The 72,089-nt window shown below is 39.4% G+C and overlaps 1 protein-coding gene across 1 annotated transcript; it reads right to left on the bottom strand.

Moving 5' to 3' along the window:
• Positions 1–22,511: 22,511 nt before the first annotated feature.
• CA8 (carbonic anhydrase 8) lies at positions 22,512–61,647 on the bottom strand (the record flags this gene model as incomplete). The annotated part of the gene is made up of 8 exons (XM_079533030.1): positions 22,512–22,646; positions 27,664–27,776; positions 30,661–30,709; positions 32,057–32,119; positions 34,866–34,961; positions 57,189–57,313; positions 61,146–61,337; positions 61,569–61,647. 8 exons carry the CDS (start codon positions 61,645–61,647, stop codon positions 22,512–22,514), a joined length of 852 nt encoding a protein of 283 aa, XP_079389156.1.
• Positions 61,648–72,089: the final 10,442 nt, after the last annotated feature.

The following is a 72,089-nucleotide window of genomic DNA, read 5'->3' as shown; positions in this document are numbered from 1 at the left end:
CAGCTCTGCCTCAGGAAGTAGATGTCCATCACAGCTTAAATGCCATCTGGAATCCTTTGGTGCAAAAGAGACTATGCCATGATCTTGTCCTATTCTCTCCTTTTGGCTGCTCAGGAAATGGAGAGAAACTTCCAGCCTGGCCACCAGCATACCACATGTTCAATGAGAAAATGAAGCAAGTGCTGGGGAGAGCAGTGATGAGTAGAGGCAGTGTAGGTGGGATAAAGTTAGTCCAAGGAGTATGCCAAAAATTGAAGGTATCTGGGTTCTTCCTGCTCAGAAATGCGTGAGAAATCAGCATTGTTCATAAATAAATAAATGTCTGTAAAAGCAAACTAATGAAGGCATAATAGATATCTTTCTACAGAAAAAGATTATCAAAGTAAATAACAGGTTGCCCTTACCTAACTGGATAATTAGTTAGAGGAGGTGTGTATTCAGGATCACAAAGTCTCAGATGTTTATGCACAGTAACGTAACCACACATTATCACTCCCTTCATTTATAACTGCCAAATACTTTCTCAAAGAGCACTCCTCCTTTTTTATCTCTCCTTGAGAAATAAAAATAAATACTTAAAAAACAAAAGTAGAAAGCGGGTTGCTTTGTTGTTAGGTACCAGCATGGAACAGTTCTGGTGAAACATCTTTAGACATGGGCAGCTTGATTTATTTCTAATAGATGATAGGTATGACTACAAAAGTTGTATTTCTTGTGTACCTTTGAGAGGAAGGAGATTCATTTGGCATTATCTGCAGTCAGACTTTGAATGCTTCTATTACCAAAATAAAAATCCTAAGCTGTAGAATTGCCTCTCCTGAGAAAATTGATTGTGCTCATGAAAGGAACATATACGAAGGTAAAAGAAGAATGTCTATTAAACATCCTGAACCTGCAAGTGCATACACATTTACAAATTCACCTGCATTCAGTGAGTAATCTTTCCAGCTGTTTGTTCATAAATGTAAGCGTCTTTTTCCTGCTTTGAACAGAAGAGGGAGATACATTTCCTCTCATTACCTACAACTAATGCAAGAAATCACCACAGAGTCTGACCTTCGAAGGTTTGTCATCAGTAACTAAAGTTTTATATTTGATGCGATTTTTCACAGTTTGATGATTCACATTTTAATCACTGAACAAAAAGGGAGAAGGAAGAGCAAAGGGTTGCATCTTACGCTGCCCCAGAGTGCCACAGCATATTCTTGTGACCACAAGATCAGGCACACAGTTGGCTTTCCTCTCAAGGCAACTCATCTGCCCCCAAATAATTTCAGGATTTCTGTGAATTAAGAAGCAGTGCTGCAGAGCACAAACTCCATAGTTTAGCATTCATGTATATGACAACAGAACTGATGCAGCTCTAATTTGAAAAGAAGCAACAAGCAACCTATCAGTTGTACCTCTACTTAAAAACAGAAAAACATCCTCATTGCTCTGTACATAGGCCACAAAGACAGAATTTGACACTTGGTTAAGGACAGTAGAAGAATGTTTCTGCACCTGATAAATACAAGACCCTGAAAGGGTTTTCCTTCTCTGCATTTATCAAGTGAAAACTGTGTGAAATGAGCTTTGGAGCGCCTGCAAGCCTTTTAGTGATTAAAAGCACAGTCAATTGCAATGCAACACTAAGCACAATTATGGTAATCAACTCTAAAATGCAACTGAATCCTTAATATTAGAGTCAATTTTGTTCATGAGAAACTGGATTTAGGTACTGTTACTTGATTAATTAACCAAGAGCTGTGAGGAAGCAAGGAAAGTCTGAACACAAGACAGGGCTCAAATCCTAGGAAACTGTAAATACTATCACATCAAGTAGAACATGTAGAGCAGTTGTGCTCTGCAACCACCCACTACTAAATGCATTCAAAAAGAAACCTCAGCAGCAGGGGAAGGCATCCAGGAGCAGCAAGAGGAGCTTGTATCTTGGAACAAGGAAAAGAAATGCCATACAGGTGTCCAGAGGCCTTGGAGAAGGAGGCAGAGCTCAAATACAGGGAGTACAGGACACTGCAAATGATCCATTACTTTCACACTGTACCACAGCAAAGGCTCTGAAAGCTTGTTGGTTTTTTTCTCCACATGATTCTTGGCACTTGGGAAGGGCAGCAGATCATTGTGCCCTGAGGAAATGCTGGGAGAAAGGGCATCCACATTCACATCACTACCACAGCCAGACTTACACTGTCTGTGCTGTAAGCTGCTGCTGCTGGTGCAGATGAGCAACTCGCTTCACTGGAATCTGTGCCAACTCAGGTGTTGCAGTTTTATTTGATTTCCAGCGTTTATATGTGAATTTTATTTTAGAAGATGCAATCTGAAAATGGCTCAATCTAGTGTTTCCTTTCCATTTTTAATAGAAACCATACTCAGTTTTCATATATATGATTTTTCTTGCAGAGTATCTCTTCTCCCTCCTTGAACAAGGGGCATAGTTCAGAAAAAAACAGATGCCAGATTATGATACAAAGTGAGACATCCACAGACACTGCGTTTCCTTTGTCCGCTGGGAACCAAACCTGCCTCAAGCTCTATAGCATGCAGACATCTAGTGGCTGGATGATATAGTGCAATTAAACATCTTTACGGGACACCTGTAAAAATTCTGTCCAGTCACATCATCATCGGAATGCCAGACAGCACAGATTCTGTTGCAAACAGATTCTTTGGCTCTGCAAGTCCATTTGCCATTCGGAATGGCCCTAGTATGGACGTTTTAGGATGCTCTGGCCTCATGTTTTCTAGGATATTGTTTTGAATTGTGTGGAGCTTGGGTGGACAAAATGTACAATGCCAAGAAATCAGGAAGGTTCAAAACGCTGCGGCACATCTGCTAAATGGCAGCCTGTAATTTCACACTGAGACTCGTGCACTTGATAATCATTACTGGCTTTGCTGCCAAGAGCACACAGCTCTCAGGGTTTTTTGTGTTTGTTTTTGATTTGCCTCTTGAGTAAACATCTCCTTATCTCTGTGAATTACTGCATGTTTCTAAGCTATGAATAAATCTTTCCGCTACCTTTCGTTTGCATTTTTTCTTTTTGCTCAGCCACACATAAGATTATACAAGTAAAGAGATCAAACATTTTTCTAATTGTGACTCAAGATAATGAAATTTCACTTCCAGCTGACCTATAGAGCAGAAATCTGGTATCTTCACAACATGAGGTTAAATATATATTTTCCAGAATTACTTTATACCTGCTATTTACAGTTCTGCTGACACAGTGTATCATATGCAGTTATGTGTTTCTCTGCCTTATCAGAGCTTTCATCTGTTTCATGCTCACCACTGTCAGATGTTTACATGAGAGGCACTTCAGAAAACACTGTTTATAGTGTATGTTTATATTAAAGCCTAAGGGATGCAAGAAGTTTATGTCTATGTAAGATCAAGATGTTTTTCATCTCCATCTCAGACATAACCATCATCTTAAACAATGCTTATATTCTTGAATCGCCAGCTTTCACGAGTGCTCTACTTTTCAAAATAGTGGAGTCTGTGTTTATTTCTTTATTGTTTTCCTGGGGGAACAAAAAGTAAATCACAGGGAATGTGGTGAAGAGGTGACATGTGGGATAAGGGTTGCTCTGTGCCACCATTTTCCTGGTGCTGGTAGGAGAGGGACATGAGAACAGCAGACTCTGGGAACAATGCATGCTGCATGTGACTTGTAATCACTGATTTGACAGTTGGTTGACACCTAAAATGAGCCACTTTCACCCCAAATGGGCAAGTTCCACCTGGAATGAGCCAGATTCAATGAGTTTTAGTGGAGATTGGAATAGAGAAGGAATATTTCCAACCACAACTCTGCTAGATAAAAGTACATTAAAGGAAATTTCTTCATGCTGTCTTTGCTCTCTGCTACCTTTATGCTTTATCTTTGTTTTTCATGGCTTAAGTAACTCATTGTATACTTTATAGGGCAAATTCTTTCAATGTTTACCTAATATTTCCTTTCCTCAGATCCCATCTCTTGTTGTTTGCCTGATACCTGGGGAGGTGCAGGGTCTCTTTGAATCAAAATGAGGTCAGGCACTGGATAAGACAAGCAGAAATGAAAAGCTGAGACTGCCTCTGTACACAGCATGATAAGAGCACCAGCAAGAAGGATTTGAAGATACTGGATGGGAGAGCCACAGAAATGACCCAGCACTGAAAAACAAACCTTGCAGTTGAAGTCATTACTTCATCAGGAGAAGGCTGAAGAGGTAACCTGACCAGTGAGTCAATGATGGGTAGATAACTTTGCAGATGAAGTCATACCAAGTTCTCATGGACAAGGACCACATGTATTACAGGGCCTTATGAACAGTCTCTCTCTCTCTCTCTAAAGTAGCTGACTGCTCTACTTCTTATGCCTGGCATTGTATGGGTAACAGCTCTGTGATCAGAGGAATGTCCCTCAGGTGGGTGATACAGGATAGAAGGCATTTGAAAAATGAGTGAAAAAGTCATTAATACACCTGAAGCATTCAAACAAAGAGAGTAAGCCCCAGGAAAAGATTAATGATTATGTCTTCTTGAACATCACCCAGTGTGAAGGTCCTGTGACTAAATAAAAAATAATGGGGATAAGAGAAGTAAGCAGCACTTGGACATCAGGAAAAGGGGAAAATATCCACTCATACAAACACCAACTGAATATGTACAGTGGTGGTGAACTGATGTTAGGCACATAGTCTTCAAAGTGGTACTTCTTAGCTTTAATTAGAAACTCTTAACATTCATTTTAGAACAGTTTTTCTATGTCTAGTATTCTGAAGATATGAATAAACACAGAGATGTGTGCTAACATACATAGCTACACAGATAGTTATGGTTTCAAAAATAAATGTGCACCTGAACACTTCCAACACATTCTACAAGGCCCAATCTCAAGGAGATGTGGTGAATGGTTCTCCAGCTGCCTGGCATTTCAGCAGGCAGCGCTGCTGTATGAAGGATGAACAAATCACAGAGACCTGATCTGATTAGGCAGGAGCCCATGGCCACCCCCCACAGTTCAAAGTGCTCTGAACACATGTGAAGAGCTTTAGATCTCCAAGTGTTCCTTCAGAGCTTCAGAAAGCTACAGAGGAATCCAAAGAGCCTATAAATTGCAGTGCGAAGGTCAACCACAGGGAACGTACCATCCCACCTCACCTGTCTTCTCCCAAAACCTGTGTTTCTTATTCTCTGTATTATCCTAACATTTACCTGAAGGCTGCAAAGCCAGCTTTTGCCTATGAGGCACTTAGCTTCTTCTAAGTATGATATCATAACTTTCTGGATCAAGTGTGTAACTCCTACCTGTGAATTTCTTCTAGCCTCCACGCCTCCTGGAAACCTCTAATTCACATATCTAATAAGTCTTTAAAATTATACGGTGCACCACTGACACTAATAATTACCTTTAAAAACACTTCCAGTGCGGATAGCAAGCTAATTAGGACAATTTTAGTGGCTGTAGACTTGAAAAGGACGTTATTAATTGAGGGCCTTACATTACTCTTAGAACACCTTTATCAATTTTTATGATTTCTTAAAAATGTTAATACAAGGCAGGCATATGGAACTCTAATTGAAGAGTAACAGAGTCTTGCCACACTTCATAAAGCCTCTCATGGGTGCAGTGTAACCAAAGAATACACAGAGAGCCCTTTCTGCAAATTCCTCCCTGTGGATTCCTACTGAAACCAGAAAGACTAATTTAATTTTTCCCAACACACCACAAATGTGGGTTGACCGCTCTGTAATTAGGAGTGCCTTTTGCGAATGAATTTGTTATAATTAGATCTGGTTCTAAAGCCAAAATACAGTTGTAAGTATTTTTACCTGCATTTTTTTTTCATTTCTTTTTAAGCCAAGCCTTCAAAAAAAAAAAAAAAAAAAAAAATTCACAAATGTTGAGACAAGTTTACAAGCCTCAGTTCCTCAGTAGTAGGATTTATATGACTCAAGTTTCAAAGTCCACAGCAATGCAGGAAAGAACAGCAAACACAGGAAGGGAGCACAGGAAAAGGAAGTAATGGACTTCAGATTTTCAGCGGAGACATTACATCATTTGTTTTGCAATGTATCTGTATTTCACAGCCAGAATAATATCAGCCAGCTCCAAGATAAGGAACATATTTATTCAGAGAATAAACTATTTCAGATTTCATCATTACGTCAATATTTGCCATATTAACATTACAGTTCCTTTCAGTTAATACCCAATAGTTAATAACACATCACGTGCAAAGGGAAAAGATCTTCTGAATGAGTTAAGTACACGTGCCAAGAACCACCAGGTTCATAGTCTGGTCAACTCCAGTTTCGGAGGGCTTTCCTTACTTGGTGCAAGGAGATAGGAAGATGCCCTCAACTGGCAGGTATTTTTCCTTTTTTATTTTCTTTTTAGAGATTTCAGAGCTGAACCTGACAACTACAGATTACCACACAATATCTGCAGACAACCTGGCCAAGCCTTTGCAGACTGGATACTACGTATAGCAATCTTTATGCAGAGACTCCACCCTGCCCTATGGCAAAGTATGGAGGATACCAGGCTCTGGAGTTGGGTTATTGTTGCAATTGCCTGAGGAGTTGTAGAATCATTGAATATTCCCAATTGAAAGGGACACATAAGGACCACTGAGTCCCTGCAGATGGAAGAGGGGCAGCATCCACTGAGGCTGTTACTTTGATGTAAATGTTGGGCTGTTGCAGATAGGAAAATTCTTATACATAACTCTAAGAAATATGAGTTTTCATAGGCTCAAGGAGCAATCTATTAACGACAACTCCACTAATCCTCATAAACAGATGACTTCATGATGGACTTACATGCTCTTATTGCAACACCAAGGTCAGCTGCGTGTCTCTCCACACATTCCTGCAGTACACACAGTTACGACCACATGAACCGGTGAGCAGCATCCACTCCCTCTCACCATGCTCATACGCAGTGTGTGGGTTTCTCCTATTGTTTCTCCTGTCCCTAATACACACATATATGACTCTGAGAATTTGCTACTCATTATTCAGCAGCAGCCCCCCAGAGATGGAGTAAGCATGCCTTGTGACACTACATTTACCACTGCATGGTGATGACTTTGTGATTGATGATTCACCCATCTGCTCCCAGGGAGTAACCTCTGCATTGTGAACCTCTGTTTGCATCTCCATTGTGCCCTGCCTGAAGCTTGCCATCTGTGTCTCTGCATTCTTGCACTCACACAGGTCTCACCATAAACGTGCTAGCAAAATGGACCACACTGAAAGCCATGGAGACCAAAGCTATTCACACCATGTGACATTGTTTTTCAGTGCTATGTGTTTAGAAGGAACTGTAAGCTAAGAGCTTGTCTTGCAGGCTTGGTCTACTTCTCTCTCTTTTGCTCTGTCAGAGCTGTGTCATGTGTGGCCCAGAATGGCAGTTCCCATGCTGTGTAGCAGCTCAGGACCTGCAGAGAAGGGCCTCAGACCACCATCCTCAGCCATGTGCAGAAACAAATGGAACTGCCATAATTCACAGGAGAACAAAGGCTGATAATTTTCTGCCTGAAATGATAATTTCTTTGTAAAATTCCATGACTCTGTCTGCTGTTATATCAATTAATTTTCCTTATTCCAAAGTTGTTTTTTATTCAAATAAGGTTCCTAATAATGCAAATGTCATTCAGCTTTATTCTGGTAGGCCATGTTAAGTGCTTGTCAGAGAAGTGTTCATTTCTGCCCAAAAAAGAATTCTGAATTTGTATAACACTTTGTGAACAACCAATGGTTTTATTAGCTTTACAGAACACACCTCCCCCCTACACAAAAAATGGTTACTGACAGCAAAAGAGATGCTACAAAATAAAATTAAATGTAACATTCACAACAATGAGTATTTCTCTACATATTAACATTTATACCAAGCTTAAAATTAGTATTATTTGGATCACAGACCACTATTGAATGCTACTGCAAAAAAGGAAATTACATAAGCAATGATTATTACCATTTAAAAATAGCTAACAGTGTAAATTGGAAGATTTAATGCTTTCTTCTTTTAATGTACAGCCCCATTTCCAGAATTTCAGTGAACTGTGTGGACAGAACAACTGTCACAGCTGTCTATCAGAGTTGAATTAGATGAAGACAAACAATACAGGCTTTGTGGTTCAACTGAAGCAGCAGCCTCAAAAGTTTCCATTTCTCATCCAAGGGCACTGTGGGAGCATTGTCTTCTCCCTCTCTGAAAAGAGAATGGAACAATTATGTTACTGAAATTCCTCCACAGTGGGTCTGAAAGAATGTTTAGGTCCAGCCAAGGAGACAGGAGAAACTAAAAGTAGTGGTTCCATGGACAGCAGGTGGGGGCAGTTTCCGGGTATATACCTCATGGACATAATGGTCCTGATTCTTCTCCTGTAGGGTAAAGCCAGCACTGGAAGATTTAATAGCAACGGAGGAAATGGCAATATAAAATGCCAAGTGCAGGAGTAAACTTGAAACAAAGCTTTATTGGCTTTCTGAATCTATCAGGTAATTGATTTTAACGTGGAGAGCATAGTTTTAAATAGAAAGTAAAATATACTATTACACAGAAGGTTTTTTTTCACCATTTACCATCCTAGGGGCCCTACCAAGAAAAGTGCTGAGTACACAGCCCTCATGGGTGTCAGATGGGCTCAGATTGAAAGCAATGGTCCATTTTGTTCCTCCTAATAGCAGTAATATTCATATTCATCAGCAGTAGAGATAAATTAATATTTGGCTTCATGCAAACACAAACTTATGCGCTACAGCACAACCTTAAGAAATCAGCTGCTGGGTTGCCTCACTTCAGAAGTGGTAGGTATGAGAATGACAAATCATTTCATCCTGTTGTACTAGCAATCTCATCTTTCCTGAAGTTATTTTAGCACTCAGAATGTATACGCAAGGAATCCAGAAGTGCTTGGGTGCAATAGATTACCTGGAGCTACAACAACTACTTGCAGGAATAGTCAGCGCATTTCTAGAGAGTTTCTACTCTTTTCCTTCACGACAACAGGAGTGTAAAGGCTGTCAGTCACCTACAACAATGTCAAGGAGTAGGTGTCTGCATGCAGGACAAACTGTGCAATGATTTCTGTATTCTCTCTATATAGACAACACGCCCCCCCAAAGCCATGAGATTTGGCAGCAGGATCATTTGATGATCAACATGAAGGATTTTTAGCCACTTCTAGTGGCTACATTCTAAGGGAAACTGTAGGTCCTTCACAGAGCAGCTGATTTTAGCCATAGTTACACTTTATGCAATAGCACAGAGGATTGTCAGTTCTGCCTGGGCTTAGCACAAAGGTGCAACATTAAAAATAAATAAATAAAATAAAATAAAATAAAATAAATAAAATAAATAAAATAAAATAAAAAAGCAAGCACATAATGACAGCAAGTTACTCTCAGACTCTGACATGTTTTTCAGTGAGCTACCGATAAGATGGTGCAGGGACCAACCCCTGCCTGAAAAGGAAGGTTTCTCTTGTAGACAAAAGATACTTGATCAGATGAACAATCTGAGTAAGCTCAGAAGCTCAAAGAGCTCAGAAGAAACCAAAACTCTGCATTCTTAAGGTTCTACATAGGCAAACTAATGCTTTGACAAAGTGACACTTTCTTAATCTCCATTAGTGCTAAACTAATTAACAAAGCAGTTTTATACACTGCAGTAAGTAGTATCTCCTTTCTTGGAGAATCCCTAGTGTGATATAAGGGTGATTGAGTATCTAATTACTCCATAATTGAATGCACACTTTGTACATTTTTCACTAGTTTAAGCTTAATGCTTTTTAATGCAAAAATCAAAGTCAGTGAAATTAAGTTGAACTGCAATTTCGGCAGCTATTGTATTACTGGATTACTTTTGGAAAGGAGCCTAATTACAAGCCAATCTGAAGATTTCAGTTGTGTTTGTTACAAAAATACCTAATGTATAATCTAACAAAAGACAAATTATATATACTGGTGGTGGTGTTATTCATGTTTACCCTTCATTCACATTTAAGACTAATTTTTCTACCATGCTAAATTAATAGCACTGTTCCACGATACATATAATCAAGCAACACACTATTATCTACTATGCAGACATCAAGGTACCTGCTTCTCTTACTCTTTTGAAGTGTTTATAGAAAGGTGTGAGGGTTGCTCTGAAAGTAACGCCTCCTATTTTAAGATGTTAGCCCACAACATCAGGGGTAGTGCTGGTGTTATGATGGTAGAGGTTTAATCTCCCTGCCAATATTCCATTACATTTTATTACTCTGTGTCAGACAGTAGAAGAGCAGTCTGACAAAATGGCGTCTGATATGGAAGAGTTTAGGAAGCAGAGAAAAGTCACTGAAATCCTCCATGTAGAGAGAAAAATGGTTACCCATTGACATTCATCAGCAGACATTCGCTGAACATTTATGGAGACCAAACAGCAGATGTGAGCACAGTGATGTGGTGGGTGGTGCATTTCAGCAGTGACAGCAGCAACGAGTAAGACAAGCCACATTCCAGATGGCCATACGCAGCTGTCCCACTACAAATGAAGAGTGTCTCAATCAACTCATCCACATAAATCAGCAGATTATGACCAGGGAACTGTACACATTCAAATATCGGCTTCACTGCATTAGAAACAGGACAGCAATGTTGCTAAGTTTGTGCCAGGTGCATCCCATGAATGCACCATCCAGGAATAGAAAGAACATTGTTTGCAATTTCATCAGGACCTAGTGAATACAAGCTTGAAGGTGACAGTTTCCAGGATGGCATCATTACTGTTGACGCAGGGTGGTGTTACCACTCCAAGCCAGAGTCAAAACAGCAGTCCATGGAGTGGCAGTGTGTGAATTCCTCACAGAAGAAAAAATTCAAGACACAACCCTAATCAGGTAAAGCGATGTGCACTATCTTTTGGAATAGGAAAGGGGTGATGCTTCTGGATTTCCTGAAACCCGGACAAACCATCAACTCTGACCACTACAACATGATGATAACTGAGCTGAAGGCTCAAACTTCCAGAGCTGGGCCAGAGAAGAAGGCAACTTTTCTCTTGCAACATGATAATGCCAACCCCCACACCAGTCTGAAGACTGTGGAACACATCATCAACTCTGCCTTAAGTGTCCTACTCCGTGCACTGATAGTCCTGTTTGGCACCTTCTGACTTTCATCTGTTCAGGCCAGTGAAAGATGCACTGCATGGGCAATATTTTCCCAGCAATTATGTCATCATAGCAGCTGTTAAACACTGTGTCACCTCCGCTTATTGAGATTTTTACAAGAGCAACACAAAGGCTCTCGTTCATCATTGGTGAAAATGCACAGATAATGACGGTGACTATGCTGAAAAATAGTTTTTATAACTAGCAATGTGCTCTATTAAATAGTGTTACTGTGCTTCTTGCATATGTTGCAGCTTCCATGGAAACAAAAAGGAGGCATTATGTTTGGAGCAACCTATGTAATACTTATTCAAAATTGCACAAATGTGCTTGTGTATTATAATCAGAAAACTGCCTAGATTATTTACTTGTTTATAGAGTGTATTTCTGCATTTTAAATCTCCTTTGCTTGAATTGAGTACTACATATAAACAGAGCTCCAATGCTTCTGATGGAATCCTCTAATGCATAAACTGTTGGAAAACCTGAGGTCTATCATCAGAATACTCATGATTTAAAGCAAAGAAACATTAACAAGGTAAAAAAAAAATCCACAAATCATCCTGAGAATGTAAATATAAATATATGCATGGTTCTAAGAATACTTACTTCTAATTTTTGCGTTTGTCAATTTTACATACTTAGATTCCTCACAGAGAATGTATTGTCTTGAAGAAAACTGGAATAAATGCAAGACAGCAACTATTTCAAAAACAGGGAGCAGAGGAGGAGCAAAGATCAGGGCCAAGCATGGCATACTTCTAAGAACTGAAGGTCTCAAGGCTCCCATAGTAAGACAACGTATTTTAGGAAAGAGAAAAGATAGAAGAAAACTTCAGCAAAAAAGATTACTTTTCAGTCTTCTGGAAGTGTACGAAAAGTGCACATAAATGAAATACAAAGAAATGAAATAGAATGGGCATGATAATACGTCTTTTCATCTGATAGGGAGAAATAAGATACCACACTGGAGCAGCCTTAGGCCAAAATCATTATATGAGATCAAAAACTTTCTTCTGCTACTTAAAAGTAGACGATGTACTTTCTGGAGAGCTTTTCATCCTCCTTTATCTTACCATTTTGCTTTCCACTATTGTCTTACACAATATCTCCATGGTGTTTGCTTTTTTCTTAGAAGCATCTTGTCTTCTCCTTCTTAAAAACAGCTAAATTAAAAAGTTCATTAAGAGTTAAAAAAACTTCAATAGACATGAATAGCACTTTGAACACTGACTACACATTACCATTATTCTACACCTTCCTAAAATCTGAAAGTATTATCAGGCATGGATTCAGAGCATCTCAGAAAAGAAATTGCACTACCTTAGAAACTCTTACGTCTCTTCCAACAATTTGTAATTCTTTCCATGAAGTTCAAATTTACTGAGTGTACTTCTAGTTTTGTATCAATATCAAGCTAACAAAAGTACCTTTGCTTCTCTTGAGCTCAGAGGATGGATAAAAATGCTTTAAAAATTAGAGAAAGTTCTGCTTTGTAGCCCTGCTCTGCCACAAAATCTGGAGTTAGTGATAAAATACAGCTAATAACAAACACTTCTGGTACACATTTATCGCTCTCTGAGTGAGAATTATCAATTACAAAAATATTTTCAGTAACCCAAGAAACTTGTCCAGGTTTTGTATTTATTACAAAATATTGTTGTCTGTTAAGCGTGAGTTTGTATGCATGTGTTCACTGCAATGTTTTCATCCATATAGGATTAGAATTACAAATTCCAGTAAGAATAAGGATCCGTAAATACCTGCATTGTCAGTTCCAATAAATAAAAATATTCCCATTAAAACTTCCTTTGTGATTTCATTAAGGCAAAACAAAGTGTACTCCCACTTCACAACGTTGTACTACATCGTAGAAGAAAGCATATATGTTGTAGGCTTTCTTCTTTATGTCTGTAGTCATACACATGTACTTGTATGTCTTAATATCCTCAACATTTGAGAGCTGTTACATAATAATCTAGAATCTCCACACTTTAAAAATGAGGTACAGTTTAAGTAGAAATGATTCATGCTTTTCACCACTTTGCCTCAATATAATCTCCAACATTTTTTCTGTAAGTGAATACAACATGGCAGAGTTTCTGTGTGTGTGTACTTTCAGAGCCAAGCTTTTGTGCTCAAATTGGCAATAATTATTCTGTGAGGAAGTTTTTTTTTATGACAGGAGCTCCTGGCTACATTATCAGTTTTCCAAACAGTAGTGAATAAACCATACGAGTTATGGGAAGCAGCTGGAAACTATACTATCAGAATGTTTTTCATAAAAAAGCTGATAACAGAGCATTGTGGATAGCAAAGAATGTGTGGTGTTGATAGAGAACTGCATTCCAAAAATTTTGGGAGCCTCTGTCAGTGTGGTGTATCTTATCTGAAGCATATAGCAGAGGTAGCCTATAGCTAGCCTAACCTATGACTCTGTTTAGATTTGAAAAGGAAGCAGAACATCTTAATTCTTTTTGTGTGTATTAACAGATTTCTACTCTTTTCCATTCCTCCACTAATAATTCTGTATTTCTAAAAAGAGCTCTGAAAGAAACTTAACAAGGACCACTCCAATATGGTACTTGCTCTGGAAACAGGCACATCTCAACATTATTTTATTCCTCATTTATGGCTTAGTCACTCCCTTTAGTGATGCTCTGGGCTGGAAACGACATATATTTCTACTACAACAATGATCATTGCCATGATGGACTGCTTGTTGCTTCTGAATTGTTTCTCTTGTGTCAAAGGCATGCCACACAGGCAACAAAAACATTATGCTGCTTATGAATTAGAATTCCTAGCAATGGGAAAACAAGTTAGGCTGACATTACAGCTTTCACCTGCAGTGTCAATGTACACCCCATTTCCCTCTATTACAGCGAAGCAGTGGGAAGCCACCTGAAAAAGAAGGTGGCTTTCAGCCACTCCCAAGGCTCTTCATCTCCTGAATGTTCCAAAGTTTTTGGCTTCCAGTAGCTCTCTGATTAAGAAGCCAAAGGTGGTTGGCCCTCGGTCCTGCAGTTATTCACTCCAATGTAAACACATTCTCAAGTACTCTGAAGTGGCAGCAATTTGCTGGACATGTTACCTAAGAACAATAGTTGGTATTGTTGATAGCCATGACTGTGTATGCTGTGTAACTTTCAAAGACCGAAACACAACAATTACACCAGTCCTTTCAAGCACCAAATTTAAACTCACGGAGACAAACAAAGACAAATGAAAAATCACTTGCTGAAAGGCAACATAAATATTTACATATCATCACATCTAGGAAATCAGTATTTGTATTTCTAAAGAACTTGTGTTGATAATTTCTAGACGTTTTGCTTTTGTTTTCTTCTAAATCAGGAAAAAGAGAAGAATGGCCATAAGAGCATAATGATGCATGGCTGCTGAAAGCTCACTCCAGCTCTGGATCAATGCAACAGGAAAGCATAAAACTCCTAAGTGTTGGAACTTCCTCACAGCAACTTGTTCATTAACTTCAGGAACTGCAAAAACTAATGGTAAGAGAGTGAAGACATACTGATTGGTAATGAGAACCTCCCTTCAAATGTGAAGTTCTCTGACATCTGCTTAGGCAAAGAAATATGAACATCAAGCCTCTCACAACTCCGTTCTTCAAAGACAAGGCACAGCTCCACAGCTCAATCTCTATTTGAATGCTCATTCATACTGTGTATTCTACAGCCATGATACAGTGTACAATGCTACAATGGGGGGAATGTACCACTACTTTTTTAATAATAGCTCATTCCAAGCTGGCCACCCTGATCCATTGTTCAGCGCTCTGTGGAAGGGAGGAGTTCATACCATTCACTCATAGAATCCACTGGATGAAGTCACCACACTGTCCTCCCTCCTTAGTCTACACTGTGAACATAATGGTGTGCCAATTTCTGCTTGTCTGCTCGTACCTCACAATATTATACAGTCTCCACAGTATCAGGCATACAGTCTCTGTCCCACCCCAAATAAATCCTTCCTGTACTCCAGACCTACCACAATTTTGGTATTTCAATGACATTTATTTATTTTTTCTTCTAATTTTGAATGTACTACTAGGGAAACAGCAATTATATTAAGAATAGCCTTTCATCCAAAGTCACTTCCACAACCATCATTTACAACATGTTGAATAAACTGGCAGCTACTGTCAGTCTGTGGTCTACTACAGGTATATGTGTATGCATGGATGTGTACATGTACACTTGTGTACATAAAATCAGATGCTTTTTCAGGAGTTTCTAAGTCAGACGTGCAAAAAAAATGTTCAAGAGAACAAAGTAATGTAGATAGGTAGCTGGAATACAATCTTTAATTTATGGATAGAAAATAAAATGAGCTGTGTCTGGGACATGTCAATTCAAGATAGCCAATCTGTCTAAATCTCCAATTTACTTGGAGATTAAATTACTTTGTTTACTGGTTATACTCAGCTGATAATAAAGTTTATCACTTTCAAGAGAAAATATTATTTCCATATTGTTTTAGTAGATTACTTTTTAGAATGAGATCTTACTACATTCCGTTCAAAGAATCTTCTTGATTTCTATGACTTTGGTACTGGGCACTAATCTGACCTTCTCTTAGTAAATGGGAGCAAAACCAGCTAATTATAATGTGTATGCAATCATGCTTACATAGCCTGGTTTGCAAAGAAGTGATATAGATATAGATGAATGCCACAATGAATTCAGTATCACAGTCAACTCAAGCTGATGTTCAGCTATTTGAAAACAGACATGTTGCTCATTCACAGATTAAGCTGTTCTGCTGATGCAATGGAAGCATGTCTATCAAATCCATTACATATAAAGCAACAAGGATTATAGAAAGAGTAATAAAACTATTGGAAATCACAAATAATACTTCAATGAAAAAATACATTACAGAGAAGGTATTTATATAATACCACAAAATACAAGAAATTTTGAAAATACTGACAATTCACGTACTTTAAACGGTGCATCAGAATCCAAGTTACCTTTAATAAAATGGTAGATTTAGGGTTTTCTTTATTTGATTTCTAGGAGTGGTTGCATTTGTTGTCCCCATTTTTAAGCTTTTGGGTATAATAGTAAGAATGGCAAACCTTTTTCCAACATCACATGATATTATCAAGAAATAGCCTGACACCCATATCCAGGACTACGAGTGAAGTAAAATCCAGTGGTTATACTGACAGGTCATAGCACTATCCTTTCTCTTTTTTCTTTCAGAAAAGGATCTGCGGGTTCTGCTAGACAGCAAGGTGAACATGAGCCAACAATGCACCCATGCAGCAAAGAAGGGCAACAGCCTCTTGGGATGCACTAGGAAGTACATTTCCGGCAAGTCAAGAGAAGTGATACTTCATGTTTACTCTGCCCTGGTGAGAAATCTGGAGTGCTGGGTCCAGTTCTAGGTGCCCTTAGTTCAAGAGAAATATGGACATACTGGTGACAGTCCAGCAAAAGGCCACAGAGACGATTATGGGATTCCTGTCATAAAAGAGGGTAAGAGGGCTGGTAGTGTTTAGACTCAGGAATAAATATCTCAAGACAGATTTTATCAAGGCAGAACTTATCTTTAGCTTAAGAGATAAAAGTATAAAAGATGGCATCAGGCTCTTCAGTGTTATCCAGTGAATGCATGAGACAATGGACACAAATTTAAACGCAGAAAATTTCATTTAAGCACAGAAAAAATCTTTTTTAGTCAAATAAAAGAACAGGTTTCCCAAAAATGTTGTGAGATTTCTGTCCATAGAAATATTCAAAACCCAACTGAACATGGCCCTGAGCAGTACACTGTAGCTGACACTTCGAGCAGTGGATCAGACTAGTATATCTTCAGAGGCCCCTTCCAACCACAACCATTCTGTGTTTCTATACTGTTCAGCCTAAAATTAAAATCAGTTTTTTCACTTTCCATGCCTGAAAGCAAATCCAAGCTTTCCCACCAAATTTCTTACCACCTGACTGGCTTTGTCATTAGTGGATGTGATTAAAATAGGTTATAAGCAAGAAAAAAAAAATTCTTCCTTTTTTTTTTTTCTCTGTGGGAACAGAAATGAATTTTTCAACAACTGAAGTAAAAAAAAGGATGTAAAGGCTATTTTGTAAAGAATGTATTTCAAAAATATCCACAAAACAGATCCCACAGATTCATTAACCCCAGACATTTTCAGTAGAAAAGTAGAGTCAGAAGAGGCAAACTGAACAGCAACAAACTAATTCTAATGTCAATCATGTTAAAAAAAAAAAAGTAGTGAAGCTATAAAGTTCGACCTGCAGTGTTCTGCTTCTTAATACTCCCATTTGAGCCCAAATTTTCCTCCAGAACTAGAGGCAGTTGTTTTGAAATCTGGTCTCTCTTATGATAAAGGAACACTAAAAAAAAAAACAAAAACAAACAAAAAAAAAACCTCTTTACCTGAGATTACATGCTGTGATATATGATTGTGTCATCTCTGCCTTCAATTCAACAAGCTACCACAAATTGCACAAATATCAACACATGCTATTTGATCATAAGCCACAAAATTTTCAATTCTTTCAAGTTTTCAATCAAGGCTGAAGATTTATGAGCATGGCATGCATAAAGCCTGCACTCTGATTCACTCAAAACTAATTAGACCTTTTGCACAGCCTTTCTGTACTCTTGTGTATACAGCACCTGTATGGAAATATTTGTCTCTCTCCTTGACAGAGTGAGGAGGTCACAGAAAACAAATGTTTCTCAGGGTTCTTCAAGAGGCTGCACCACAATGATTTGGAATAAAAGAGAAAATACTGAAATCTCTTCAGACAGGTGTTCCAGCAGCCTTGGCAGAGGGGTAACATGTCAGAAAAGAAGTCCACCAGTATGTTTAGTTTTGCAATAACTAAGACATACCACAGCTTTCAAATAAAAGGTAATCTCCTCTTTAAAAATGAGAATCACTCCCTCTTGGATTATCATGAACATCCCACACTGCCAACTGTTACTTCCCTATCTGCTACTGAGTCTTCATAGGAATATTCAGTCCATGTTAGAAGCTTCAGCTGAAGGATCATTACTCATCCCTAGGAAGGAGGGAGTACATCTTCTCTGAGAATGTCTGAGGTCCACATGGGGACCTACCGTTCCTCAACACCTTCCCCCTGGAGAGAACAGCATGAGGAAAGCACTAAAAAATAGGTAAAATTATTTCATTTTCTCCCTCTTTCTAGAGGAAGAGAGGTGATAAAGGCCACACTGTTTCCTTTTAGACTTCACTTTTCCAGCTCCCACGTTCCCGGAGGCAAAATCAATAGCAGGGATGTATTGCCAGCCTTTAATTAGTTTGCTACTGTTTTCGACTGATGTACCCAAGACTAAAAGGAAGCCCTGGCCAAATTAATTTCTGATAAACAATTCAATCAGGTGTAGAGAGCCAAGTGGCCATTTATGTTGGGTACACAATGACCAGATTCACAGTTCCTTCTCAGTGCTCAAAAGTCTATAGTTAGCAAAGCCCAACAGCAAATACTACTACCTCACATTAACAATTCCATCATTCGGGAATTAAAACTTCAGATTATTTTGTGAAGCTTAGCCAAAATAAAACTTGTTGTTTAAAACAATCTTTTATAAGTATCAACAAATGTAATAAAATTTCAAACGTGAAAGGAAAAGGGAAATTTTTCACATTTCAGTTCCAACACTGTAAAGGGAAACTACTTCATGCTTAAAATTCAAAGACAGCGTGTCAAGTAATTTCACTGTTACAGACTTGAATTACCTGCACTGGCCTGAGGGCATTATTCATTCTCTGAGAAAAATTGTACTTTAATATTGCTATGATTTTCCGAAATAATTTTAATGCAAAAGCCTGCATGAATCTGAATCATCAATTTCAAGATTAAAGTGATGACATTCTCTGACTGTAGAGAACCATTTAATTGAGAATTGAGCTTAGGGATATGCCCAAAATCAAATATGTGAATGAGAAAACAGTATTAATAAAAGGACTAGCATTTTGCTTTCTTTGCTTAACTTCTGGTTTGCTGATACTAAATATTATATTGAATGCTTATGCTATATCAAAAGATCGTGAAATTGTTGGCCACTGTCCCAGACCATTTAATGATTTGTCACATGCGGGAGGAAAGATAATCTTCCCACTAGGCATTAATGGATCCGTTTTTGGAAGTACTGAATTATTAATCTCTTTAAGGGGTTATCTGATGCCTGATCATTTGTTAACTTTATATGAAGCTGGGTGCTGGAACCAGAGCACAGTCTGAGGAGACTTAACTCCACAATAGAGCCTGAAGTGAAGCAGGAACTTCCATCATTGACCAAGGTAGGGCATGAACTTACTGTACAAATAACTGTCTGTACCCTAAGGCTTTTTTAGGTGTGTTGACAGTAAAAGAACAACTAGGGAGAATGTGAGTCCATTACTGAATGAGGTGAGTGTCCTGGTAACAAGGGATGCTATGACGGTGGAGATACTGAACATCTTCTTTGCTTCAGTCTTTACTATTAAGATTGCTCCTCTGGAATTCCAGACCCTGGAAGTAAGAGAGAAAGGCTTGGGAACTGAAGTCTTCTCTGTGGTTGAAGAGAAGATGGTCAAAAGCACCTAGCCAAAATCAAGACACACAAATCCATGCACCCCAATGACGTTCACTCATGCGTGCTGACAGATTGCTGAACCACTATCATCTTTGAAAGGTCTTGGCAAATGGGAGAGGTGCTTGAAAACTGGAGGATAGCCAGTGTCACTTAAGCCTTCAGAAAGGGCAGAAAGGAGGATACAAGAAACTACAGGCCCGTGAGCCTCACCTCTGCCCCTGGAAAACTGTTGGAACAACTTGTTCTGGATGCCATCTCCAAGCAAATGGAAGAGAAGGTTACCAGTAGCCAACATGGAGACATCATGATCGACCAGCCTGGTAGCCTTCATATGATGTTGTCACTGGTGGGGTAGACAAGTGGAGAGCAGTAGATGTTGTGTGCGTTGACTCTGGCAAGTTGTTTGATGCTGTCTCCTACAGCATCCTTGTAATGAACATTAAGAAAGTGTGAGATAGATAAGCGGACAGTGAGGTGAACTGACGACTGGCTGGCTAAGAGCCCTCATAGAGTTGTGGTCAATGGTGCAGAGTTGTAGGCAGTGTCTCCCAGGGGCTGGTTTGCCAGTGATAAAAAGCTGGGAGGAGTGACTGACATACCAGAAGGCTATGCTGCCATTCAGCAAGACCTGGGCAGACCAGCAAATTAGGCAGAGAGGAACCTGATGAGGTTCAGCAAGATCAAGTGTAGTCTTGCGCTTGGGAAAGAACAGCCTTGTGCATCAGTACAGGTTAGGGGCTGATGTGCAGGAGATGAATTCTAAGGAGATTGACCTGGGTGTCCTGATGAACAAAAGGATGACCATGAACCAATAGTGTGCCTTTGTGGCCAAGAAGGCCAATGGCATCTTGGGGTGTATTAAAAAGAGTGTAGCTAGCAGGTTGAGGAACCTCTACTCTGCCCTGGTGAGGCCACATCTGAAATATTGTGTCCAGTTCTGGGCTTCTCATTTCATAAAAGACAGTTATATCCTAGAAAGAGTCCAGCAGAGAGCAACAAAGATGATAAAGGGGCCAGGAGCATCTCCTGTACAAGGAAAGTCCGAGAAAGGTAGGACTCTTCAGTCTGGAGAAGAGAAGGCTGAGAGGGGATCTCATAACTGTCTATAAACATCTCAAGCACAGGAGTCAAGTTGATGCGGGCAGAGTCTTGTTGGTGGAGAGCAGAACCTGGAACACAGGAAGTTCCACACTAATACAGGGAGGAGTGATTGTCAGAGTGATGGAGCATTGCAGCAGGTTGCCCAAATAGTTTGTGGAGTCTCCTTCTATGGAGATACTCAAGACCCATATGGATGGGTCCTGTTTGGGACCTGTGTGATCTTCTGTAGGGAACTTGCTTTAGCAAAGGAGTTGGACTTGATGATCTCTGCAGGTCCCTTCCATACCTACAGGTGTGTGATTCTGTGACTGTATATTAAGAACTTTTCAGCAGCATGATTCCAGGTGAAACTCTGGGTGAATTAGTTCTCTTATGAGCATACGGCAGACACCAAAAATGATGTCACTATATAATTGATTCTACCAGTAAAATAGGGTGTATTTATAATATATATATAGGGTGTATTTATATATATAATAGGTGAGTACCTTATGCATTTTTTTGTATAGCTTACTGTAGTTTTGTGTTTATATACAGTATTGTAGTTTTTTTAATATAGTTTATTGTATTTTAATATAGTTTTTAATATGATAAAATGTAGTAGGACTTATTAAAGAAAGTGAAAGAATTCACACTTTTCTTGAACATTTCCTATATAAGCTTTCATGCTATTGGTAACAAGGTGGAGCCACATTTATTACAAAATCAACCATAAATGCTGGTCTCTGACTCACTACTTTCAAGCTAACTAGATGTCTTGATAGCAAAATTTCTTAAATTTAACTCATTATTAGAGTTCTCATTACAGTAAAACATTGATTACCTAAGTGCAATGAGCTTTAGGGGCAACTGTTGAGTACAGAGGGAATTTATGTTGTAATTGCTAGAAGCCAGGGGAGTATCACATGGGCAGTTTTACTAACTGAAGTGTGGATAATTCAGGTTCCCAGGTGCATTAGCTATTCTGCACTGAATTCAAAGTCATCCTTGTTCTCTGAGCCAATGAAGGCTAAAACCACCAAGGACAAGAAGCAGCAACTACTTTGATGAATAAAATAATGTGAAAAATTAGCCATAAGAGAAATTAATTAATTGTATCCGCACTGGTTTTGAAAGATTCACTGTTTGGTTTAGAAGGTACATCATTCTAAAAAAAGAAGGGATTAAAAAAAATTAAAAATTAAAAAATAAGGAATTCTTCCAGAACTAGTACCCTGTTTAAATGATAACATTAAAAAATTAACTAGTGCTTTCCGCAAATACGGAAATTCATCCCAAAACTTTAGGCATAATGTGCTGTTGTCCACTGCAGTATAGAAATTTCAAGCTAGAAGTAACTATGACCTAACTGCCTGAACCACTGTCTACTAAAGATTTCAATTCATAAAATCATATACTCTATTCCAGCCACTAAAGAATCTAATTATTAGCATGTCAGAAAGGCAAATCAACTTTGTTACCATAGGATAAAATAGAACAGTACAGTGTTAAAGTTTACAGTTGTGGCAACATATCATAACATTATGCTGTAATTAACTCAGTTTTCTCCTTTGGCAAAATTTCACCTATGAAAATTATTTCAAGATTTTGATTTTTCTCCTAAGTTTTACTTACATTAATAAAGATTTACTTTTGTTGTTTTTCCTCTTCTGCTACTGAAATGCAGCCCTGATGACTCTGTCGCTAAGTGGCTGAGTGGGTCTGAAGTTATCTCCTAGGATTCCGTCACAGCCCTCTAGAAGTTCTGCACCCTTAACATGTGTCCTCAGTCTACGAAATTCCTCTATCTGAAAGGCAAAAAAGCAGACATGAAGACAAAGTAATTCTGCATTATGGGACTAATGATCGAAATCAGCATTCCCTGCCACTTGTGCACCACTGAAACTTGGAGTTTTCAGACATCATTTCTAACTTTTAAAAATAGTTGTCAGCACTAACAGAACAGAGAAAAATAAGAACTTTCATATATGTGGTTTGGAAAACATACCCTTTGCATTTTCATAATTTCTTTTGGGATCTTTAACCTTCTCACTCATTGTAGATTACATCCCACAAAATCAATCTCACAATTGTGACATGAAAGTAATGACTCTGGCCTTCTTCTAAGAAGTGTAGGAATAACTCAGTTAAATGGAAATTGTTTTCTTATTCTTCCAGTGATTTATTACCCAAAATAATGAAGCAACCCAAAATGTTGCTTCATTTAAATCAAAATTATTTGCTAAAGCAGCAGAATATTGAAAAGGCTTTAAGCTTTAGGGAAAGTCTTGACATTTTATACCAAAAATACTTTTTTACAATAAAAATGAGATATTACTTCAAAAGTTCTGCAGATATAAGTGCTCAATATACTTTTTAAAATAAAATCAAAAATCAATACAAAACATTTCAGATCTTCCAAAACAATGTATTTTGGGGGTACAGACTCTTCTCAGATTTTTCACTCTAATCTGATGTAGGAAGACTCAGAGCTTCTATCTCCATCTTTTGTACCAGCATCAAGTTCTACGTGATAAAAGGCAATGAAAACCAATGCATCTATCAACAACATTATACCTTACTGTTCAACAGGATAGTTACAGTTGCTTGGTTGTTTTTTTTTTTGGTTGTTTTTGCTTTTGCATATTGTCAAGCTGGATACATCAAGCCTAGCTGATGGCTGATTTCTTTAGGCTGAGGCTCTATATCTGTACAGTCTCTATTATGCCTCACTATCTAGCTCAGCTGTAACTTGAAAATGACACAGAACTTGAAAATTTTACACAGAAAGTAAAATGGAGCCTGAAGTTTAATCTTTTTATTATATAAGACATTATGAAGAATGAATTTCTTCATGAAAAACACTCTATGAAGGATTAAAGGGAGAAGGCAAGTGTGATTCCAGAATTAAAGGAAGTGAGGTACTGAACAGCGGGTAATGACATTTTTGTTCTTACATTGCCCACAGAGAATACTTTCTTACGCAACTTGGAAGACAACTGCCTTCATTGTTTTGTTCCACTCTACTGCAGAAGTGACAGAGACTTATTTAGTTGATTTAGAGGCTAGCTTTGCTCTGTTGCTTTTTCCTGAAAAAACTGTGCTTAGATATCAACTGTTCTGCTTCTGGCAGCTGAGATACAAGTCGATAACTTAGACTGTAAAATGAAAAGAAGAAGGAACTATAAAGTTCTTTCAAAGTGCTTTCAGAGGCAGATCTCAATTTTGGAAGATTTTTTTATTGTTTATTAAAAGCAAACTGAAAACAAACTCACTGCAGGCTACCGAACTGAAAATGTCCTCAGGAGTCAAGTGCTGATAAATCACTGAATGACTTTTGTAAAGGTAGTGTCTGTCACCATCACTAAACTGAATCAACCCTGAAAAGTCTGAAATAATTGTTGTTTTGGATGGTGCATTTTACAGGAATTTGGCTTTTGTTTGATCTTTCAAAAATAAGAGACTTTAAAGACACATGAAGGGAAGAGCGGATGGCAACGCCAGCATTTGTGAGTTATGTACTACAACTGTGAATGCTCTGCCTCAATTCCTATGGTGAAATCTATTTGCTCACAAAGTATCTTCCAATTTCTCCAGTCAGTAGAGTAGGACTGATCTGACCCCAATGTCTGTTCTTACATCTTCAGAGAAGTCAGCAATTGCAGCCTCACTCTAGATGGATAATTGTTTCTAAGCCCACCACAGTGACTGGTGACCCCTTCATATTAGGGTTGAGATCCCAGTGACAGAGGCCTTCTTACATACATGGTAGTCTACTTCATTCTCAAGAAGTGGTGCTGTCAGAAAAGAACACTTAGATGTGCTGATGCTACTTTTCAGATTTAATTACCAAGCAAAAAGGCAATATTTGTGGCTTGCTTCATGTAATATGGAATAACTCACTATACCCTCTTCATCTTCTTATCCCAACCCCCTATATTTCACTGCTATAAAGTACACTCTGAAGAGAAAATACTTTAGAGACATACAGATGAACTTCCTTGGGTATTCACACACCTTCAACAGAAACAGAAGGCTTTCTCACACCCAGTAGACCATAGTCCTGCTCATACTGAAACTTGGGGTCAAAGTGAAAGGGTAATTCCACAATGTTAACATTCCTACTTCTGCTGAGTAAAAACAAAGTTAGATTACATTTTGTAGGTTTTGCAAGAATGTTTTTGCCAATCCCCTGTATTCAGATCCTGAATTTTGTTTTACTCTGTTTTACTTACCCTTCTGTTTGAAAATTTCACATTCCTTCAATACACCTTTCCAGAATAAAATAACATTTCACAGACTGTTTTATTTCAAAGGCTGTACAAATTTTGCACTACTCCCACTCCATTTCCATATACTAGCTACTGTTTCCATCCTGTAAGAGGACTTGACTTCGAATGAAGTAGATGAAAGGGCTAAAGACCTAGCCATTCAATACAAAACCAGTTAACTGACAATGACAGCAGAACAACAGCTCCTCACTGCATCACTGTGTTAAATCCCTACTCTGCCTGGCTTAGACAATCTAAGGTTCTAGGCTTTGGTGTAACACAAAGCACATAATTCACTATGTCCTATTTAAAAAATATATACAGTGGAGAGAAGCATAAGCAAGTTTTTTTTTTCAATTTTCTGCCTGTTTTTTCAGGCCTAATAGGAGAGATTTTTCTATTTTCTTTAATTGTATTTCAGTAGTGTATACGCATGAGCAAGGAGTCTTATAAAAGTAGTCAACACAGTTAATCCTGTGCTGTATATTGTAATGTAAGACAAATGAAGATGATAAAAAACACAGAAGGAAGGCAAGAATGTGCAAAAAGAACACTGCAGGATGCAGGTTTTCACACAAGGCTTGATCTCTTTCCAACAGAGTTCAGTAATGAAACTTCTCCAAGAACTGTATTTGCAAAATATTATTCTCCAGTTGTCTGCACACATTTTATTCAAATCTCACAAAACTACTTACCAAAAACTACTCTCTGATGGAAGTGCAGACTCATAGCATAAGAATATCACTTGTACTAAAGAAATAGCAATGAACTCTAGAAATTCATACTCTGATGCGGTAGTCCTGATTTGTTATTTTGCTGTTCATGGCATGAATCTGATCCAATCTCTCTCTGTTCCAGAGCCACCTCTCAGCTGCACACTATATCAGTGGCAGTGTGAAGTCCTCCAAGCCCCTCCATGATTTGTAAGTTTTTCACCACTGCAAAGCTCTGGACTGAATTTATACCAATCAGTGTACTTCAGCAACACAAATGCATTTATTCCTCAAATAAAGCTGGGTACGGTCCAAAATTCTAATCTTTTCCCTACAAACTATGTATCTATGTGAAGATATCTATTTAAGAAGTATTCAAGATGTGCTCAATAATTAATGCGAAAAAGCAATAACAAATAATGGGTTTTAATAACAATGGCACAATATTTCTCTTCTAGAGATCTATCCCCTTCACATCATATTCCACCATTTTGTCTTGCAGTAAATGAGCACATACAATTAATTAAAGTTGCATTTTTCTGCTTAATTCTTCTCTCATTCACCCTTCACACAATCTCCTAGCATACACAAATACCTTGAACTGTGTCCTCTTTTGTCCATTGACTAGATTAAAAAGGAATAGAGAAAACAAAACGTGTAACTAGCATGAAATCCAATTTTATACAACGACTTAGTCTTATGAGTATGGTTTTCACACTTCCAGTGAAGTCCTCTTATTTATCCATATCATTTCCAGGCAATTAGCTGCTGTGTTACAAAACAAACTGCCTTTAAAGTTATTCTGAATCTAATATCACCAACAGAGTTATGTTTCCATCTACTCAGTAGTAAGCAGCCATAAAACTTACCCTTTTATAAGCAAAGAAGTACCAGATTCAAGACTGATAGGATACGCTTAACTTCTAGCTAACAAAGAAATAAGCTTACTGGGAGCAATCACTTTCACCTGTGATTAGAACTAGAACTTTCTGTGTGAAAATAATCAATGCTAATTCAAAATGATAAGTTGTTAAAACATTGTGCTGGGATGACTAGCAGAATTTTAGATTATTAAAATTGAAATAACATCAACTTATCATCTTTTATATTTTTTTCCTTCCGTTTGCACATTCTCCAGAACAGGCAGTAAAAATTAATGCACTCAGCTTCAAGGATTCTAAATAGTTTCACTTAGGTTATATCCACATTTCTCAGGTTGGGATTCACAGAATGAAGGAGAATAACTGTCAGGAGCTTTCACTGTTTTTACTGGGCTTATTTGCAGACAGGTTTGCAATTTCTTTCATTTGACTGTTAGATATTATAAAGAATATACTTTAAAATACATATAAAATTAAATTTAAATAGGTCATTTCCATTTGACATTTGTCACAAAATAGAACTAAAAAAAAGAGCAAGGTAAGCAATGTATAGTACAATTCGATTCAGCTAGCCTGCACTACATTAACAGTTTTTATTCTCCAGGATGTAGTATCTCCCTGTGCATTTTGGTTCCTTTAACATCAAGAAGCAGTGGTATTTGAAAGCTTACAATTACAAAGAATTGAATTTCTTTTGCCAATTGACTTCTTTCTTTTCTTTCACTTTGAATTAAATACAGAATTATTTTAAATGCAGATGATAAACGATAACAAGGTTTTTCATCTCTGACCTTTGCGTTGCCTTCAGTGACTCAAAAGGTTAACCTTTACTTGAAAAGCCATGTACTGATCTAATGGGATCTTCATGGAGAACAGACATTATGCCCCATATATATATTTGCACACTATAACCTTTAGCTCATAACCATATTCCAAGGTCACTTCAAGCAGAACTGTTACCTGCACTTGGGACACAGTCAAAGGATAGCGAAATAAAATCCAGGTGACACCTTCGCTGCAGGGTGGAATTGTTAAGGAGCCCTCATACACCCAGTAGTCACGCAGTAGAGGATCTGAAATTAAAAGAATTTTAATGACATTAAGGAAGAGGATTGTACCTTTTAATTATGATGGCTTATGATAGCCATGAGCTTTCTCATATGATGAAGTTAGTATGCAGAAATCTAAGGCGTGAATTTATGACCTGCTAAGTACTGTTAACTACTTTCTCAAGTGAACACACATAAACACATACTTACTACATAACAGTAACTTCCTCTTGTAGATTGATTATAGAATCACAGAGTCATAGAATTGCTCAGGTTGGAAAAGAGCATCGAATCCAATTGCGACCTAACCGTACTACCCTAACTCTAACAACCCTCGCTGAATCATGTCTCTGCGCACCACATCCACACAGTTTTTAAACACATCCAGGGATGATGACTCAACCACCTCCCTGGGAAGCCTATTCCAGTGCTTAACAACCCCTTCTGTAAAGTTTTTCCTGATATCCAACCTAAACTTACCCTGGTGCAACTTGAGGCCAGAGGTTATTATTTTAAAGATCAAAATGCCACTTTATAGAAATGGCAAATAACATAAACCCAATCCCTTAAACTAACAGAATAAATAAATAATATGCTGGGAAAAACTCTCCATATTTCCTGATTCCACATTCTCTACTGCAGTAATTGTTGTTAGACTTGCCCTCACTTGGGCCTAGTTCCACATTTCAAAAATGAACGGAGGAATGAGAGCTCTTCTTGCCACTCTGGTCAAGTAGAACCTCAAGCTTACTACTCCATGGAGCTTAAAGTTCATAGCTGGATTGAAATTCCTTATCTCCAAGACAGGCAGACAACTTTACTGTGAAAAGACATCCCATTTTGAAAGTAGGAAGGCCATGGTGATCTAGCAGTGACTAAATTCTACATCCAAACAAAACTTTTCCATTCATAATTCAGGTGCCATATTTTTCAAGATGCACTACTGTCTCCTAACTCTGGCAAAGTGAGTTGAGCTTCATAGAAAAAGAAAAACCTTAAGAAATCACTCCGTTTCTCATGAAAACATATCACACAGAGCTGTTCTTTGCTGCTCTGTGAGTGTAGGCCACACTCACAAATGACTTCCTAACCCAGCTGAAGAAATAGAACATATTACCTGATCTTAAAAGAGGGTAAAAACAAACAAACCTGGAGAGGAATTGGACACTCATGACATGGAAGACCTGAGGGAAGGTTCTGACTAACTTGACAAGGACAGGATGGGAGGCTGGAAATTGAAATAAACTTGTTTGGTTGAAGTAACCTGTTACTGCCATTCGGTACCAGATAAGAGGAATATCACACAGAATAGTGTGATATGAGATAGATATCAGACAGGATGGTGTGATATCTATCTATCAGTAAAATTAAATCTTACTAGTGAAACCTGCGCTCCTCAGAGAATGGATTTTGTTTTGTTGGTCTCATTTTCCTTCTCAGTTACAGGATTTCATAGCAACAAGTTGCACTGTCAAGCACTCAAAAATTAAGAACTGCAAGAATTAATTCAGCCCACCATGTGCATGCATTGTAGCACTGTCTCATTACATGATCACATACATCATTTACTTGCAAAGATGGATGACTCTATCTTTAAAAGCAACAGCTAACATTTGGCTTTTTAGTAACATATGCCGTCCTAGGTCTATTCAAATCCTGCTTTTTACAAGGACTGTTCTTTTTCATTTTTTGTATTTCTAGTGCACTCATTTCTTCAGTGTCCAAGTGCTTCACATACACTAGTTCATCCTTCCAGAACCTCAGTGAGGTGAGGAAGGACAGATTACCCCCAGTTTTTAAAGCTGGGGAAGTGAGGCACAGAGAGATTAAGTTGAAATGCATCTATTCATTTGAAGTGTTCAATATGAGATGCTTAGAACCTGATTTCTCAGAGTAGTTAACTTTCTATAGCACTTAATGGAGTCAGAGCACTGCTCCCATTGACTTCAGTTGCAGGTATAAGCACTCAGCACTTCTGTAAATCAGACCCCTTGATCTCAAGACGGGCACCTAGAAAATGAGGAATACAGAGTTAGAGATCACTTATGAAAATTTTGGTTTATGTGACTTAATCAGCATCAAACCAGGAACTGTGAAGCATGGGTTCTGTGAAAATAACTTCTGGTAAAGCATGTTTTATAATACGTGTTTATGAAAGGGCACAGGTAGCCTTAGTTCCTGCAATTTCTAAATGCTGAGCACTTGACCTTGCAACCTAAATAATACTCCTTTGATAAAAATTAATATAGGTTAATAAATAATGGGGTTCTTTTAAAAAATTGTTTAAATATCTTATTACTGTGGCATGGAATTTAATTCAGAAGCATTCCTTGAAGAAATATTTACTTCATAGAATTTTTTTTTAAAGAAGTTTTTTTTCAAGGCAAGGTAGAGTGTTTCTTATTGTTATTCTTGGCTATATGAATTTGAATTTGCCTCCCACTTACACTACCCTTTGTATCCTATAAAACTGCAATTGCATTATGGCATTGTCACTGCTTCCAAAACACTAACTTGTTAAGTGGGTAACCTTCTACATTTTGAAGTGAAAGCAGGCCTCTGTTTAAATAAATCATCTCCCTATTTCACGTAACAGTAGAGAAAAGATTACACATCACTATCCCTGTAGGTGAGATAATAAATCATCAAGAAATCTAGACACAGTGTTGCCAGCAGTGTACAGGCTGCAATATCACATTCCACTCAAGTGAGAAAGGTGTGAATTTATCCCAAGTTTAACAGGAAATTCTACCCCGCTGCTATTAGCACCGTTACGTGGAAAACTGTATTACCATTTGGTGGGAGATATTCTCAACATTGCAGTTAGACTGTTCTTTAGTTCAGGACTGTTTCAGCCTTTGCAATTACCTAGTAATCCACTCACAGAAAAATAAGTAAAGGCACCTACCTGGTAATAAAGAGTTGGGATTAAAACAGGGTATAGTTTTGGACTTTCCCTGAAAAAATGAATACAAATGAATCTCATCTCTAGCTATGATGAATGGAAAGGTAAAATACTGTGTGTTTTCTAAAATGAAACCTTGATTTCCTGTGAAATCACTACCATCATTTAATTATCACTGTGTCCTTGCAACCACACATTAGTTGTGGTTTTCTCTTTTTGATTTTTTTCTGTATTTTACTTCTAAGATTATCACAGAAATTTGCTAACTTACTGCCTTTAGTAGTTGCGCTCTTCTCCAGGCCCCAGCCTTAAAATACTTTCTCTACATGAAATTCAGGACTTCCATACAAAATGAGTTTAAAAAACAAGGGACAAAATGATCATTTCCTTGACTGACAGAAAACACTTATCAAATATCTTATTAAACTTATCATTCCAATAATTTAATGCAATAAAATTTTATGTATGCAGTAGCATGTTTGATGCTGACACTCCAAAAGTCATTAGCATAAAATGCTCGTAATGACAAAGCTATTCACCATCTTACTGTACTTAGCTTTGCCTTTAATGATCAAGCTATAAAGTTCTGTGGACTAATGTTTCCATAGCTGCCTTAACAATGAGTTTGTAATATTACACATAATTACTGTTTACCATATATTATTTGCCTAAAAGATCTTCAACTCTCTTCTAGTAAGTCTCTCATTTTTCTGTACTTCACCATCCTCTGAAGTGAATGGCTTGTCTCTCCAAGCCAAAATACAACTGCTCATTAATATAGCACAAAATACTTTAAAATCAAAGATAAACATGATTATTTCTGTTTTATAGACAGAGGGATGGAAATAACTTTCCCAAGGTAATAGCGTTAGCTTTCTGGAAAGTGCTCAAGGCTTCTAAATACAGCTATGCTTTTTATCTGTTCTTCACTATCCCCACATATAATCCATACAAGGCAGCACTGTGTCTTTGTTGATTTCCCACTGCAAGTTAATAAGGGTATTCAATGCATCTATTTTTTTCCTCTACAAATAAAATCCACACAAGTTTGGAAATGCTGTTATTAGTGTTCACTAAGCATTCTGTAACAATGCTTACATTCATACTGACTCCATACTGATAATCACTGGAAAGGTGATACTTGAAATCAGTTATCAATCAGACAGATCAAATTTTTGGACATCAGAAAAAGGCATTTAACTACAAAGACTATATATTAAATGAAAACACTGTAAAATACTGAGCTTCTGATGTAGGCCACTGAACTACAGCTTTCACACATGGTTTTACTATAAAGGAGTTTGAAAACATTCTTTCGGTTTCAGTGTTTCATACACACTTTTCACACACTTACTTCATCTTGTTTGTGAGGGAAGCATCTCTTCAGACGATGTCTTACCTTGTACTGGATGTCCTGGAGAATTTCAGTTACAGCCTTTAGGCCTACATGCTCTTTTCCTATCTGAAATAAAATAAGCAAAGATGAAATTCAGTCTTTTGCTGTTTCTGAACCTATAAGGCAAGACAGAAATCAATCAGAACACTAAGTTTTGAAATTGTTTTGAGGTAAGCTACCCAACCTCGTGTTAATCAAATATACTGATACACAGCAATTCCAAACAATGAAACCTCTATACAGGCATCAGCCAAAATTAAACAGGATTTAAAAAACTTCAACATGAAGACAGAAACTGACAGAACAAAAGCCATAGTTAAATCTGGTAAGTTTTGAGTAAGCCTGTTTTGTAGCATATACTGTAAGTAAATTCAAAATCATGCAGCACTGTGACAGACAAATGCCAAGAATACAATTTGTCCTTACCAGTTTTTTGTCAGAAAAGCACATAGAAAGGAACAGAATGAACAAACATGATGGATACCTTTTGAATTTGCTCCCATGGTGCTGCTAATCTGGCTCTGAGGCTCAAGGGAATGTTTCTTCCCTGCCTGCAGAGTGCAGAATGGCAGATCCTCCCCCTCCATGCACCTCCGGCTTCTGCAGGCAAAAGCCTGGCTCTCTGCAGCACTGTCCTTGAAGACTGAATGTCTTCAAGGTGTGGAAGATGGGGTTTTCAAAATAAACCAGTTTCCACTAATGTTGTTCACTCTGTATGCTGACTTCAGTTGCTTCTGATCTACATCACCATCCAAAGACCCCACCTTTTACATTCAGAACAACACTGGCAAAACAGAAAGATTCAGAACAGCTTTCTGCTTGACTTCTTTGCCAATGCATACACATAGGAGGTGAGGAATGAAATGGGCATGAGTAAGAACAGAAGAGCTGGATGAAATTTGTTCATTTATTGGGACTTTTTGGAGTAGAATCAAAGAATCATTGAAGCACTGACTCATAGAATAATTTGGGTTGGAAGGAACCTTTAAGATCACCTAGTTCCAAACCCCCTGCTTTGGGCAGGGACACCTCCCTCCAGACCAGGTTACTCAAGGTCGTATCCAGCCTGGCTTTGAATGCTTCCAAGGAGAGGGCATCCACAACCTCACTGGACTGCCCTTACAAATGATATAATCGTTATTGGAAGGAGATAATTGAACATCAATAAAATGTAACTTTTATTTCTAGAAAATTAAGTGAATTTTCTCTTTTCTCAAAAAAAAAAAAAAAAAAAAAAAAAAAAGGAATTTCTATTTAAAATCTTCAAATTGATAAAAGACATTAAAATCATTTTGAACATGTCTGGAGCCCCCAGTACAAGAAAGACGGAGAGCTGTTGGAGAGGGTCCAGAGGAGAGCCACAAAGATGATCAGGGGACTGGAGCATCTGCCCTATGAAGACAGGCTGAGGGAGCTGGGCTTTTTCAGCCTGGAGAAAAAAAGGCTGTGGGGTGACCTCACTGCAGCCTTTCAGTACCTAAAGGGAGCCTACAAACAGGAGGGGAATCAACTCTTTGAAAGGGTTGATAACAGCAGGGCAAGGGGAAATGGTTTTAAGTTGAGGGAGGGAAGATTTAGGTTGGATGTCAGGGGGAAGTTCTTTACAGAGAGAGTGGTGAGGTGCTGGAACAGGCTGCCCCGTCCCTAGAAGTTTTCAAGGCCAGATTGGATGGGGCTTCCTGGCAAATGAAAAAGCACTTTGGAATGATTAAAAACTCAGATTAAATGGGAGTCCAGAAATAGAAAATGTATCATTTAAGTTTTATGTTTGTTTAAGAACTTACATATAACTTTCTAACCATCTCCAAGGTTACCTCTGCTGGAATTAGAAGGTGACTTACATAAGCAATTATGACACAGCCCTCCAGGATACAGAACTGAGAGAATAAAAACTTTCTAACTTCCATTTTTAGCAGTTCTATCTCAGTGTTGGAGACATAACCAATGTACCTTTACGTTCCAACAGAGGTAAAGCTCAAAGGCATTCACAAACTTGTAATGAAAAATGACAAATTAATATCACTGTGAAAGAAAAACCATTTGATCTAAGCATGAATTCTAAACTTCTTCCTACCAATCCATTTAAATAAAAAAGTTTGCCACTTCTCATGAGAATGATGAGAAACTGATAGTCGTCTTTATAGGGTGAAGCCCTTGAAAAATTTTCAACAGCAATTAGATTATGGGCCTAACTTCCCAGCTTGCACATCTTCTCCCCAGTAAGCCTCAAGTCTCTGTGTCTCTGGCTCTTCTGAGAGTCTGCAGAAGATTCATTACAACACCAGTCTGATGTCTCTGAATAATGTGATCTTATCTCACATTTCTCCCATGTGAAGTAATATGCTTGCACCTGTATTTAAAAAGACACCATTCTACTACTGGCTTTTGGGTCAATGGGTCATTAGGTTTTCTTTTCCTCTTTCCTCCTCTCTTCTGTGTACTTCCCCAATTCCTGCACAGCAGGCTCAGGCTGGAATGGAGAAGAACACATCAGAGAGATATCGAAGCACCTCCACCTCCTGACAGGTCCCCTCACAGGCACGGTGCATGGATGCCTAATTACAGTCAGATGGCTTGATTACGTGTCAACTCTTCTTTAACTAATGTACATTAAATATATCATTTAAGCAAGATTTACTCATTTAGCATATGCACAGACAAAAGGACAGAGAACTATCTTTTAAGTAGAATCCCACGAGTTATACAATATTTTATTTTAAGAAATTATCAAAAATGAAAGAAAATGTGAAGGAACCCATTTTCCTCACACAAATGACATCGCAAGCTAACACATGCAGCACAGGAAACTTACCTGTACAAATAAAGCAATGATAGCTATGCCGTGCTTCTTCCCTACCGCTTCATCAATGCTGCTGTATAGTGTGGAGTTCCAGTGCATTAGATGAAGCTGAAACAAAGAAGTATAAATAGATCAGTACAGAAAAGTCTTGCATTTAAAAAAAAAAATAAAAAAACACCAGAAATTAATTTCAATTAACAAGGCCTCCACATGCTTGAGCATATACATGCATGTACATGCCTGTGTCTATGCATGTATACATAAATGCATTTCTATTAAAAACATCAGGTATTCCAAGGGAGAAAAAAAAAAAAGCTGCAGAAGAAATTATTTATGGTCAGTTACCAAATGTCAATAACAAAGGTGTAGATTACAGTAACTCTCTTACTTTGAATACTGAAATAAACAATGTAGCTAATCCAGCCTGCCAGCGCTGCCTCTCAGTCTACCAGGTATGACCATGATTATGGACATAGGCTGTCCAGATATGTACTTGACTGGCTGACTGCCTATCTCAATGATACTTGTCTCAAACATCATCTTACAAGACGAGTCATTCAAATCTCAGTAGTAAAAGTAGTGAAGTGATATCAGGAGAGGTTAAACAAAGAAGAAGTTAAGCAGAGAAAATGGCTCGAGAAGCACCTTCAGGACAGGAGAGAAAGAGATGCTAAAGAGGAAAATGAGGGCCCTCAACTGCCTTCTTTGACTTATAGGATTGAATGGATGCAGGTCAGGCAAGAGACACCAGATTGTACACATGAAGTCTGTTCTAGTGAGGTGTCAGAGCTGGCATGATTTGGGAAGTGACGTTTGAGAAAAGTGCTATGAAACTGACTAAGAGACAGGAAGGAAGGCCAGAAGGGTGTAAGCAAGGATGGAAGGAAGGGAAAGAGGGGGAGGCTGGGAGAGAGATACTACCATCTGCTGTGAGCTAACATGCATTGCAAGCACAAGTTTTCCCAGTACTGATGCTAAAATGTATTCTCTGCATCTGGATTTGGTAACATTGCAGAGCTTAGGCATCCTAAGCACAGTTGCTTTTAAGTTTATTTGCCAATGACATCTGCACACTCCAAACAGCTTTAAAAACTGTGCATTCTTAAATTTAACTCCATTTAACATCCATTCTGTACAAGTGATCAGTATTTTGATTGGACATGTGTAAGAAGTTAGTGTAATTCTCTTACTTAACATCATTTCCACATTCAGGCACAGCAGTTTTTAAAACAGACAGCGTTTCTTTCTATTTGGTGTTTCAGTTTTGTCCAGTAACTGCTTCTGACAGAGCAGGAATTAACTGAGGGACCGCAGGTTTCAGTTCCTCTCCCCTTATTTCACCTCTGAGGCACTACTCCAAATTATTGAAATTTTAAAAGCCTTTCTCAATATGAACTTTTAAATGAATCGCAGAATCACAGAATTGCCAGTGTTGGAAGGGACCTCAAGGACCATGAATCTCCAACACCCCTGCCACATGCAGGGCCACCAACCTCCACATTTAATACTAGACCAGGCTGCCCAGGGCTCCATCCAGTCTGGCCTTGAACACCTCCAGGGACGGGGCATCCACAACCTCTCTGGGCAGCCTGTTCCAGCACCTCACCACCCTCTCTGCGAAGAACTTCCCCTTGACCAACCTAAATCTTCCCTCCCTCAACTTAAAACCATTTCCCCTTGTCCTGCAGTTATCTACCCTTTCAAAGAGTTGACTCCCCTCCTGTTTGTAGGCTCCCCTCAGGTGCTGAAAGACTGCAGTGAGATCACCCCACCGTCTTTTTTTCTCCAGGCTGAACAAGTGCAGCTTCCTCAACCTGCCTTCCTAGGGCAGGTGCTCCATCCCCCTGATCATCTTCATGGCTCTTCTCTGGACCCTCTCCAACTTTTCCCTGTCTTTCTTGTACTGGCGGTACTCCAGATGGGGCCTCACAAGAGCAGAGTAGAGGGGGACAATCACCTCTCTGTCCCTGCTGGCCACCCCTCTGCTGATGGAGCCCAGGATACCATTTGCTTTCTGAGCTGCAAGAGCACAGTTGGTTCATGTTAAGTTTTTCATCCATCAGGACCCCCAGGTCCTTCTCTGCAGGGCTGCTCTCAAGAACTGCTCCTTCCAGGCTGTATGGATACCTGGGATTCCTCCAGCCCAAGTGCAAAACCTTGCACTTTGCTGTGCTGAATCTCATTAGGTTCACCCAAGCCCACCATTCAAGTCTGTTGAGGTCCCTCTGGATGGCATCCCTTCCTTCCACCGTGTCAACCACACCACTCAGCTTGGTGTCATCAGCAAACTTGCTGAGGGTGCACTCGATTCCATCATCGATGTCACTGATAAAGATGTTAAAGAGCACCGGTCCCAACAAAGACCCCTGGAGGACGCTGCTCATTAGTGGCCTTCACCTGGACAGAGCCATTGATGATCACCCTCTATCTGCGTCCTTTCAACCAGTTTCTTATCCATCGAGTGGCCCACCCATCATATCCCCATTCCTCCAATTTGGAGATAAGGATGTGGTGGGGGACCATGTCAAAGGCCTTGCTCAAGTCCAGGTAAATGACATCGGTCGCCTTTCCCTTGTCCACCAATGCTGTCTCTCCATCATAGAAGGCCACCAGATTGGTCAAGCATGACCTTCCCCTGGTGAAGCCATGCTGGCTGTCCTGGATCACACGCTCATTCCTCATGTGATCAAGCATGTCGTCCAGGATGATCTGTTCCGTGATCTTCCCAGGCACAGAGGTGAGACTCACCAGCCTGTAGTTCCCCGGGTCCTCCTTGCTCCCTTTCTTGTAAATGGGAGTGACGTGACCCTTCCTCCAGTCATCTGGGACCTCACCTGACAGCCACAACTTTTCAAATATGATGGAGAGCGGCCCGGCAACCACCTTGGCCGGCTCCTTCAGAACCCTGGGATGCACGCCATCCGGCCCCATAGACTTATACACATTCAGTCTCATGAGGTGGTCTTGGACCTGCTCTGCCCTTACCTAGACGTTTAGGGATGCAAGGCTCAGGGACATGAGAAATATTAGAATCCTGGCTGCCAGTGAAGACCAAGGCAAAGAACTCATTCAGTACCTCAGCCTTCTCTTCACCCATTGAAGCAAGTTCTCCTTTACATTTACCAAAGGAGGTACACTCGCTTTGGCCTGTCTCTTCTGGCCAATGTACCTGTAGAATGTCTTCCTATTATTTTTCATGTCCCTCGCCAAATTCAGTTCTGCCTACGCCTTGGCTTTCCTGATCCCACATCTGCAAGTTCGGACAGCATCCCTGTATTCTTCCCAGGTGACATGCCCTTGTTTCCAGAGTTTGTACGCACCTTTCTTTGCCCTCAGCTTGCCCAGCAGGCTCTTGCCAAGCCATGCCAGTTTCCTACCTCTTCTGCCCACTTTCTTATTCAAAAGGATGGAGAGCTCTTGTGCTCTCAAGAAGGCATCCTTGAAGAGAAGCCAGCTCTCCTTAACATCTTTATTTTTAAAGACAGCATCCCAAAGGATCTTGGCCAACAGTCCATTGAACAGCTTAAAGTTTGCTCTTCTGAAGTTCAGGGTCCTGATGCCACTCTTTGCCAGGCCCACATCCCTTGAGATCACGAACTCAACCAGGGCATTGTCACTGCAGCCCAGGCTGCCACCAACCTTAACGCCTTTAATGATCTCCTCCGCATTGGTGAGCAGCAAGTCCAGCAACGCTTCACCTCTGGTCGGTCTGTCCAATACTTGCACCAGAAAGTTATCATCAATGGATTCCAGGAGCCTCCTGGACTTATTGCAGCTCACCGTGTGATCTTTCCAACAGATATCCAGATGGCTGAAGTCCCCCATCAGGACGAGAGCCTGTGAGCACGATGCTTCTCGTGTCTGAAGCAAGAAAACCTCATCAACAGTCTCCCCTTGATCAGGTGGCCTGTAGTATGTGCCTATCACCAGCTGGCCTCTATTAGCCCGGTCCCTAATTCTAATCCACAGGCTCTCAACCTATTGCTGACTGTTTCTCAGGTCTATCCACTCTTTGACATAGAGGGCAACTCTCCCACCCTTCCTACCTCACCGCTCCCTTCTAAAGAGGCGATACTCCTCAATGGTGGTATTCCAGTTATGGGAGTCATTCCACCATGTTTCTGTGATAGCAACAAGGTCATAACTTTCCAAGCACATCATGGTTTCCAACTCGTCCTGCTTATATTTCCCAGGCTATGTGCAGTGGTATAAAGGCACTTCAGCTGGGCTTTCCCTCTCACCACCTTTATAGAGGATCTAGGATCCCCTGGAACAGCAGCATCCCCAGAATCCCCCTGCCCCTAGTCCAAATGAATCTATCATAAATCAAATTGAATTTCAAACTATCATTGCAAATAATTCTATTTATGTCAATTAAAGGCATTTGTTGTACTAAGAAAGGAAAATTAAAAAAAAAAAAATTGCACATGAAAACACTAATACAAATATTCTTGACTACAGAATTTCTAGACACCCAAATACTCCTTGTTAGAACCAATTTATTTTGAATGTACTTGGTGTCATATTTTATTGTACATTAGAAGCTTTTCTATAAATTTAATTTGCCTTTGGCTTTTAAAGGAATAAAAGCAAAGGACCAAACAATAACAACCCAATCCCTCACTTCACCCAACACAGAACAGCTGCTACTCAAGAAGATAAAGCACTGCATTTTCCGGAGAGAGCCTGGAGTGTGCAGGAGCCATCCGCCAGAGGGGGCTCATGCAGTCCCATCACCCCAACCAAGCCCTGACATTCAGGAGGGAATGTGAGCCAGCTGCGGGCAGGCGGAGCGCACACAGGAAAGAAAAAGGTTGCAGTGACTGCAATCCTGATGGCAACGTCCTTGGTGCCGTGGAGAACAATGCTACATGGCAACGCTATTCATTTTGTTTGAAATGTCAAAGCAAGCTTTTCTTTTGGTGACTGGAACAATAGAGCTGAGAGCGATAGCCAAATTTAAAAAGAGCATTACTTGGACTGTGTCAACAGGCAGGTCCTGGCTAGGGCTGCCATGACATTCAGCAGCTTGCTGCACTCCTTTGGAGGTGAAGTCTGTAATCTGATGTTTCTCCATGTTCTGACAATTGTTTGTTTCTGAAGATTTGAAAGGCAAACAGCCTCAGAGAGAAGAAAACGAACAAGTACTTCACGCTGTACCAGCAATAACCCCAGTGCATCCAGAAACAGGTTGTCGTCCAGTCTCAGACATCAGGCTTTTCAGGGCAGAGACCAGTTTCTATACTAATGATATATACTGGCTAGGTATATAGGTGTATATATATATGTGTGTGTATATATATACACCTCTTCCCACATCTCTTTGGGGACATGAGAAAAGTTAAGTATGAGCTACCCATTATAAGGGTATCCTTAGGCCTTGCCATTTACTTGGGGAAAGAAGATTCTCTGCAGACCCTCAGAGCCTCTTTCCTCCCCACCAACTCAATGGAAGTCAAGATGGTCTACTACAAAGAGAAAATAATGCAAAGAGTTGTGCTTAAGGCTAATGTAGGCACGACTTGACAAAGTCCACATTTAGTAATCCACATTACCAAAGGTACTAAAATGTTCTTCACTTTCTGGTCTGAAGGTTTCTGTAACTTTGAGGTTCTGCTCAAGAATGCTTTAAATAAATGTTAGTCTCCTTGGAACAAGAATTTGGGTACTGGGTTTCTGTAGCTCAGTGTAGAACAAATTTCTGGTCAGTGTTAAAAATGCTTCTGCATTATTGCCTTAGAGGCAGAGATAATTACAGTAGATTAGCACTCTGTTCTTTACACAGTGGGTTGTAAACTTGTGACATGAACACTTGTGGTGTCACACAGTACCAGCAGGTTCATAAATGGGTTGGATGAATTATGTCCACAAACAGATAAAAGAACAGGCAGAGATATAGCCTTAGGTCCAACAACTCACAGATGACAGAGTACAACACAGGAAGTGGTAAGGCTGAGGTTCTTCTCAAACAGCATCTCTTACTGCCATAGCTACAGATGGAATACTGGATGGAACACTGGTCTCATTCCGCATGGTATTCATTTGGGTTGGACTCGACCATCTCTGGAGGTCCCTTCCAACCCGTACAATTCTGTGATTCCGTTATTCTGTGGTTATGTTCCCATGTTTTGAATCTAGGTGATGTTTGAAATAGCTCTTCACAGAAAATATTCTGTTATTAGGGATATACGAGATGAAATGAGACAGGAAAACCAATGAAAATTAATAATGCCAAAATACATCCTAACAAGAAGCCATTAGGCCTCACATCTTCTGCTTTCCAATAATCCTGTGCACACACATTTAAATAGATGTTATCATCTGTTTAAATACATAGAAGCCAAATCAAAATTATTCTTCTACAGAACAGGAAAAATGTAGCTTAGATGAAGGCTGGATAATTCAATGAACAAGGGATTCAGAAAGGGGAATATTAGTAAGAAAGTTGTAAGACCTAAGTATCCTAAGTGTCCTTTGAAAAATGTTCCTTCCAAATTGTGGTTTTTGTGTGTATTTGTATTTGTGTGACTTTCTAGAGCTCTTTTGCCTTCTGTTTATTCGATTTTTTGCAATATGGCATCAGAAAAAACATCAGATAACAGTAAAAGAAAAAATGACAGCAAAAAGACTACAAACATAGAATTTGCCAAAGAGGATAGTGCACAAAAAACATGGCCTGTAACTTTTGTAAATATTAATGGGAATCAGATGTGCACAGAGGAAAGACCTCAGTGCTTTTACAAGTTTTGAAACTATCAATGTCAGTGCATACACTGACAACTTCATAGCAGCCAGGGCAACTTACTAGATCAGTGATCTGTGTTTTGGTAAAACCTTCAGTTTTACATTGATTTGACAGCTATATTGATTTGAGACATTGATTTGAGAGTGCCTGCTCAGAAGTGGTGGGTGCCAGCCTCTGATGCGAACACAATTATACGGGTTTCTTAAATAACCAGCTCAGTGTATTGACAGTGCTCACCAGTGTGAGCTTTGTTTTGGGTATAAACAAACTAAAGCAGGAGAGATGCTGTTCAAGTTGCCAGCTAACGCATTGATAATCAGTAATCAGGTTGTTTCTATACAACCAGAATGAGTGAGCTGTGCTGCTGATTGTCATAGCTGACTTGGAATGCTAGACAGTGTATTTTTACAGAAATACCAGAAGAGTGTGAGAAACTCCTTAGCATTCCAAAATACAAAATTATCTGGTGCCTTTTAATATTCCAGCTGTAAATTAAAGAAGTATAGCAGTGACGTAAAATCCTTAAAGTTGGATGAACTGAAAATTCATATAAGCAAACAATAACTAAGTACTGATGGAGCTGATTTGTTTCATGAACAGCTGGAGAGATTCTCCCTCCCAGGAAAGATTAAGGAATTATTCCAGGCAGCAAAGTGAACTCCACAGAAGGATTATTTGGTATAGAACAAATTTTGAGGATTGTCTTAATTTTCACCTGGTTCTCTCTCAACCAAAAGACCTTTGATCCTAGTCCTGATGTCCTTGCCCAGGGAAAACAGATGCTGACATTAACTAGTTACCTATCTCAAATCAACACTGCTTCAAAACTGAGTAAGGACCTGAGTTTGGGGCTTTAAATGCAATAAACAAATTAAAACCTCACACTTCAATGAGTTCCTTTCTCTATCATGGAAAACATTTCTTGTATAAGCACAAAAAGGCCTTTTACACAGAGTAAGTCACTGGGATGATGAATGCTGGCAAGAATCGAAGTCACTCTATTTGACCTTGTACATTTATTAGTTCTGGAAGCCAGCTTCTATCAATAAAAAAGTATTACAAAAAATGCACATTTTTCTTCTAAGGCACTGGCTGCTCTGTGGATCTTTGCAATGAGCAAAAACAATCTTTTAAGATCTGTTGCTGGCCTTACTGTATTCTTAATTTGCACTTAAAACCATAGAATCACAGGATGATGCAGGCTGGAAGGAGCCTCTAAAGGCCAATTGATGCAAATCCTCCTTCCTCCACACAAAATAGCAACAACTTCAAAGTCACCTACGAATTCAAAGTTGGACCAGGTTGCTCAGAGCCTTGTCAGCCCAAGTTCTGTGTATCTCCAAGGATGGAGATCCCACAACCTTTTTGGGTAGCCTCTTCTACATTTCATCTCCCTCACAGTGAAGAGCTTTTTCTTCTCCCATCTCTCTTGCTGCACGCTAATTTCCTTTGCTCTTTCACACTTCTCAAAGAGCCTGGCCCATCTTCTCTCTGATCAGGAAAGCAGATATTAATTACCCACAACCACTAAAATGATGACTTTTGATTGACTCTCAAATGGTGACTTTTTCTGAGTCCATTACTAAATGTCACCTAGTGAATAAGTTTCACCTAAGCCTATTTTCACCTGAGATTACCTGACTCTTGCAACATCAGAAAGTCACTATCATGTCTTTCTCCAATGCATGCTGCATCAAGTATAAACGAATCTTCTGAAAAAGCTTGTTCCCCAGTCAGAACTAGGCTATTGCTTTTTAGCTATGCAATTGACAATTACAAGCTCCAGAAAAGTCTGCTTAGTCCAGTACTGTTACAGACCAAGAATGTAGACCCCCACCCTCCCCTACCCTGACAAAGCTGAATGCCCCCTGTTGGTGCCACAAAGATCAGAGCTCAGTGCTGCCCCTCAACTCCCTGTGAGCAGCTGCAGCAACCATGAGGCCTCCCCTCAGCTCCTCTGCTCTGGGCTAAGCAAACCCAGGGAGCTCAGCCTCTTCTCATACACCTTGCCCTTCAGACCCTTCATCATCTTTCTAGTTGTCCCGTGGATGCTCTCAAATAGTTTTTTGTCCTTCTTATATTGTGGCACACAAATAACACCCTGTGCTTGAGGTGAGGCTGCACAGCGCAGAGCAGAGAGGACAGCCCCTTTCCTCTCCCAGTGGCAGTACTGGGGCTGGTAAACCCTAGGGTACGGTTGGCCCTTTAGGCTGCTGGGGCACACTGCTGACTTAGATTCAACATGCTGTCAACCAGCAACCCCAGATTCTTTCCTGAAGGGCTCTTGTCTCCCAGTCCGTTTGTATATCCAGCGTTGCCCTTTGTCAAGTGCAGAGTCCAGCACTTGTTCCTGTTAGATTTTATATGGTTGATATAAAAACAACTGCTCTGCTAACAATTGTAGAACTTAACAACTGTTCTCCTGGACTTACCCAGTTCTGTTAAAGACCGGTACATTCCCACTTCATCCACAACATGCTATAAAAGCTGAGGAGGGAATGGTACGAATGGAAAACTCCAGATGCATAACAAGAGCCGAGTCTTTCAACATAGAGTCTTTCTTCTGGTTTAAGAAGGTTGAAATAAAGCTGAGGATTTCAGCTAGTAATAATGGATGGCAACACAGCCTAGCCATATGGCAATGATGCGTAATTTCAACAAACCAAACATTCCATCAATAATATCACGCAAGGACAAAATGTGGAAAAAAATATGCCTTACTATAATACATGTGCACAAGAATTTATGAGTTGATACTTGACTTGGCGCTGAATTGCTTCAGGAAGCAATTGACTAAGCTGCTGGCAGTGACCATAACATACAGTAATTAAGCTTCAAAGCTTCACAAGGGGACCAAACCAAGGATATGACCAGGGCACACAGGTTCAAGAAAAGCGATTAAAAAAATAGAAAGTTAGTTATTAACAGCCTGAAGGAGAGGTTTAGGAAATTAAAGTTCATGGAATTGATACAGAGGCTGTTAGAAAATGTCTTATGAGAAGCAAGAGTACATGTCCATACTTCATGACATAAGAAAGAAACAAAAACCCATAAAGTACGAAGCCTGCACGGTTCAGTCAAGAAAAATATACTCTTTTTAAAATGCAAATGCAAATAAAAACAAATTATTCTATTATGAACTCTGGGTAAAAGTAGTATGAAGAAGAGAAGGAGTCAGTAGCCAAGAGACTTAGAGTGTTAATCAGTGTACTTGTTTTATGCTTGTAGACTTGAATTTTTCAAAGCTTCTGTTGTAGATAGGTGCCAAAATGCCACTGAATTTCAGTGGGAATTAAATAATCTTTAACATTTCACACATAGATTATTGTCAAAACAAAGGCACAAAGGGAACTCAGTGCCTATCTTTGAGAGCAATGCTGAGATCAATGAAAAGACAGGCTGGAAGGAGTGCCAAGAAACACAGATAACACTTAAGAGTAAAAAATCTCCCAAGTAGTGTAACGTGGGAGAAGGGAGAACACAACTTCTGCTCAACCTCTGCTTGTTATAACTTATTGAAAGTCTAAAGATCTAGACCTAGTCCATCATTTAACTGTCAGACTCTTGAGTATGTAATTAACAAGATGACATACCTTCAACAAAGTGACCTGTAATCTAAAATCAGTCAAATTAGGTAGAAGCAGAATGGAGTAGAGTACAGAACTGTTTAGACAACTTTGCACCATAGTGTGAGATAAAAAGTGTCCCAGGCCAAAACCTAAATTCACAGCTAAAATGTTCAGAATAAATGCTCATTTGTGATATCAAGATATCATCCAGAAAAATCCTGACTGTCAGCTCTCCTCTCCAAGAACACCTTTCAAAGAGGGTTGAACTGTAATGTGGTTGTAAAGGAAATTATTTTAATTAGGTTGTATAAGGAATTGTTGCAAATATACCTTCCAAAATCTATTCTTTCCACAAAATCAGTCATGAAGCAATTGCCTAAACTAAAAGAATAGACTACAGAAGAAATTCTAGGCGATTGTGCAACATACCTTCAGGCATGTCACTGGAAAGACAAGGAATAGTGGGACTATTGAATTATCTGCTAAATCAACAGAAATGTTCTAGCAGTCTCTGTGGCAAGTTCCTTGTGCTATAGAAGTATTGACCACATTGGTAAACCATAAAAAGAATAACAAAAATATTGCAACATCTAACATTAACCAGGCTTCTGTGTTCCCTCTGAAGAATCTACCTTGCAGTAGTCTCACTTCACATAAGAAAAAGAACTCCTGGTCCACTGAAAAAAAAACAAATTAATATCAGTAATTACAACTTTTGAGAGAATCAAAAGCCCACAGCTACAAACAGTACACTAAAAAGAAAAGGAAGCCAAAAACAAACAAACAAACAAACAAACAAACAAATTAATAAATAATCCACCTGAGTGCTCTTCTTTTTGTTTCGGCAAAAGAAGATAAAAGGCTAATAAAAGAAAATGATTTAACCTTGTTAAGAAAAAAAAAAAATAGGTCAAATCTTGCATCCTTCTTCTAACTAAAGATGGGCCAACTTGTCACAGAGAAGCTTCATTTCCAACACTAGGAAACAAGAAAGTAAGTGGCACAAGGAGGCTGACACAAAGGCAAGCATCGCTGCAGTCTCTCAGCACTAACAGGGATGCAAGATACAGGCATAAAATGTATGATTAATGCAACCACAATGCCAGTGGGGGAGAAGATTTAAGGAGACCAACCACCAGAAAGCTCTGCAAACCCTACCCAGACCCTTTTCATCCAGGACTTGAACAGAAGGTCAAACCTTCACCTCAGCAGCTCACAGAGGCTACTGACACGTGACATTAGCTTGTTTGCTTCTTAAAAAACTACTGGCAAGGCATCAATGGGTATAGGAGAAACTGAGGACACAATAATTTGTTATTCATCTGTATTTATTTTTTCTTCCTGTCTGTAAGCACAAGCAGTGCTTATTTCTACTGGCATGCATAGGAGATAAAAGCAAAACAAGAATTAATAAAAACATACACTTTTCCAACCTCAATAAAATTATACTGTCTAAGTAAAGGAATGAAAAACGCAAAACATCCTTGACTATTTTACTGACTTTCAATATTCAGAAAGAAATTCTACATAGTTCTTACAGTCAAATTCTTAAGTAGGGTTCTTCACTGAGCCAAGTTTCTGCACAGAATGTGAAGAAAGGAGCACCACAGAGCAGAATATTGTTCCCTGAATACCACATCTGGCCTCAGAAAACATGCAGACTGTTGTTCCCTGGGTCTGCATTTACCTGTGCTAAGAGGAGTACATTCACATTCAAGCCTTTATTTTTCCTTCTCCTGAACTCTGAAAGCCAAAAAGGAAAAAACAAGGATTTCAGTGCAGAACTCTCCATCCTGCTGTTACTCCAGATTTTGGCCAGTCTTCATGGCTGTATGTGTATGTCTGCACATGCTTTTTTACCTTCATATCTGCAAAGTGTGAAGCTCTTCTAAAGGGACTGGACCTTGATGAATAGCTGATGACATTACAGGCTAGCAATGCCATCAACACAGAAAACACAAAGTGGTGGAGGTTACATGGTTAGCACTGGAAGTGCTGTTTATACAACTAGATATTTAATATAAGCATGTCCAGTTCCACAGTGTTGGCTGCAACATGCTGCCCTGGACTTAAAACTGGATTGTTTGTATATGGAAGGATTTAAATCAACAACTTAATTCTCAACAATAGAATCTTTAATGAAGGCAGAAAAAAAATTAAAAATATCAAACTAATTCTCTCTTAATTTATTAAGATTTGTTAATAACTTATTTGAATCTCATGGTTTTGTGTGTGCAAGCTAAGGGTCTCTCTAAAAAGATGAGAATCTGCAGTTGCATATTATCTTTTTAAGACATAATCTCAACTACTCTCCAGCAAGCAGTTGTTCATCCATACTATACTCCTGAAGGAAACTGAGACCATTTATTTTCTGTAATGTTGGCTGTGTTTTCATCAGAATAATAAACCTTGCAATGCATATCCAACAGTTGCCCCATGAATTGTGCTTCTGAACATTGCATAATGGCATTATACTTTTCTCCATTCCCCTAGATGCATGGACTTCCAAAATTTTATTTCACTTTAACCGTGCCTCAGTCCAGTTCATTACATGGCTTAATGCTGGCACAATGGGAAGGCAGGAATAAGCAGTGAGAATGCCCTATTGGCAACTGTGTGGCCTGCATAACAAGGCATCAGATAGCCCTATGGTTAAACTGCTGAACTGAGATTTACAACCTAAATTAGCTATTTTGGTATTGCAGTGTCTGAGAATCTTTCTAGAACTTAAGCATATAGGAATTATGAATCAGCTCTCCGTCAGTTCTGAAAAAGGTATCTGTGATAATATATTTTCTACCAGTTCATTGGCAATACAAGAATTTGTCTCACTTGTGCAGATGGAAGCAAAGATTACACGATTTGTTCTTGTGAGACACTCAGGCATGACAGTCAATACATGTGGAAGCCTTCAAAGCTCTTCAGCTCTTAGGTAATCTTCAAGTTTTATCCTTCACCTCTTAAGAGCCATATCTCTACCATTAATACAAATAACAAAAAAAAAAAAGGGTATTTAGGTTATCATCAAAAAGCTTTTGTTTTTCTCTTTCACTCATATCCTGAGGCTAAACTACAAATTGGTCTTGACACAAGCATTCAGCATGGAAATGCAGTAAATAAGTAATCTTCTTTCCCAGCTTCTTTCAGAACTGACAGGTCTTGGGCAGAAAGAGTTAGGCACAGTAGTGAGGGCAAAGTTTCAAGATGCCAGGAAACTGACATAAGATGCAAGCAATGACCATAGCAGAAATTAGAAAATGATATACAACCAAGGCAAAAACAGTCAAGGGCAGACAGCCATGAAAAAAAAAAACAACAGGGAATAGACCCACGTGCTCAAATTAGGGCTTAAATCCTCCTCAGAAGTCTCACTGTCTAATTGACTACACAAGCTCTTCCGTATATAGCACAGTGCAAACATAAGTAGCCATCTTGTTAAAGTTCAGAATGGGCTTTGCAATAAGGGATGTCATAATAGCAGCCTCTACATTCACAACTACAAGTACTGTGACCAAGACCACGACCTTTGATTGAACACTGCACCCAGCACGACAGCAAGAAAATTTGGTGCAAAATGTCTGTTACTGGCAAAATGCAAAGACTCAACTTCTGGCAGCACTAAACCAGTAAGTTGAGTTACGACAGAACAAGGAGCACGGAGAATTTATTTCCTCTCGATTCGCCTCTCGCTTTCTTCTCATCATTTCATTGAATCATTGACTTAATAAGATCAGAAAAGATCTCTAATTTATCTAGTCCAACAATCAACCCATCAGCACCATGTTCACCAAACCACATCCCTAAGCGCCATATCTACATGTATTTTAAAAGCCCCAAGGAAATTTCCTTCAGCAAACTTATTTCACCTGAGATATTCTCCTTAGAAAAGTTATTCCTATTTCACTCAATCATTTGTAGTTTGGACCATTCATATCTCAGAAGAATACTGAAGTTTTCCACTCTGGCAGAAGTCACAAATCACAGACTAGTGCAACTGCCACAGCAAAAGTTTTCAGATGTGTGCGATCCATGAAGCCTCAAGCACATGACTAGCTGGAAGAAAGATAACTCTTAAAAGAGAAAATGAATAATAAACATCAGTACTGACAATTAATGCCACTCTTCTTTGACTGGGTGTCTGGCAGCTTGTATGTCTTTCACAAGACAGTGAATAAATCACAGATTTCATACAGATGGAGAAATAACACTACTACTGAAGATGTGTGTAGTTCTTCCACAGAGCTTAACATGGATATTTCTCAGATGCTAGTCAAGCTAAATGTATGTTTCTAGCACAACAGCCTATTCCTTCATGGTATCTGAACCATGAATCCACATCACAAAGCTCATAGATCATATTCCATAATAAATGAAAACTACACGAGTGAGCAATACAAGAGCCAATCATGTTGACAAATCACCTAGAAATAAAGTATACTTCAGAGACTGCATGTGCCTATTTAGATCAAATTATCCTTCAACCATGATAAAAACGTAATACTGAAAGAGCTTAGCAACTAGCAATCCTAAGAGTCATAAGCTGCCTCTGTGTACTTTTACAATGATGGTAATTCTGTTTTTATCTCCTTGCCAGTTTTCATTTAGTATGCTGGGAGGGAACAAAGACCTCCCAGCCTTATACCACTACAGAAAAAAAAAAAAACAGTAACAACGAAGAGAAGATATATGAATTAGAGGACCAGTGAGTGTAAGATGTATAGAATAATACAGAAAAATACTTAAACACCTGCACGTAAGAGGCTAACATCACACGTAATACAATTCACTGACAGCTCTGAAATTAGTCCTAGAACTGATTTTCCCATGAAGTGCTGTGTAATACTAATTATTATTATTCTTCCAAAAGGCAAAACGTGTAGACACAATGCATAGAAGATTCTGTATCTCTATAAACCAGCGCAGATTTGGAAATCAAAACTGAGAATATATGCTTATACATATTGGTCTGTTTTTCCTGAGTTTTTCCACAATTCTGTTCTCAAAAATTAGATAATGTTCAATGGCCTTGTCTACTTCAATTGATCTTTCATTCATAACTTGTCAAAGATTCAGCTCCACAGCTTGCTGCAGCTTCCTGAGAAGTGGAAGTGCAGATGGAAATGCCAGTCTCTTCTCCCTGGATCCAAAGGCTTAAAACTTCTTCTCCAAAGGATCCAAAGGTGCAAACCTATGCCAGAGGAGGTTCAGATGGAACATTAGGAAATACTTTTTTACCATGAGAGTGGTCAAACACTGGAACAGGCTTCAAAGAGACATAGAGAGGTGGTTGATGTCCCATGCCTGTCGATATTTGAGAGGCACTTGGATATTGCCCTCAGTGACATGCTTTAACATTTGTTTAGCCCTGAAGTCGTCAAAAAGTTTGACTTGATCTTTGAAGATCCCTTCCAACTCTCTCCTCTTCACTCCTCTCCTTCCCCCTGAACAGTTTTTTTAGGTTTCAGTTGTGTATATTACAATTTCTAACAAAGGCACTGCAGGATTGCAGCTATTTTTTTTATTTACTTAAACAATTAAACATTTAAATAATTTGTCTGGCCCTATCTCTTAGAATGTTGTTTGGTACAGTTATGAGCATCCCATTCGTTATCATAGTAATTACATGAACGAAATCATTTTGTTTTAAGAAGCACTGCTTTTATCATGGCCCACAGCATTATTCTGCAATGATTTCAAAATTTAGAAAATGTTCCAAGCCACTGAGTGACAAACTACTCTTCCATTAGAAAACGTGGAAAATTTCCAAGCAGTGTTCCAAACCTCAGCATGAAGGTATGTAAATCATTCTGGAATCTGCTCTGTTTGCCTCCTCTCAAATTAAGACTGCCTAAGCTGGATGTTCTTCACTCCTAGGTCTTACATTACTCAGGTAATGGGATTTAATCCTCAATTTAAAACGTTTCCTGTTATAGTTGATGACTAGGATTATAGTCCCATTAAAACCACCATCAAAAATCCACAGGTTTCAAAACTAAGCTCAAGTATCAGAAACTGCTGTCACTACGCATTAAGTTCTGCTTGCCATTCACACGTACCCAATCTAACTGAAATTTATAAATTTCCATGTCAAGAGGAAATGACAGGGAAGCCTATGCCTTCTATTTCAGCTACAAATAATGTTTTGTCCTTTTAAACAAAATAGTTTGCTAACAAGCTAATCAGTAACTGAACAAAACAGACAGCAAGACTAAAGACAATGGCAAAGAATATCTAAGGTTGGCAAAGAATAAACATCTATGTTGAAAGTACATCACTTCCTCTCAAGAAACGGCAGGAAGGGGATGCACTCTGTGCAAGCTGGTGACTATAGATCTCGACACAGAGAAATCCTCACAGACAGACTGTAAAGATTTGAGAGTTGAAAATTGTAATACTGGCAGCCTAGCCTGACACTTGAAAACCATAACTCTCATGCAATCCACAGGCAGGCACCATTTCATGTGAACAGGGGGAAACTTAACAACTTAAACTCGACAGAGGATATGCTTAACTATAAATAAGCACATTCTAGCAGACATTTCAGTAACTCTGAAAGAGACTACAGGATGAATTACTCTGCTCTTCATTACACAACTGAAAGCAACACTGATTTTCCTGTGCAGAACTGACTCTGGTCCTTCAGGCAACCAGATTTTCATCTGTTCAAAAACAGATAATAATACAAATTTTAACCTTCCTGCATATCTCTGAAACGTTTTTAAAATGGTTTTCTGCCAATCCTCTTCTACTGAGAGTTTTCACATGGTTCACAGCTAATACAATCCTACATTTTAAAGAGGTTGGATTACAGGGAATTACGTTTCTGGTCATACACAAGCATTGAAAGGAACCTTTTTATTCCTTAGTTACAGCCTTATTTCAAAACAGCCGCCTGGAAACAACTGTTTCCTTATGTTCAGATTATGGCTTTGGTTACACCAACACAAGTAAATACAAGCAGGAGACACCTTTAAGGAATAATTTTCCCTGCATTTTCCTTCATTTCAGAAGCTGTTAAAACATATTATTTTTTTACATAAAAAGGCACTGATGGCATCCCGTGGTTCATTTTCTCCTGCTCTCCTGTCCTTTCTGAACTATAAATTGGTTAGGCCTGGTGCAGTGTCTGATGCACGGACTCAGATGTGAATGATCCAAATTGTTTATTACAAATCCTCACATCACTTATATACCTTCACAAGTTTTCTTTTTCTAGCTTTCCCATCCACCCCTACAACTTTCCCATCCACCTTTCCATGCCAACAGAGCATTCTACAAAACACTCTTCAGCTGTTCACACAGGCGCTTATCCAGTCAGAGCCATGAGATGTTCTTTCTTCTCCTAGAGGTGTTCTTGGTTCTCATGCTGTCTATGTTGCTCCACAGCTTCTGCTCTGAACAGTTTTTCTTGTATTTCCACAGCCTGGCATATGCCATGTCGACACAAAGATCAGGTACACTGGGAGTCCATTTTTAGGTACCCCTACAGCAATTTTGTTAAAAATAAGAATAAATGCTCATGGCTAACACAAGCCATCAGTTGCTACTCCTGTCTCCATCGGTCTCCCTCTTACACAGCAAAGACAAGGAGGAGAGGCAGAGCCTCATTAGAGTTTGATAATCCATACTCTTGGCATGAAAGAGAAAAATATAGAATACTTCCTCTCTCATTTAAACCTAAATCAGGTTCAGGTAACACACATGAGGGCACAAGCATGGGTTTTACTGCTCTGTGAAAATGTGTATTGCAAAGCATGACCTGACTTTTGGTACCTTGTTCCACTTACTGACAAGAAACAGTCTGTCAGTGTTAAGACAGTTACTGAAAACACAACACAACTGGTGGTCAAAGGTCAAGTAACACTATTTATGTGCAGTAAAAGTACTTAGTGAGAACAGTTTCTGGAGAAAGTTGCATATCTCCTTCCAGTTTCTGTCCAAAAAGCAAGAGCAGCCCTTTTGATCTGTTTTTTATGAAACTAAGAGAGGAATATTCCTTTGATTAAAAAATGTGTTACAGTATTCGCCTTTGACAACTATTTATTCTTTTGTCTCATTTTCCTGACTGATTGCAAGCACAGATGTTTTAGTGAAAACAATTACGCTTGTATATTATTGTCAATGTTCTGACTTTTTCAGTCAAGAAAGGTGGAAACACATCTTTGCTGAACTTCAAACAGTAATAAACATAACGATGCACTCAGCCTCCAACTCACATAAATAATGTTCTTCTCCAGTGTGAACAATTTCAAGCTGTTTCAAAAGTTTCTTAAGTTTAGGAGCCACACCTACTTCACCATGAACCTATATATCTTAACCATGTGCGAAGGTCCAGCTGTCGAGTAAGAAATAATAGATTGTTGCACGAAGAGACACAGGATATTACCTAACTAATATGAGATATTGCTAAATTTCTATAAAAGCGGAGATTAAAGATTAATGGACTTGAGTGCACCCTCAGTGAGCTCAGGTGCACCCTCAGCAAGTTTGCTGATGACACCAAGCTGGGTGGTGCAACTGTCATGTTAGATGGAAGAGATGCCATACAGAGAGACCTCAACAGACTCAAAAGGTGGGTCTATGTGAACTTAATGAGGTTCAACACAGTAAAGTGCAAGGTTTTGCACTTGGGTCACGGTAATCCCAGTTATGTACAGGCTAGGAGAAGAACTACTTGAGTGCAGCCCTGTGGAGAAGGACCTGGGGCTTCTAGTGGATGAAAAACTGAACACAAGCCAGCATTGTGCTCTTGGAGCTTGGAATGCCAATGGTATCCTGGGCTCCATCAGAAGAGGGGTGGCCAGCAGGGACAGGGAGGTAATTATCCCTCTCTACTCTGCCCTCATGAGACCCTATCTGGAGTACTGCTCCAGATCTGGGGTCCCAATACAGGAAAGATGTAAACAGGTTGGAGAGAGTCCAGAGCAGGGCCACAAAGATGACCAGAGAGCTGGAGCACCTCCCTTATGAAAACAGGCTGTGGGAGCTGGGTTTGTTCAGTCTGGAGAAGAGAAGGCTGTGAGGAGACCTCATTACAGTCTTCCAGTATTTAAAAGTGGATTATAAAAAGGAGGTGAATCAACTTTTTACTCGAGTAGACAGTAACAGGACAAGGAGGAGTGGTTTTAGCTCAAGGAGGGAAGGTTCAGATTGGATGTCAGAGGGAAATTCTTCACAGAGTGGTGAGGTGCTGGAACAGGCTGCCCAGAGATGGTGTGGATGCTCTGTCCCTGGAGATATTCAAGGCCAGGTTGGATGGAACCCTGGGCAACTTGGTCTAGTACCAGATCTGGAGGTTGGTGGCCCTGCCTGCAGCAGGGGGGCTGGAGATCCATGATCCTTGAGGTCCCTTCCAATACAAGCCATTCTATGACTCTATGATTCTATGATTCTATGATTCAGAGATTTAAGAAGTGTTTTCTTCCAGACTTGAAAATAATACTTTTTAAAGTCATCCTTTACAAAGATCATTACACTGATAGTCTGAAGCTTCTGCAACCACCTGGTCCAATAAATAATAAGCCTTACATTCTTCAATCCTAAAAACCAGAGGGCTGTTCCAGATAATAAATAGTTAGTTCAGATAGATATCTTTAAACTCAAAGTTTCTACACGGTTTTTTATAGAACTGCTCCAATTTGCTAATAGTTTAATGAAGCATGCGATCTGCACCTAGTTTGTTGTATTGTAAACATGCTCAGTTAAATCAAGCTCTTGCATATTAGTGCTTATCTGCTTAGCTTGTCTTCCTCTTGCAAAGGGAGGAGAGTTCAAAATTCATTAAAATGCTTTGTAAATTCATCTCTAGTTTGTTATGAAAAACATTCTGCTAGTTTTGCCCCACTGGCAGCTGAACTTGGTGCTCAATGTATTTATATATTTATATTTATAGCCATGTATTTGTGCTCAAAGAAACAAATACCACTTAGTATAGTAAGAAAGCATAAACTCCCCCAGAGTGCTCATGCATCTGAAAAATTGGCATCTATCACCATTTATGTTCAGTAACTAAGAGGCCCAGTGAAATTCAAGCCCACAATGCGTTCAGAGTATGTTGATTTCCCACAGCTGCATAAAATAACGCTGATGTTAAAAGTTAAGAAAATAAATTTCTCAGTCTCCTAGTCCAAATGTTTGCTGTCCACAAAAACAACTAGGTGGGGGAATCCCTGGGACACAAAAAGAAAATAATCCATTCTGGACTCTCATTAATGGTTACAAGCACCTCCAATCCAATATTTAATTTGGACAATTTGAGCTGGATTTAATACAACTGCTCTTCACAGATACAGGAAATGAAGTGCATGTAACTCATCTGTCAGACAGACTGCTTTTTTTTTTTTTTTTCCAACATGAAACAGAAGATAATGAACTGACTCAAACAATACACCTGTGCACAGCAGATCTTGGATGTGATGGTATCAACTATACTGTCACTTTCTGCCGAATTAATCTGCATTGGGATCTGTTTGCAAAATTCAACATTAATGCTATTTATTTAAAGTGTATTGCAAGTCTTGCAGATATTATTAGTCTGTTCCTACATGCCACCAAGACCGTTTGCAGAGTGATCCTTGATAAAGGGGGAGACAGGAAACTGGATTCCCAAGAACAATTCTCGACATAATTTATGTTAACATTTCTTGACCACCACATGCTGAATCTGTCCTGAGGAACAGCACAAGGCAGAGCCACTTCACAATGAACAAACTACTTCCTGCATCATAGTAACACTGTAGTAGCATGAAGTTATTGCCCATACAAACTATATGAAGCCAGGTAACCAGGATGCAAAGGTGATTTCTCTGCCTTCCTTTTGGTTGTTGAGTCTTCCCCACTCAATTAATTCTCCTGAATTGCCAGGATCTGCCTGAAACCAACTTATACATTGTCCATTGAGTCTCTACAAGTCCATTGAGTGACTTTATATCTGCCTGGCTTCTGTGGTGGACCAGTGCAAAATCAACACCAGAAACTTACATTTGACTCCAAAGAAAGTATCTAAAAAACCCTATAAGTTAGATTGATGGTGTAAGCCAACATGCCTTTTACAATGAGTTCTGCTGTAGGTACTCTAATACTTTTTATAGCCTTTACCATAAAGCAGTTCTATTCCCACTGTCTGAACTCACGAATAACATTGCCATAAATTTCCTAGCTCTGAAAACAGGAAAAAAAAAAATCTTGGCGTTTTATTTAAAACTAATACAGAGTACAGTAAATGAAATAAAAATTGCAAAACTTAAGTCATTAAACATCAAGTTTGGTATCTGATACGTTAGTGTTGTAGCCCATGGTCTAAGTGATACTCCAAGACATTACTTGAAAAGTATAGGCAATGGGAAAATGAAGGAAGGTGAATGCTGAAAGGCTGCTGGAGGGAGGAAGACATTAGTCCTAGCATCTGGGGAGCCTGGGAATCCAAAACTGGCATCTTGTGAAGAGCTGAATTTTTTCAGACTCCATTATTACTTTGCTTGTGTATCAAAATTTTGAAATGAACTGAGATATTAAAGAACATCTCTAAGATATATAACCATTATAACCTTATTATAAATATATAATCATATAACCTTCATATTTCAGATATGTAAAGCTGTTTCATTAACGAATCACTATGTGTTTCCTCCAAATGTTCCTGAATTGTTATTCACCAAGGAAACATTTCCAGTGGCCAGTTCCAGTGGCCATGTATAGCTATTAGTCAAGGTGACATAGGAAGTGTTGAAACAGCAGATCTTGTTAGAACACTAATATTGTTAAGACAGAAGTTAATAATTCTAAAAGTTAACTTTATGACCAATTAATCATGTGGGGTGAGTGCTGGAGGCATTCTATTCCAGATGTATATCCTAATTTACTGTCCCCAATGCATAACTCAGGAAGACAGGTTTGCAGGTGAAATATAAGCACTAAAATGCTGAGCTAAAAGAAAATCTCTTTTGAACTTCCGCAAAGTCAAGCTAAGAATCAAAATCTTTTGGATTTAAATGGTTTTATGCAATGCAGCGTCACTCTTACCTCCATGGGAAAGGCTTTAAAATTAACCGTGTGCTCAGAACCACGCTGGTTTTCTCTCCCCCAGTGAAATCGAACATCGTGTAGTTCAAACTCATGTCCTCGAGGTAACGGCCCACCTATTAACACTGGGAAAGAACACAAATGCTAATACACTCGGCTTTGCATGAGACAAGCCAATAGATACATTCTGTAAATACAATGAGGACATTGCTGCAAGCTTATTCTCAACGAGTTAGAAAGGGAAGTTGACAGAGGTGAGATCTTTACTTTAGAACTTCTGTGCAGTACAGAATTTAGGCAGTTATAAACAGTGAAAACACTGTCATGTAAGCCATGCACTCTTAGTTTTATGAGCCAGAACAGCTGGTTCATAACACAAAATAAAAACACTGTACCTTTATCAGAAGAGTGAATAAGTTTATTGCTGTTATCGAGACAGTAACCACATGCTCTAAACAGATGGCAGAGGTTGTGAATTGAACTGGTCACTACCTTCAACTAGTCTAAATGCTTAATTTTCATCACCTGTATTTGCTATGTACCACAGAAGCTGACAGAAAATTTTGGTTGCCAATATTTGCCAAGTGAAAGGAAGTAAATTGAAGGTAGTAAGTCATATGCCACCTGTCAGCCTTTGAGATACAGAATACCTCCATAGCCAAATATAATCATAGAATCATAGAATCACAAGGTTGGAAACAACCTATAAGATCATCTAGTCCAACCATGTCCAATCAATACATATAATCATACATGTGCTTATTTCCTTAAAAACAGCTTCTAAATGGCCATAGCTTTTTGCTAACTTTTTTTTTTTTTTTAACAGAATCCAGAATTTCTTAAAAGTATCTATCCATACATACTGCTCAAAGCAACGCTTCACATAATAGCTTGAGTCTTTTGCATTAATGGAGCCTTCTATCCTAACAATAAAACAATTAACAAATTAACAATAAAAGCAAGCAATTTTGCTTGGACCTTTTTGAGTTCCAGCCTACTTCGGAGTTAATCAGTGGAAACATTTGGCCCAGGGATTTGCAAATTGGCTTCACACCGATTACTACTCTGCATGTTATAGGTAACTTTATGCTAAGATCATTTGAGTGCTGGCTTCTACATAGGGCTGGGTTTTATTTAAGGTCACTCATAGTCTTTCTCATAATCCATTACCTTCTGGCTTACATTTCACTGACTTTGAAACTTTTACAATCTTTGATAATTGATAAGGACTATTAAACTGAATAATGTACAGCTTTAGAGAACAGCAGTTCCATAATAAAAAATTTATTTTGATGTACAAACTATGTAGCCTTGGAGTAGTTTGGATCATAAGATGTACTGCAGTAGTAAAACAATTCAGCAACTGTATCGTACTACAACTGCACAAAAACAAAAATACTGATAAAAAAAAAAAAAGAAACCTGATCAGTTACAGTTTTCAGTCACTAGTGCTGAAGAAATATTCAGATTAATTCTCTTTTAGTGATTCGTCATAATTAATCTAAAAGCTACCAGGGTTCCTCAGATGAAATGTCCTAAATGTGATTATGAATTCCAACTTGCTTCTAAAACTTTCCTTACCTATATTCTACTCATATCTGTTGGGAAAAATCTGCAAATCTAGTGAATATTTGGGAAAACAACCAATTGAAGTACTTAGGAAAATCTAGAAGAATAAAGATACATGATAATTAGGTTTACTTCTTAGGAAAGTAGAGCATTTCCTGTTTTAAAATACTGTTCCTAAAAAGTGTAACTAGACTAAATGTCTTCTATATGAAGTAGTTCTGTATCTGCAGGAGCTTCTAAGACTTCGTTTTCAAAGCTTAATTTATCCACAGATCCCATGATAAAAGTATTTCAGTGCATGAGGCATGTTTATCTTTCTTCATCTTTCATCAAATTCTGATCCTTGTAAATGCATGAAATGTTTAAGTATACTTTCCAGCAATTTTTGATCCTTACTAGAAAACAAATCATCTGATTTGGAAACTACTGATGGCTTAAGAGAAATCTCTCTGTTATATGGATCCTCCAAAGCAATTTTCAATATCCAATTCCATAACACAGTTGGTCATGCTTATTCCACCTAATGTATAACATATGTATGATGATCAAATTGAAAGCAGCCTGTAAAAATGTTTACAATTAAATAATAAAAAGGATTGGAGAATTCCAGATGGAGCGTGTCCTGAATTGAAGGATAAAATAATTCACCAAAAAGAACAAATTGACTTTTGATATATACTTAATCAGTTCATGTTTTCCACAAAGTTCTTCTTTGACTAACAGCACTACAGTAGGTGCAACTCTCTTGCACATCAACTGGACAAAGTTTCAAAAGCACTCAGTGCTCAACAGTTCCCATTAAAACAATCTGGCTAAATGGATTTGTCATCAGAGATCCCCTGTGAGGAAGAGAATATGCAGGAGTTTCCGCAATCCCTGAAAATTAGCCAGAATACTAGGTCAAACACAGCTTATTAACTCTTTTCTTCCCTTTGTAGGGGTAAGTAATGTCTCCCTCCAAATGTGGAAAAATTATCCTGTTTAAAAACGGAAAACTAGGTAATACAAAACTAAGAAGAAATTGAAAGTAAATCAGGAATTCCTAAATCCTAATCCCATATCTCACTCATAAACTTTCATTCTATTTCACTTAATTTCTTACATTTCAGCACTCATCAGTCTGACATCAATCTGCATTCCAGTTTAGAAAGTATTTTTCTCTTCCTGGGCCTCGAATAGTTTTGAACACGCATATGGTGTGTTGTTAATCCCATCTTACTAATTATTGCTACGAAGTTACAAAGGAGGGTTTAATTAGTTGCACTTTGGCATGCAAATGGCAATGTTGTTCTCAGTCAGCCTTACTCCAGAGGAGAATTCACCGACCTTCCTCATCTAACAGAGGGAACCTTACTTTCTGAGAAAAGAGCCCTGCTTCTGATGAAGGCAATAAAACTGACAGGAAGTACAACATTTCTGTTCTATTGGAAATCAGCAAAAATCTGTGGAAAGCAATGTTCTATTTTGTAGTGAAACATGAGATTTACCACGGAAGGAATATCATAGAGGAAAACATAATTACTAAAAGAACAAACGCTTTTGTTTAAAAAAATTAGTGTAAAACTGAACTGCCTCACCACCAACACAGCTGCAGCTCACAGGACTACTGGGATCTCAGAAGGAAACAAAAGTTGGGCTGTCTTGTGGTTTGACAACCTTCAGCTGTTTAAATGCCCCCAGAAGGCAGCTGCTAGCTAAGACTGGTTATAATAACTTGGACACTCTTCAAAACACACGGCAATTACTATCACAGGGCTGGAAAGAGCTTTCTTTGCCAACTTCCCTGACAGTTGTCTCCTTTGTAGAGAATAGTTTGTCCACATGAAAGGTCTAAACGAGATACTGTCATTTCACTAAACTTGAAATTGCTTATCAGCTTCTAGTTCTTATTTGATGAATTAACCTGAAAAACCCTTTAAGAAATAAGGACTGCTTTGCTACCTGCTCTTCATCAATATTGTAGGTACGTATAACTGGAGTATCTGTGTTAACTGACTAGTTAGTATTCACAACCCACTCAAATTAATGGGAAAAGTTTAGTTTAACTTACACAGACTTCAGAAAATGGACAGATTTTGCCAGTTCGGCATCACACTGTCCTAGCAATAGCAATAGCAGACAGCTGTCAGCACACTCGATGACAGCATCACAACAGGGTCCAACCCTTGCTCTGAGTGTCCCCGAACGTGCTCTGGAGAAGCCTCACCGCCCATCCAGCTTGGCGCTGACAGCTCCTTCCCAAAGCCGGTCCCAAGGCAGCAGCACCCACCCCTCCTCCGAGTCGCAGCCGGCGCTGAAGCAGCCCCTCCTACGGGCGCACAGCAACCCGAGAGGCAGCGAGCGCCCAGGGAACGCCGCCGGAGAAGTGTAAGCAGTGTGGAGGCATACCTGATTTGGACTTGAGTGCGATCTGAATGGAATGCCCGTCGTTAATCACTTCGCAGTCGCGACACACGACGTAGTTGGGCGACAGGCGCACTTCCAGGAGCGAGGGGTCGTATTTCGCTTCTCTCGAGTTCAAGTTGATGGGCGACTGGTACTCCCCGTTGGCATCGGGAAAAATCAGTCCCCACTCCACCCCTGAAGCGCCAGGAGAAGTCGTTACGTGGCGATCCACCCCCGGACCCCCCGCCTCGCCCCCGCCAAAGACGTGGCCGTCATCGGTCGCCCCCGGGGCTCCCCGGCTCCCTCGCGATCCCCCTCCCCACCGCGCCGCGATGTAAATCCTCCACCACCACCACCACCACCTCCTCCTCTGCCCGTGGGGAAAGTTTCCCCCGCCGCAGCCGCTGCCGTGCGCCCGCTCCTCACCTTCTTCGTAGCCCCACTCCGGAGCCTCTTCCCTGCGCGGGAAGGGCTCGGCTCCCTCGATTAGGCTCCGGTCAGCCATGGGGGCTGCTCCCCTCGGGCCGGGGCTGCCTGCGCGGCTGACGGGCGAGGCTGCCTCGCGGCGCTGCGTCGCACTCGGGCCCTGCCTCCGCCCCGCGGGTGGCTGGCGTTGTGCGGCGACGGGCAGGGGCAAGGGCTGGGGGCGGAGGGAGCCGTGCGCGAGGGCCGAGCGCTGCATCACGCCGCCGCGGGGCCGGGCACGGACGACCGCCCCCGGAGGAGGGTGTGAAGGCGGTCGCGGTTCTGCAGCCCGGCTGGGATTCCTCGTACGACGCCATTCGCCTCGGCTTCCCGCCGCGGTGACTCGGTGTGCCAGCGTTCGCGTTGGCAGCACCCCCGTGTGTGTAGGGTATGGACGGGGAGAGCCTGATCTACAAGTGCAAAGTCTGCTTGCGCCTGCGAAGGAAGCTCCCCAGGCTTCGGACAGGACAGGGGCAAGCAGCTGGAAGGAGGCCTGGTACGAAAGGACCGAGGGGTCCTTGTGAACACCATGTAGAATGAGTCAGCCATGTGCCCTTGGTGCTGGGATGGCTTCTAGTATTCTTCACTGCATTAGGAGGCTTGTTTCCAATAGGTCAAGGGGCACGATTCTGAGTCTCTGTGGTGCTACTTGAGGCCAACCCCTCCAGTCCTGTCACTAGTTACACAGGAGACAAAGTTTACCCCACCTCAGCATAACTTCCTCTCAAGGAGTTACTGAGAGCAATAAGGCATTCCCTGAACCTCTTCCAGCTAAACTATCCCAATTCCCTCAGGCGCTCCTCATAAGACTTGTGTTCCAGACCCCTCACCAGCTTTGTTGCCCTCCTCTGAACATGCTCCAGGGCCTCAATGTCTTTCTTGTAGTTAGGTGCCCAAAACTGAACATAGTACTCAAGGTGTGGCATCACCAGTGCTGAGTACAGGGGGACAGTTACTTCCCTGCTCCTGCTTGCAATGCTATTTCTGACACAAGCCAGGATGCCATTGGTCTTCTTGGCCACCTGGGCACATGGCTGGGTCATGCTCAGTTGAGTGTCAACCAACACCCCCAGGTCTGTTTCCTCTACACAGTCTTCCAGCCACTCTGCCCCAAGCCTGTAGCGTTGCCCAGAGTTGGTGCATCTAAACTTCAGGACTCAGCATTTGATCTTGTTAAACTTCATCACACTGGCTTCAGCCCAGTGATCCAGCCTGTCCAGATCGCTCTGTAGGGCTTTTCTATCCTCAAGAAGATTGACACTTCCTTCCAACTTGGTGTCATTTGCAAACTTACTGAGGGTACACTCAACGCCCTCATCCAGGTCATCAATAAAGATATTGAACAGGACAGGCCCCAATATCAGCCCTTGGGGAGCACCATTTGTGACTGGTCGCCAGCTAGATTTAACTCCATTCACCACTACTCTGGCCTGGCTTCCAGCCAGTTCCTTACCCAGCCAAGAGTGTAACTGTCTAAGCCGCAGGCTGCCAGCTTCTCCAGAACACAGTGGGAGACAGTGTTGAAGGCTTTGCTGAATTCTAGATAGACTAAATCAACAACCTTTTTCTTATCCACCAGATGGCTCACTATATCAAAGGAGATAAGGTTGGTCAAGTAGGACCTGCCTTTCATGAACCCATGCTGTCTGGACCCGGTCTCCTGGTTGTCCCACGCATGCTGTGTGATCTCACTCAAGATGATCTGCTCCATAACCGTTCTTGGCATCAAGGTGAGGCTGCTGGGCCTGTACGCAGGTCCTCTTTATAACTCTTCTTGTAGATTAGAATCACATTAGCAAGTCTCCAATCCTCTGGTACCTCTTTGGTTGACCAGGAACACTGTTAGGTGGTGAACAGTGGCTTGGCATTCGCCTGAACCAGCTCCCTCAGCACCGTTGGGTGGATCCCATCCAGCCCCATGGACTTGTCCAGGAGGAGGTTTCTAACTGTTTGCACCTAAATTGTGGGGAGTTTATTCTGCTCCCCATCCCAGATTTCAAAGTCAGGGGTAGAGTACCCTGAGGATAATTAGTCTGACTTTTAAAGACAGATGTAAAATATGCACTGAGAACCTCAGCCTTTTCATTATCCTCAGTGGTCACATTCCTTACGGCATCCAATAAAGCATGGAAATTCTCCTTAGCCCTCTTCTTACTGTTAATATATTTGTAAAAATGTTTTTTGTTCTCTTTTACCCCAGTGGCCAAGTTGAGTTCAAGCTGGTCTTTTCCTTTCTAATTTTCTCCCTGCATATCTTAACATATCCTAACAACTTCTTTGTACTCTCCTCGAGTTGCCCATCCCTTCTTCCACGGGAGGTAGATATTTTTTTTCTCCTGGAACCTCAGGAAATGTTTCCTTTTCATCCACATCAGTCTTCTCTGCCAACTCATCTTGTGGCACAAAGGAATAGCCTGCTTCTGTGCCTTGAAGACTTCCTTCTTGAGGAGCAACCAGCCTTCCTGGATCTCTTTACTCTTCAGGACTAAATGACAAAGGACCTCCCTACCAGTGTCCTGAACAGTTCCAAGTCCACCCTCTGGAAGTCCAAGGTAGCAGTTTTGTTACCCCGCCTTCTGACATCACCAAGAATCAAGAACTCTACCATTTTGTGGTCACTCTTTCCAAGACAATTCCTAGTTTCAATTCCTAATTCCAAACCTCCCAGCAGTCCTTCTCTGTGAACAGCAGGTCTAACAGGGCATATTTCTTAGTAGGCTTGTTTACCAGCTGTGTCAGGAAGTTATCTTCCATATACTCTAGAACCTCCTAGAATGCTTCTTTTGTACTGTACTGGTTTTCCAGCATATATCAAGGTAGCTGAAAACAGGAGCTAGTGATTGCACAACTCCTGCCAGCTGCTCATAGAATGCTTTATCCATCTCTTCATCCTGGTTAGGAGGTCTATCATGATGTCCGCCTTGTTGGCCTTCCCCTCGATTCTTACTCACAGAGATTCAACCTTGTAATTCCCAGCCCTGAGCTCAGTAACTTCAAAACACTAACATAGAGAGCCATGCCACCACCCCTCTTTCCTTGCTTATCCCTTCTGAAGAGTTTATAGCCATTCACTGCAGCACTCTACTCACGAGAGCAATCCCACCATGTTTCAGTAATGGGTTTAGAATGTGGATGGCACTTTGTGGAGACAGGAGTTGGATTTGCTGATCCCTTGTGGGTCCCTTCTAACTCAGAATAGTTTACGATTCTACAAAACTCAACAAAGGCATGCACCAATTCAAGGATATCAGAGTTCTCTTCCTATAGCAACTGATATGTGTGGATCTAGAGAACATTTGTTCTGTCAAGGGAAAAAAGTCAGACCTCTGCAGTTGGCTCTCCCCTAGTGTGGTGACCCAAAAACTTAAATCAGTTTTTTTGGGGAAGAGGACTGGAAACCCAGCAATGACAGTCTGCACTGCCTGAGAGCAACCAAGAGAGGCAACAGAAGCCATCAAATAGAGATGCTACAATGGTAAGTGGAACTGTCCTTTCCTTACCATCCAGGTCTTCCTGACAGAATAATATCCTGACCTTGTGCTGTTGATCCACTCTGTGGACCTATGTTCCTGCAGTACCACTGCTCAGCAGTAGTACCTGTGACTCCTGTTCGCGGCTGACAAGAGAGAAAAAGAAGAAGGAGTGAGCTAGAAATTTTTTAATGACGCAAGAGAGTACTGGTTCATGAGTTGTGTGCAAGGTGGAAAGAAATCAAAACAAAAATATGTAGTGGGTTTTCTTGTGTGCTTTTTGTTGTGTATTTTTTTTGGGGGGGAGGGGGAAGAAGTAGGTTGTTTGTATAGCATCAGAACAAAAATACATGTTTCTTTCTTCATGATCTTCACTACTGATGACTTAAAAGGAATACATTCTATCTGAACAAACTACATCAGTATGCAGCTTCTTGTGGGGAAAAAAAAAAGAAAAAGGAAGCAAATTTACCTTTTTCTCTTATGTTGAATACCTGACATCCTTACAAACAGAACGTGCAAGTTTTCTGGCATGAACTTTTTCACACAATAACATGATGAATATACATATTTTTCTCCCATGCTAAATTGGTTTGTTTGGTAAATTTTATCCTCTAAATCCGTTTTAAACACACACGAGGTATTCTTATTAAAGTCAGTGCCTTTGAATTATTGCTGACCCACAGAGGGGAAAAAAACACTGCTCTAAATCATCATTGATTCTGGCCCATCTGACTAGAAATGCCTTTTTCTCTTTAAGCAGTCTCATATTTTGAAGAAAAAACAGGTTTAGGAGGCTGGGTTCATTCCAATGGCCCTTGAAGCACAGTACTTCATTCATGCCCTCTATTAAGTTCTTTCCTGTGGTAGCTTTCCTGTGGGACGTCTGTTCTAGAATTTCACACTTTCGAGTGGCAACATAATCAGACCTGTGATTTCCTGTTTTGTAATAAATACTTTTAATGGCTTTTCATAGTTTTCATGGCTTCCATTCATAACTGAAGTTAAGTGCTAAACTACTTATATTTGTTGCCCTTCCTTTTAACCTTTTCATTCTTTCCATATCCTTCTGAAAAATTAGGCACAGCGGGTAAAGGCTTATTTATTTCTCTTTGTCTGTTCAGTTATTCTCTGTGCAAATACTGTATTTTTCCCATAGTTGTCTGGCATAGATGTCTGTCATAGAATGACCTAATCAGCAGATTAGATTCTTCTGAAGATCGCTATGAATTGGTAAAGTGTGTGAGTAACAAGGGATTTCAAGGTTATATCTCCACAACATAAGGGTTCACAGGACAGATATTTCTCATTCAACTCCAACTACAATTGACCTGAGCAATCTCTGCACAAACCAACTCATTTGTTTCTGGACCCATCTTCATGTAAAGGCACTGAATCACATAGAATCAGATGGAGATAATGACATGATGAAAGCCTTGCTTGAGATCAGTGGGATTTGCTCTCTTTTAATGATGTAGGCACTCTTGAAATTGTTGTACTCTTTATTGGTCCATGTTGTTAAATTTGCACATATGAAGTTACAGTTGACTTATCTACAAATACTTGATTACTAGCTAATATAGTACACTTAAATGCAGTGTTTATTCTGTAAAATTTCACTACCTGTGGAATTACTCATTGTAGTAGCTTTTGCAACATGGGTTCAGCATGCTGAAAAATCCATAGGTAGGCACCATTACGGCCCTTTAAGCCATAGCAAATATCAAATTGATGGGCAAAACATATGAAAGAATCACAAGCTGGACTTCATACGACAACATACCAACAGAAGCAAGAGGAAGGCACATCCTTCCTCTACCCCAGCTCAGCTGTTGATCCTATGAAGCGTTCTGACTTCTTTCTTGACTAGGATTAATGATCAGAGCCTTTGATGATAACAGGAAGAAAAAAGCAGAAAAGAGAAAAAAACACTTAGGCAGAGATCCACTGTTTTAACAGTTTCTCTTTGAACTCAGAAGACAGCAGTTCAGAAGTGACTCAGTCTCCAGCATTCCCTGTTGTAAAATAGCATTTTGAATTACCTTCAGTATACTGCTTAATCCTAATGAGATTGTGGACAGTTATTCTTGTATTTCCTGTATCAAGATATTATTATTTAATAGATAGTTACTGATTTCTTTTCTCCTATCATTAGCAATGTACTAACTTATATATCAGAAATAGCCACTATACCTCCTCTTAGCACCTTACAATGTATATACCAGGAAAACCAGGTCTGAACCAAAATTCTGTATCCAAACACTTCGTGAAATTAGCATCCATAAATCAACATTAATGACTACAAACACTTTTTTTTAGAAGTAAAGTTCAACCATTTTTACTTATAGCTTTCACTACACTGAGAGCTCGGTGCAGAGAATAAGGTTACTAAGATTATAAGAAATTGGTAGGAAGACTACAAACAGAATTCCATACAAGTTATATTGAACTGTACAGTCCTACCTGCAGGATTCTTTGCAGGCCTGATGTGATGTGATCTGATCACATCATGTGATCATCATGTAGAGCTGATAGTTATTTCTCCGATGCAAGAATAAGTCATTGAAAATATAAGATGACCATATTTTCTTCATTAGCCAGTTTTTTCTTCATTATCTTGCTGTGAAGAGTATTTGAGGGCAAGCAGGACTTAATAATATAAGGATATAATTATTCCATGGGACATTTGAGTGTTCAGTTTGGGGCAATTTAGAATAAATACAGTTATGTTTCTCTAAGCTGGCTCTCAATTCTTGTCAAGTTGTCCTGAAAGAAAAGACTGTATCCATACAGAAGCATAGGCAACTGAAGGACCAGGAGCACCTAGCTTTTTCAGATTGTGCTTCCTGTATTTAACCACAAGGTTGGCCAGCAATTATCACTCGCATGATCTTGTTTCTATCTTTATTCTTGCCAGGTCACTCTTTCAAATAAGTTTGATGCTTTTCCATGATCAGAAGTGGAAACTGAAAGTTGCCCATTAGAGTACAGACTTATATAAAACAATATTGAAAATTTCTCTGCACTTTTTGAAGAAGCTTATTCACCACAAGGAAGAATATTTCAGCTTTCCTGGCCTGGAATAATATTATTTGCCTACCATTATTTTCTGAAGCTGGAGTGTTAAGTAACAAAAAGGAAAAAGGATGGCTAAGTAGTATAAAAAGTACAAGATGACAAGGTAAAGAGAAACCATTTTCAATAGAGCTCATTTATAGCAAAGAGAAACAATTTAAGGTGAAAGACTCCAAGTGTTTGCAAGTCAGGTTTATATTGGCAAAATCTGTTCTGCAAACATTGCAAAACGTGGCAGCTGGATTCTAGTTTACTTTTAAATCTACACCAAGTGTGGTTTCAGTGGCCGTATACATTTTATGGTCTGCAAGCATAAGTTTGTGCTTCTTGAGTTTACCATGTAGTGGAATGGCAGGCTGGTCCTGCAGACACTTCACAAATTTAACTTTACAGTATACCTGATTTCTTTGGAATATAAGATGAGATGAGATGAAAGTCTGTACTCAAGTACACACTACAGCATAGGTATGAAACCTCTGAGTGTAAAACTGTGTCTGTCGGAGTGCACAAGAAGTGAAAGCTAATATGCTAAACTAATGGGCATATTAGCATATGTTTTTCCAGTATCCAAAACCAAGTAAACCAAGGCTACTGTGGCTGCCAATGAGAATTCACAATACATCCAGAAGGAAATAAACCTACAACAGGATATTTTCCAGTTTCTTAAAGAAAACTCAAGAAATAAGAATGTACTTCTAAGGACTAAAAACAATGATAGAATAGAGATAGAATATCTCTGAAATGCAGTATAAGAAATAATAATTAAAGGCCCTGAGATGGCAGAACTCCTATGTAAATAGTTTGTGATTTCTTTAGGAAGGAAGTAGAACTAAAGATATACACAGACAAAATTCAAGGAAGAAGATGAAATGCTCAGAGGGAAAATCTGCAGTAGGAAAATTCTAAATATTTATTTACCTAACTGTAGTCATTTCAGATCTTTATCATTAGGTGAGATTCCTAAAGGATTATGAGTTTCATTTAATGCTTATTTGAGTGGCTTTTTGTCAGTGAAACTGGTAGGTGTTGAATTCACTACCTGAAAATTACATGATTAAAAAGGAAGCACAGAACATGAATCAGGGAAATGCATAATACTGTTCTACTCTTCGAAATAAAAGGAGAAAATGAGTTAAATAATGAGCCTGAGCAGTTTGTCACTGTAGGAGCAGAGGCAGATGTTGACTTAAAAGTGTTGGTTCTTCATCTGGGAAGTGCATGAGCATATGGAAGCATTGAGCAGGATCGAGTACAGGGGTACAGCAGTGTATTTGATTCTGTGAAATTACAGCAAAAGGAGAGTCAATTTTTCATTCATTCTACTGACTTTTGCTTATCAATATGTAAACATCTGTAGCTGACAAAATGCTCACGTGCCCAGTTCTGGTAAAGCTATGAAATCATGCACTGAGAGTGTAATCTGGCTTCCTATATCACACACGATTGCATTTCACAGTTACTCGTGTATCAAGTTAATTATTTGGCTATAAATAAATAACAACTTGTGTTCCGCTTGAGCACATTTTCCAGAAATGCATGGCCTCGAGATACCAAGAAAAGAAGAATTCATTACTTTCCTTTGACAGTTTGTTCCAGCAGTTAATCCCCATCACTCTTAACTAACAGGTACTCTGTTCTAATTTGAGTTTATCTGGCTTTAACCTCTAGCCACTGGTTCATGTCATGCTTGTTTGCCTTGACTGAAGAGCCTTCATTGTACTGTTTTCTCTGTAATGCACTCACTCATTTTGGCCACCTCCTTGTAGTCTGAACAAGAGGAGCTCATTAGCACTTACTGGAGAAATAAGACCAGAATATCTTTTTAAGCTTTTTTTTTTTTTTACATTTTCCTGTTTTCTGCGTTAAGAATTCAGATATCAGATTTCTCCTATGTAGCTCTTGGTTGTTTTTTTTTGTTTGGTTGGTTTTTTTTCCACAGTGTACCCTTTCATTTCTTTTTTATGCACACAGTGACCACACACATTAGATTGGTTTTTATTTATATTTTTTATTTACATTGTTAATTTTTTGCTGGATTGGACATCGGGCCTCTTGTTTTGCTGCTGTGTGGTATAAATGTTAGATCCTCTTTTCGAGTCACAGAATCCAGGAGTCAATCTACAGAACATCAACACAGCCTGCATTATCTGAAACTCTTTAAGCCTTGTGATTTTCCTGAATTTGTTAAAAATTGACATAAGAGACCAAAGATCTGTTCAGAGAATTGTAGCAGAACTCTAGCGTGCAAGTACATAAGTTTAAATCAGATTTTAACATTCCAGGTTTCAGAGCATTGTGTAATACCACCTAACCATTAACAAACTGAAAAATTCTTTAGTCACAAGGTCTGAGCAGATCAGGCTCCTTCTCTCCAAATATTTAACCTCCAAAATACTTATGAATCTGTTTAATTTTTCTTTATCTTCATAAACAATTCCTCAATCTCCTTTAGTAATTGACTTTAGGTTTCTTTTCCTAATAATGTGTTTAGAAAATTGTTACTTATTTTTCTTCTGCCTAGCTATGGATTTTTCCCTAAATTGTTCATCAATATAGTTACTGCTCACAATTTCTACTCCACATCAGTATTTGTTTAATCCTTTTTCCACTTTATTATAGTTTTGATTTCTGATTATTTTTCCATTTCCTCGTCAGATAGTTTTTCATTTCACCACTAGATTCACTGTACTAGATTTTAAGTACAGCAGCTCTTTCTTTTCAGTTCAAGAGTTGTGATACTTTTCCATGTTTTATTGCAGCTAAAGAGCTCCCTGTTTTCATTCAGCTTTGTCCACCCTTTTCTTTGGCATGCCACTTGTAATAGCAATACAAAACAAGCTGTGTGATTTCAAAGTGTAGATAGGTGGAAGCGAAAAGATATGGAAAGCACTTTACAGTTTCAAAGTCCAGTGGCCAACTGCAGATAATAGTTATGGAGGAGAAAGTATTTAAAGGAAGACCTGGCAGGAAAAGATAGAGGACAGCGTGAGACAACACAGTAATGCTACCAGAAGTCCTCCTGACACATATCCTTAGCTGTTCAGAACAGTTCAGCTGGAACATAGGAGCAGGAGACATTTCCATGCAGATTTAGCTGTTATTGCTCACTAATCATGTTTCTATGCAGATAATCTGGGAGAAGCAACTGATTTTGTTCTAATTTTAATGCTTTGGATAGGAACTTCAGATGTCTTGACCTCTGGTTTCTTGAAATAGTATTCCTCCAGGGTGATAGTATCATTCAAAATCACTGAGCAGCTCCAAACAGCTGCCATCTTAAAAAAAAAATCAAAAAGACATCTCACACACTAAATATGAAACCTTTGCCCAAACCTCACCAGATTACTCAATGGCTCTAGTATTTTATCAGTGTCCTGCAATACAACAATATACAGCAGTTTTATATATATCCATCAAGATACAGCACTTTTATATACATTTTAAAAGAGGCAACAGAGAAGCCTTCCTCACTAAACAGTCTGCTTGTTCGAATTTTTCCTTTGAGATTTTGTATTTCATGGTCTCCACCCTCCTCCAGAATCTGAAAGCAGGCATTTTCTGTTTTATGCTGAAACTCAGGAGTCTTAAATATCTCTTCAGCTGCTTCCTAATATTTGTTCCACAGGAAGGGTGTTAGTTCACAACACAGTGTGCTTTGTTATATCTGCATCAGCAAAGCAGATAATCTCAGCCTCTCTTCATCTGGAAAAGGTGCAGAGGAAGAGCACTAGCAGACAGTTTGTAGTTAAGGATTACTGTGAAGTTCTCAGGGTACGAGACAACAGTCAGGTAAGCAGAAAAAGTCCTATACTATTCTATGTTCCTGTGCTGTCACTTTCTTCACAAAATGCTTGACTGTGTGTAAGCACTTTCTCTGAAGGTTTTGGCTCCCAGTGAGTCAATATTTCTCATAGAGAATGCAAGTCCTCTTAAATTC

Source organism: Tetrao urogallus (assembly GCF_951394365.1).
Source record: "Tetrao urogallus genome assembly, chromosome: 3".
NCBI lineage: Eukaryota > Metazoa > Chordata > Aves > Galliformes > Phasianidae > Tetrao > Tetrao urogallus.
The sequence above is the reverse complement of the archived record's forward strand: the minus strand, read 5'-3'. Positions and strand labels throughout refer to the sequence as shown.